The 70,820-nt window shown below is 41.7% G+C and overlaps 5 protein-coding genes across 8 annotated transcripts; 3 read left to right on the top strand and 2 right to left on the bottom strand.

Annotated features, from left to right (window-relative positions):
- The first annotated feature begins 1,712 nt into the window (after positions 1-1,712).
- Positions 1,713-6,638, top strand: LOC143328356 (uncharacterized). The gene is made up of 3 exons (XM_076743440.1): positions 1,713-1,767; positions 6,224-6,325; positions 6,553-6,638. The coding sequence occupies exons 1-3, from the start codon at positions 1,713-1,715 to the stop codon at positions 6,636-6,638; spliced, it is 243 nt and encodes an 80-aa protein (XP_076599555.1).
- Positions 6,639-17,501: 10,863 nt separating this feature from the next.
- Positions 17,502-26,904, top strand: LOC143328683 (gap junction alpha-5 protein-like). The gene is made up of 7 exons (XM_076743962.1): positions 17,502-17,898; positions 20,700-20,821; positions 22,543-22,707; positions 22,949-23,245; positions 23,978-24,043; positions 24,136-24,284; positions 25,679-26,904. The coding sequence occupies exons 2-7, from the start codon at positions 20,753-20,755 to the stop codon at positions 26,163-26,165; spliced, it is 1,233 nt and encodes a 410-aa protein (XP_076600077.1). The 5' UTR covers positions 17,502-17,898; positions 20,700-20,752; the 3' UTR covers positions 26,166-26,904.
- Positions 26,905-32,549: 5,645 nt separating this feature from the next.
- Positions 32,550-36,201, bottom strand: LOC143328396 (cytochrome c). Of its 3 annotated transcripts, none has more exons than XM_076743508.1 (3): positions 36,089-36,201; positions 34,234-34,424; positions 32,550-33,861 (listed from the first exon to the last, which is right to left on the bottom strand). In XM_076743508.1, exons 2-3 carry the CDS (start codon positions 34,400-34,402, stop codon positions 33,716-33,718), a joined length of 315 nt encoding a protein of 104 aa, XP_076599623.1. In that variant the 5' UTR covers positions 34,403-34,424; positions 36,089-36,201; the 3' UTR covers positions 32,550-33,715. The 3 variants fall into 3 exon arrangements, with proteins under 3 accessions (XP_076599623.1, XP_076599626.1, XP_076599625.1); XM_076743511.1 differs by having other exon boundaries at positions 34,234-34,408; positions 36,089-36,193; XM_076743510.1 differs by lacking the exon at positions 36,089-36,201 and adding an exon at positions 35,510-35,934.
- Positions 36,202-38,763: 2,562 nt separating this feature from the next.
- Positions 38,764-47,091, top strand: rbm45 (RNA binding motif protein 45). 2 transcript variants are annotated; one of them, XM_076743540.1, is made up of 11 exons: positions 38,764-39,082; positions 39,859-39,981; positions 40,271-40,397; positions 40,580-40,705; positions 41,675-41,845; positions 43,235-43,364; positions 44,009-44,102; positions 44,720-44,877; positions 45,189-45,264; positions 45,417-45,554; positions 46,474-47,091. In XM_076743540.1, exons 1-10 carry the CDS (start codon positions 38,807-38,809, stop codon positions 45,531-45,533), a joined length of 1,398 nt encoding a protein of 465 aa, XP_076599655.1. In that variant the 5' UTR covers positions 38,764-38,806; the 3' UTR covers positions 45,534-45,554; positions 46,474-47,091. The 2 variants fall into 2 exon arrangements, with proteins under 2 accessions (XP_076599655.1, XP_076599654.1); XM_076743539.1 differs by having other exon boundaries at positions 45,417-47,091.
- Positions 47,092-47,750: 659 nt separating this feature from the next.
- On the bottom strand, positions 47,751-58,229 carry zc3h15 (zinc finger CCCH-type containing 15). The gene is made up of 11 exons (XM_076743627.1): positions 58,000-58,229; positions 54,944-55,045; positions 54,557-54,659; positions 54,249-54,401; positions 53,717-53,808; positions 53,107-53,289; positions 51,553-51,633; positions 51,302-51,367; positions 50,894-51,007; positions 49,866-50,001; positions 47,751-48,792 (listed from the first exon to the last, which is right to left on the bottom strand). Exons 1-11 carry the CDS (start codon positions 58,072-58,074, stop codon positions 48,602-48,604), a joined length of 1,296 nt encoding a protein of 431 aa, XP_076599742.1. The 5' UTR covers positions 58,075-58,229; the 3' UTR covers positions 47,751-48,601.
- Positions 58,230-70,820: the final 12,591 nt, after the last annotated feature.

Genomic DNA, 70,820 nt, shown 5'->3' with positions numbered 1-70,820 from the left:
GTTGTCGAGGTGCACTCTGAGGTATTCGTAATCCTCCACCACTGTGACATTCTCCCCCACAGTGGTTGCGTCGTCGTCCTGTTCCTTCTGAAATCAATCACCATCTCCTTGGTCTTGGCCACGTTAAGCAGCAAGTGATTGTACCAGACCATTCCACAAAGTCGTCCACCACTGCTCTCTATTCCGCCTCTCGTCCATCCTTTATACACCCCACCACCGCTGAGATGTCCAAAAACTTCTGCAGGTGGCACAATGAGGAGCTGTACTGGAAGTCTGAGGTGTACAAGGTGAAGAGAAAAGGAGACAGAACAGTCCCCTGTGGCGCTCTTGTACTACTTTCCATGGTCTCAGACAGAACACTACCCATTCAAACAAACTGCAGTCTGTCTGTCAAGTAGTCAGTAATCCAGGAGATTGTGGACGCGTCGACTCCCATCACTCACAGCTTCTCACCCAGAAGCAACAGCTGAATGGTATTAAATGCACAGGAGAAATCAAAGAAAGTGGTTCTCACAGTGCTGCCACTACACCTTGATACCTTAGATACCAGTAGAAACCTTCTGTGTGAAAACTGATGTTTGGTTAAGTTCATCTTCAGTGTCCAATGTACAAAATAAATGCTGATGTAATTAACATTCAGCCAGTCATTGATTGGCCTGTCATAACACCAACCAATCCTCAAACATGATGCGGAGTCATGACTCATCAAAAAAAGGTGGCTAAATGCAAAATGGCAGCATTTACAAAGCACCACAGTGGTAAAATTACAGCAGGGGTATACAGGTCCTTCTCCAGAAAATAAAAAATAATGACACTTTTCTGCCATTTGGCATATTATTTGAAAACTTTTGAAAACCCTATTGAAAACCTTGACTAAATTGGCTTTACCGCTCCATAATCTCCAACTTTATATTAGGGTAAACACTATATCTAAATTTTGATGTCAATTATTTGTGCTATTATGGTAATTGAAAATGAAACTCATTTACTTCTAGAATAGCTTCTACACTGTTGCCCCTTTTCTTAAAAAAGATTAATCTTGTCTGCTTCACTCCAAAATTTTATGAGCCACAGATTCACATGCAAAAACTATAGCCAGAATGCAAATTCATTTAGTTGATATCTTTGATACCAGTAGAAACCTTCTGTGTGAAAACAAATGTTTAGTTAAGTTCAACTTCAGTGTCCAAAGTACAAAATATATGCTGATGCAATTAACTTTCAGCCAGTCATTGATTGGCCTGTCATAACACCAGCCAATCCTCAAACAGTCATGACTCATCAAAAAGGTGGCTAAATGCTAAATGGCAGCATTTACAAAACACTTTTATCCAAAGCACTTTACAATTTGGCTCTCATTCACACACCAACCGCAGTGACCTACCATGCAAGGGGCTGGCCTGACCAGCGGGAGCAATATGGATTTCAGTGTCTAATCAGAAGGACACTTAAACATGTGCTGGACCTACGATTTCAAGTCATGACTTGGATACAATTCAGACAGATGTTTTCTTTGGAGAGTTGGAACTGAGCAAAGTTTGGACAAGGACCAGACGTCATTTCTGAGGCAACATGAGTTCAGTACAATTTGTCTTCTGATTACTTATCTGTTCATTCACCTTTGTGTGTGTGTGTGTGTGTGTCAGCAGAGCATAAAAGATCAGCCTCTCAGTTGCTGCTTTGTTGCGTCCAGTCAACAGAACCCCAGAAATATGAAGTGTTACCACCTGCTGCTGCTGCTGCTGCTGCTGCTGCCGCTCTGCTCAGGTAAAATTATACACTCATTAAATTTAACTAAATTGAAAGCAAGATAACCAGGATGGAAAGACTTAAACTTTCTTTAGAGTTAGAATACACTTCAAGGGACTGACTTTTTACTTTTATCGGGGGGGGGTAAAAAACATGTTACAGAATATATGATACTGCTTTTGAACTAAAGAACACCTTTACACTACAAAATAAATTGTATTAAATGTCAGCATATTCATTAGTGGAACAATATCACACCACCGAGGCCTTCAGTCCAAACTGACAACAAATCATATTTATATAAGGATTCTAAATTACAAACAACATATATTGCTCTGTGTCATTTGTCATACGCATTGACATCAGGCCACCACTGGCTGCACTGTGGCCTGTCATTATGAGCTGCTGGTGATAGAGGAAAAAGTCTCATCTAATTCAACTAGAACATTTTTCTCTAAACAGTATTTGTTCTCTAAAAATGTACTCATGTAATAATAAAAAGTTTGCTTCATTAAGACTTCTAGTACAATTTACCAAAAAGTTATTTAAGCTCATATACAAGAGTAAAAGTAACTACAACCCCTGGCAAAAACAATATGGAATCACCAGTCTCAGAGGATGTTCATTCAGTTGTTTAATTTTGTAGAAAAAAAGCAGATCACAGACATGACACAAAACTAAAGTCATTTCAAATGGCAACTTTCTGGCTTTAAGAAACACTAAAAGAAATCAAGAAAAAATGTGGTAGTCAGTAACAGTTACTTTTTAAGACCAAGCAGAGGGAAAAAATTATGGAATCACTCAATTCTGAGGAAAAAAGTATGGAATCACCCTGTAAATTTTCATTCCCAAAAGATTAGATCTGCTTGTTAGTCTGCAGTTAAAAAGGAGTGATCACACCTTGGACAGCTGTTGAATCATGGCTCCAACACGAGAGATGTCAATTGAAACAAAGGAGAGGATTATCAAACTTCTTAAAGAGGGTAAATCATCACATAATGTTGGTTGTTCACAGTCAGCTGTGTCTAAAATCTGGACCAAGTACAAACAACATGGGAAGGTTGTTAAAGGCAAGCATACTGGTAGACCAAGGAAGACATGAAAGCGTCAAGACAGAAAACTTAAAGCAATATGTCTTGAAAACAGAAAATGCACAGCAAAACAAATGAGGAACAAATGGGAGGAAACTGGAGTCAACGTCTGTGACCGAACTGTAAGAAACCGCCTAAAGGAAATGGGATTTACATACAGAAAAGCTAAACGAAAGCTATCATTAACACCTAAGCAGAAAAAACAAGGTTACAATGGGTTAAGGAAAAGCAATGGTGGACTGTGGATGACTGGATGAAAGTCATATTCAGGGATGAATCGCGAATTTGCATTGGGCAAGATGATGATGCTGGAACTTTTGATTGGTGCCGTTTCAATGAGATTTATGAAGACGACTGCCTGAAGAAAACATGCAAACAGTCATTGATGATTTGGGACGGCATGTCAGGTAAAGGCACTGGGGAGATGGCTGTCATTACATCCTCAATAAATGCACAAGTTTACATTGACATTTTGGACACTTTTCTTATCCCATCAATTGAAAGGATGTTTGGGGATGATGAAATCATTTTTCAAGATGATAATGCATCTTGCCATAGAGCAAAAACATTCCTTGAAGAAAGACACATAAGGTCAATGTCATGGCCTGCAAATAGTCTGGATCTCAATCCAATTGAAAATCTGTGGTGGAAGTTGAAGAAAATGGTCCAAGCTGATCTGGCAACAGCAATCAGAAAAAGTTGGAGCCAGATTGATGAAGATTACTGTTTGTCACTCATTAAGTCTGTGCCTCAGAGACTGCAAGCTCTTATAAAAGCCAGAGGTGGTGCAACAAAGTACTAGTGGTGTGTTGAAGTGTTCTTTTGTTTGTTTGTTTTTCATGATTCCATATTTTTTTTCCCTCTGCTTGGTCTAAAAAAGTAACTGTTACTGATTACCACAATTTTTTTTCTTGATTTCTTTTAGTGTTTCTTAAAGCCAGAAAGTTGCCATTTGAAATGACTTTAGTTTTGTGTCATGTCTGTGATCTGCTTTTTTTCTACAAAATAAACAACTGAATGAACATCCTCTGAGACTGGTGCTTCCATAATTTTTGCCAGGGGTTGTAGTTACTATTCCTTTCTGCCAGCACATGCTGACAGGGGTGTCATGCAAGCCAAAATTCTGGGGGCAAAATTTGAGCTGGGGCATACAGGTCCTTCCTCAGAAAATAAAAAATGTCACTTTTCTGCTGTTTGGCATATATACTTGAAAACTATAAAGGGGATTATTGAAAACCTTCACTAAATTGGCTTTATTGCTCCATAATCTCCAACTTTATACTTGGGTTAATTCAATGTTTATTTAATATATTCTATTAAGTAAATATAATATATATTTAATTCAACATTTATTTGATGTCAATTATTTGTGCTATTATGGTTATTGAAAATGAAATTCACTTGTAGAATAGCTTCTATACTGCTGCCCCTTTTCTTAAAAAAAGATAAATCTAAGTCTGCTTCACTCCAAAATTTTAAGGGCTATGGATTCACATGCAAAAACTATATCCACAATGCAAATTCGTTTAAAGAACATAGATAATAAAGCCATAGATGAAAGGCACTTGTCAGCATGTTAAGAGCTATATTTTCAAACACAGTGTATAGGAAACAGCATGACCACCAGTGAGACTGTGCTGACATCACATAACAGCACATCACATTTTAGCCAGTTTGTTTTGTGACCTCTGCATCATGAAAAGTCCTGCAGCTTCCTTCCTTTTGACACTGAAACCATGGAAAAAGACAACAATTAGCTGGATTACTCATACTGAGGAGAAAGTCGGAATTTGATTATTATGAGTCGAGCTATGAGGAATTTATGACAAGCTCCTTGTGATGAAGTCAGGATTTACTGAAGAGTGAATTAAGATGATTGTAAGAAGTGTGTGTGTTTACTTTTAAGTGAGGTATGAATCTGAGGAGCTGAGTGAGATTTAAGATAACTTCTGTGCACATCTGAACTATGTCTTTTTATTCAGTTGCAGTTACATTTCAGTGATGCTCCTCTCAAAGCATAAGCCTTTTGTCCTGGATGTGAAGATGCCTTTAATCAGGAGTCAGTTAAACTCAAACTCAACCCCTGCACTGCAGACAAAACCTCGTTTATGTATTCTCCTTCTGTGGATGGTTCCCCACATTTAATAACACTCTGAAATGGTTGATGAGTTTAAGAGCTGTAAATTAGTTTTTTCTCTTAGTTTCAAAATGACTCGACATTTGACATTCGCAAAATCCAAATACGACTCTTTCTCACCTGTTGTCCAACTGGGCAGAAGAGACTTTCTTGATCTGCTCTTCATTTCACCTTATGATGACGTTTGCCAGGTGGTTACTGGTTATGACCCCTTTTCACACACCAGGTGCAGTTCAAATGCTAATTTGCAAACAAACAAACAAACAAACAAAAAAGGGAATAAACAGAATGCTTACTAGACGGTGAGGCAGGCAAAGGTCAGATCCAAAGAAATCAATATTAACAGGCAAACAGGGATCAGAATCCAAAAGTCCGACAAGCAAGGTTGAAGGAAAAACAAAGCAATTGTCCAAAATACTAGAGATTGTTGGACTGTTTGAAACCCAAACTACAAGGACAAAGTGGCACAGACTAAGGGAAAACACAGACTTGAAAACACTGGGGAGGGAAGACTAATGAGGGACAGGTGAAACAAATCAACAATAACAAAGGTGGGTAAACGCAGAAGATAAAGCAAAAGATGACACATGGAAATTTTTCAAAATAAAACAGGAAATATCAAAACTAACACCCAAAACCATGACACTATTGTGCTGTTTTAAGGCAACTCAGGAACTAGTCAGCTGTTTTGGTAAATGTTGATTCATCATGTCAACATAATTTCATCATGCTGATTTAATGTGTTTTATCACTACTTTCAGTAAAGCAATCTGTAATTAAGGGATGACACCAATATAATATTTAACAAAGTAATGATACATGTCAATACTGTAGTATATAAGTATTTATTTTCATAGCAGTATAATAGCTGTATACTCGTGTGATAAATCAGACACAAACCATGACGTTTTCTTGTTGTTTAATCTGATAACAGAATTATATCAGCTACAAGCTTCAGAAAATAATTAATAAAGAAAAAAAATACTTCTTCTGGCTGGCGCAGTTGAGTTGGTAGCCTCCCAATCACTGGAATGAAACAGAAATGACTGATAACGTTGTGAAATCCAGTGCCCAGAAGTCCTGTATTATATATTCAGGAAACTGTTCTGAGCAGACCTGAAACACATGGACAGATAACTGCTAATGTGCAGAATCTGGAGAGACATTGAACCTTGAGTTGTGCATACACTGCCATCTTGGTCCTATAGGATGGCTAGTGTTTGCAAGTAATGTGTTTGTGTTTCAGCTGAGCAGTTTCACATCCAGTGCTATGGTGACGATTTCCTGATGGTCACCAACCTGCTGCAGGATTGCTCTGGCAAAGTCCAACAGGCCTGCTACACCAGAGGTAAGTCCTCTACCTGCTCACAAATGCTCTGGAGTTCTTCATGTGGAAATTTCAAATTAAGATTTCAGAGATTAAAAACCTGAAAGTATCTGTCAGATCAGGACACTGAATAAATATTTACAGACTGGGTTTACAGCTGGATCTTTGTGACAACAGTGTGGATTTAAAAACCTGTTCTGTGGCATTTGTGGAGGCTCTGAGGATGTGTTTCCTCTTTGCTGTTGCAGATAATAAAGAAAAGGGCTGCACTCCGCTGGAGAACTGTTCTCGTCCCGGCTGGAACTGCTGCTTCACCGACCGCTGCAATGCATGAGCCAATCACAGCCCAGGAAACTTTGACATCATCAGACCTCATGATGTGAAACATGTGTGAAAAACAAAACAAAACAAAAAAAAAACTTGAGGGGGATCTCCCAGAATGCAGTGTGGCATTTATCTGAGCTCAGAATATAAATGTGAATATTTGCAGTTAATCAGTGTCTGGACTTTGAATTGAATCACTGTTGTTTCTGTGGACTGTAATAAAGCAGGCAACATCTTGAGTTGATTTCCAATAATTATTTTAAAGTGTTTCTTAAAAAAACTGCAGTTTTAATGTCTATGAGGCTACAGTAAAAGTACACAAGTATTCTCGCTTCATGGAACTTGTAAGGTTATAGTTAACTGATGCTTGTTATTAACAGCAATAATTTGTTAAGGGACGCATAACAACTTGTTTTGGACTTGAAACATTTGGAACTTGTGTGTGTGAAGTTGTTGTGCTAAAACAATTCAATGATTTGTCAGTTTTCAAAACATTTATTTGCATTTTTGCATGAAATCTTCAATACAGTCTGTCATCTGACAGGAATGCATGAAAGAAGACACGATTGGCTCAAACAAGTAACATGAACCTCATCATCATCATTATGTGTTTCAATGTTGGTACTAATCCATGAAAAATACAAACAACACTTTAATCCAGAAACTCCCACAGCTAATGGATCCATGGAGCTCTATTTAGACACACTGGTGCTTTGAGCTAAATGCTAACATCGGTCAGTTTAGTAAACAAGTGTAAAGATGAACTCTTTCATGAGTTTACCTGTAAGCAGTGTCAGACTGGTTCTCCTTGGTCAGACGACACACACTGTCCTGGGACACGGACTAATCCTGACACACACACACACACACACACACACACCATGTTTCCATGATATTCCTGTTTCATATAGTAAACAATTTAAACACATGAGATGTGTGTGTGCATGTATGTGTGTGTTTCAGTCTCCAGACAGTGACCTTTAACCTCCCACAGTGAGAGACACATTGGCATGTGTACATCAACTTCTGTGTGGAAAACACTGTGCCTACCAGGAAGCTACGATGTTTTCCCATCACCCTGGGTGTCCCCAGCACTGAAAGCCCTTGTCATAATTCAGTCATGGACTAACAGGGTTGAACTCAAATGCAGGCCAAAAGACAGTACTGGTGTAATACAAGAAATTTATTAACTACAGTGACCAAACAGACTTACAAGCCAGGAGGCAGGTGATGATTAAAACCAAAGTCAAGAGTCCAATTAGGCAAATAATTCCAACAAAGGAGTGTGAGTCCAACAAATGAGAAAATAAGTCCAGTAAAGAAAAAAAAAATCCAAACCAAGGGTGTCTCAATACAGCAAAGTTCAAGGAAACTAAAACTAAGCACAAAAATCACTGAATCACCAGAAAATTTCTGACAGAAACACATAACACCAGAAGGAATGAAGATGAACTAACAAAGACAAAGGGCAACACATGGGGCCTTTCTAAATATGCGTTCTTCTCTGTACTTGTGTTCTTGTGTACTTGAGAAATGTCATCAGTCTCAGTCCAAGTACTTTTCCAATTCAAAAGTCCGCATCTCGCCAAGTACAGTCAAATACCCGGATGTGTTCTTGCCCCTCCCATTTTATCAAGGATGCATCGGGTGGTGACTTGTGTGGACTTGGGGCAGCCACGTATCCCAGAATGCATTTTGTAGCAATGATAGCAGAGGAGAGGACTCACAACTGTAAAGTTACAAGTTTCGAAATACTACTGTTTTAGTAGTACGGAATGTGGTTTTAAGATTATTTTATGTGAGAAAGTGGATGTTAAAACTTAAAATCTGTGGTCGATTCATCACGATAGCGCATAGTTTAAAATTTGCTCCAAAGTTTTCGGAGATAACCGGCAGACAAGCTGAGATGGTGACGTCATCAAGTATGCTGCCAACCCTATTGCAGAATGACCGTCCTGCGTCCTCCCGTCCTGGAGAGACTGTACTCCCAGGTCCAACTTGCTAAGTCCGAACTGCCAAGTTCGTAAGTCCGAACTTGGCGTACTTGGTATTGAGAAACAACCATGGACTAATATAAACAGGGGAGGACAACTAATAAGACACAGGTGAAGCAAATTAGACGTTTCAGCAGAGGGAGGTGAAACGGGAGATGAGGAGAGGCAAGGACTGCTACAGGAGGAAGATGAAGGAGTGCCTTCAGGGGAACAATGGTAGAGAGGGGCCCAGAATCTGGAGACTGAGAATGGGCAAATGAACTGATCTTGTTTTTCAACATGATTGTACCCCTGTTCCTTCCCCCACACACCAGAGTCCAGACCTGATGCTGTTACTTCTCCAAATGCAGCCTCTTGTGTCTAGGATAAACACTTGTGTCTAGGATAAATCTGATTTAACCCTCCAGCAGCTGACAGTTTGACGTGCTGTTGTAGTACCACACTGTGACCAGCAGAGGGCAGAGCCTCCATGTTGCATTCATACATGTCATTTGACCATTAGGATGGAATAAAGCTGCAGGGTCAGAAGTTTTCTGTCTCTAAATTAATTTGTTGTGTATGTGATTAAGCACACACTGTGTCCAGTTTGTAATCCAGCCTTGAGTAAAGATAAATCCTTCCACATCATCTTTCACTGAGCTGCAGAGAGGATCTCTTTGTCCTCGCTCTACTGAAATGTGTATCCATCACTGTTTTTGTTTTAATTCTGTCAAGTTCAACCTCAGAGTTTTTCCCACTTTGCCTCCATCTCTATGTCTGTCTGTCTCTAGTGTGACCGTTAGCTGTCTGTCAGAGGAGGTACTGAAGTCCAGATAAACCCACCCTCCTGGTGTGTACTGTAACACCAATGGAGCACTTCCTAAAAATATAACAGAGTGTGTACACATCTTTAATACGTGTGTGTGTGTGTGTGTGTGTGTGTGTGTGTGTGTGTGTGTGCTCTCTTTTAAGGAAAGGTATGTTACCATTCTCCACTTGAGCTTCATGCAAAACGATAACAGAGGTGAGATACATGCAAAGACACACTGAACACACACACACAAACACACACACACACACACACACACACACACACACACACACACACACTCATGTGAGGTGTGAGAGCAGAAGAGGAGACGATGACATGAACTAAATGTCTGCTCACATTCTCCTCGTGTCTCTATATCACTGTATGACTCATTATCACAGACACACACACACACACACACACACACACACAGTGCAGCTGATGGGTTTCAGCATTCAAAACAAACATCTTTCGTGCTGTGGTTGTTTTTTCCTTAATTATTTCATGCATAAAATGTCACAAGCCCCCAGCACCAAATCTGATGTCTTCAGATAGTTTGAGATATTCATTTTCCAAGAAAAGCAGCAAATTGTCTTGTGTTACAAAGTCAAACCAGTGAAAGTTTGGAATTTTTGACTAATAAATTCAACTTAAATGATAAAAAGAAATGATCCAAAAAACTGTCTGCCAAATGACTAATGATTTGAGTATTGTTTCATGACTTTGCAGCACAAGCATCATGATATAATTCACAAACAACACAAAAAAACACAAAAGAGTTTATTTTACAAGATGAAAGTGAAAAATGTAATTTTTAAAAACACGATTCCCTGAGGCTGAGGCTGTCCTTTAAATAGTCTGTGATGTGTGACAGTTTAATAGTGGAGCTCTGGAAATCCCCAAGGGTCATCTTGTGCACACAAGACCATAACTTCATACAGGACCAACTCACTTGCACAAGATAGTAAATATCACCTTTCAGGACTTGAGGGACACCATGAATAGCCTGATGTGCATTGTTACCATGTGCAAATATTAATAAATTAATAAACTAAAACAGTATCTTGTATAAATATATAACGTAGAATTCAATGGAATTATGAATCAAGCTGAATTTAAAAAAAAGGTTTAGTGGCGCTGTACGAGCGGCAGCCTGTTACAGCAGCTCTCTAGTTTTTTCCTCTCTTTATTGTTTTCTTGTGCGTCTTTTTTATTCCATTCAGTTCTGCGTGTTTGTAAATCTTTGGTGCATTAGAGACATCAAGCACGGTAACTCTGGTGCTACTTTTTCATCACTTTTTACAACTCGTGTAACTTTCTCCGCGTCTGTGGGTCCGTGAGACAATGGCCCCCATTGTTTACAGTAGGGATCAGCTGCTGGCCCTGCGTAACACAGCTGTGCGGGCGGAGGAGCGACCTGATGTCCCCCGTGAGTTAAGGAGGAGGATACGGGGGTGCCGCGCTGGGATCAAACGCCACGACAGGAGGAGAGCTTATAGACCGACTCTCCCGTCCGTCATCATGGGGAACGTAAGATCTCTATCCAACAAGATGGACGAGCTAGCGGCGTTGACCCGGCATCATCAGGAATTCCGGCGGTGCAGTATGCTATTGTTTACTGAGACTTGGCTGGGAACACAGCACACAGACGCGACTGTAGGGCTGGATGGATTCTCACTCATACGGGCAGACCGGACAGAGAGGAGTGGTAAGAGGAAAGGAGGGGGGCTGGCAGTGTTTGTGAATGATAGATGGTGTAACTCCAGGCACATCACTATTAAAGAGCAGCACTGCTGCCCGGACATTGAACTGTTGGCTGTTAGTTTGAGGCCATACTATCTGCCGAGGGAGTTCTCGCATGTCATCGTGGTGGCTGTGTATATCCCTCCCTCTGCTAACGCCGATGCAGCTTGTGACGTCATCAACACCGTGATCAGCAGGCTGCAGACTCAGAAACCGCAGGCCCTCTTACTGATCTCTGGGGATTTTAATCATGCCTCTCTGTCCTCCTCTCTGCCCAAATTCATCCAGTATGTCACATGTGCCACCAGAGACAATAAAACATTGGACTTATTCTATGCCAACACCAAGGAGGCATACGAATCATCACCACTCCCCCCTCTGGGAAGAGCTGATCACAACCTGGTTCATCTCTTGCCTGTATACAAGTCCCTTGTTAACAGGCAACCAGCTGTGTCCCGCACAGTGAAGAGGTGGTCTGATGAGGCGGAAGAGGCTCTGAAGGACTGCTTCAATACAACAGTGTGGGATATATTCAGCGACTCTCATGAGGAGGACATTGACAGTCTGACAGACAGCATCACGGACTACATAAATTTCTGTGTGGAGAACACTGTACCCAACAGGACTATACGGTGTCATTCCAACAACAAACCCTGGATCAATCCTGACATTAAGGCTCTCTTAAAGGAGAAGAAGAGGGCCTTCAAGTCAGGAAACAAAGAGGAGCTGAAAACTGTTCAGAGGGAGCTAAGAAGGAGTATCAGGGAGGGGAAGGACAGATACAGAAAGAGAATGGAGGAACAGCTGCAGGAGAACAACACCAGGGGAGTCTGGAGAGGCCTGAAAACCATCTCAGGTCACCAGAAGCCAAACTCCCAGGCAGCTGGGGATCCAAAGTGGGCAGATGAGCTGAACACCTACTTCTGTAGGTTTGAAGAAACATCTGCCCCTCCCCCAGCTGCACCAGCACTGCAGCAGCCCTCTTTTGATCTGCCAGCACCCGGCCCAAGTACCCCACTGACCCCCCCCCCCCCACAGTATTCAGCTCACCGCAATCAACGCCACCCCCCACTGCTCCTCCCAGCCCCCCATCCACTTCACAAGACACTCAGCCCCCCTGCTCCAACTTGTCCCTCACACCTCTCCAGGTGAGAAATCAACTCAGGAGGTTAAAGACCAGGAAGGCCGCAGGACCGGATGGCCTCAGTCCCAGGCTCCTCAGATCCTGCTCTGATCAGCTGAGCGGGATCATTGGATCATCTGTTTAACCTGAGCCTGAGACTGGGAAGGGTGCCACGCCTCTGGAAGACGTCCTGCGTGGTACCTGTGCCAAAGACCCCGCATCCCAAGGACCCTAGCTGCTACAGGCCGGTGGCCTTAACATCCCACCTCATGAAGGCCCTGGAGCGGCTGGTCCTTGCCCACCTGCGCCCCCTGGTGAGCTCGTCCATGGACCCACTGCAGTTCGCTTATCAGCCTGGCATCGGAGTGGACGATGCCCTCATCTTCCTCCTCCATCGAGCTCTATCTCACCTGGAATCACCTGGGAGCTCTGTTCGGGTCCTTTTCCTGGACCTTAGCAGTGCTTTCAACACCATCAGGCCAGCCATCCTGAGACACAAGCTGGAGCTTTCAGGGGTGGACCAATACCTCACATGCTGGATAGTGGACTACCTTTCCAACCGCCCACAGTATGTGAGGACACAGGACTGTGTGTCAGGGACTGTCCTCTGCAGTGTGGGGGCCCCCCAGGGAAGGGTGCTGGCACCGTTTCTCTTCACCCTCTACACAGCAGACTTTTCACACCTGTCACCCACTTGCCACCTGCAGAAGTTCTCTGATGACTCTGCCATTGTTGGCCTCATCACAGATGGGGACGACAGGTCATACAGAGGACTCATCCAGGACTTTGTGGACTGGTGCCAGCAGAACCACCTCCAGATTAACGCGGGTAAAACCAAGGAGCTGGTTGTGGACTTCCGCCGGCGCCCGCACTCTTCACCATCACCAGTGAACATCCAGGGAAGGGACATTGAGATGGTGACATCTTATAAGTACCTGGGTGTTCATCTGAACAATAAATTGGACTGGACTCATAACACCACTGCACTTTACAAAAAAGGACAGAGCAGACTCTATCTGCTCAGGAGGCTGAGGTCTTTTGGGGTGCGTGGGGCACTCCTAAAGACCTTCTATGACTCTGTTGTGGCCTCTGCCATTTTCTATGGTGTAGTCTGCTGGGGGAGCAGCATCACAACAGCTGACAGGAAGAGGCTGGACAAACTTATCAAAAAGGCCAGCTCTGTCCTGGGATGCCCTCTGGAACTGGTGGAGGAGGTGGGGGGGAGGAGGATGACAGCCAAGCTGTCCTCCATGACAGACAATGACTCCCACCCCCTCCAAAACACACTCACTGCACTGAGGAGCTCCATCAGTGACAGGATACTACATCCAAAGTGTGTGAAAGAGCGGTATCGCAGGTCATTCCTCCCTGCAGCTGTCAGATTGTACAATAAAAACAACCCCAAGTAATCAGTGCAATAGTCTGGACAATAAGCTGTGCAATAATACATGTACATAACAATCTGTAAATACGATCTGCAATTTCTTACAATTTTTTTACAATTTCTTTCTTTTTATTTTTATTTAAATCCTCACTCTTTTGTATATACTGTTTTGTTTCTAATCTGCATTGCACTTCTTATATTAATCTTTACTAATCTTTACTGATGCTGCTGTATTCTGAAATTTCCCCTCGCGGGACAAATAAAGGAATATTGATTGATTGATTGATTGATTGAATTTAATAAGAACCACAAACAGGAAGCAGAATCAGCTTTAGGGGTGCAGGGTTAGCATCACCGCTAACCTGCTCTGAGTCAATAGAAAAAAGGACAAATATCAACAAAGTTTAAGTGCGTTTTAAATCCCTGGTCCTCAAATATCACATGTTTGAATATTAAGTGGATCAAATAATTTAATATCTGCATGTTCAACTGACTGAGTGTATAACAAGTAACTAAATAATGTCAACACATTTGGTGGATCAAAGAATCCAGATTCACCTCAGGAGGACAGATTGTTTCACACAAAGTTTTGTTGTGATGGCTGGCACAAGCTCTGATCACCTGAAGCTGTTTGGAACAAGATAAAGCCTTGATTGTCGATGCTGGAGATGCTGTGGACTTTGTGAAAAGTGTAAATTGTTGTTTAAAAGTTCAGCTTTGATGAAAAGGTCATGAGTTGCAAGAAGGAAGGCTTTTACCCAAGTTATCTTGAATCTGAAGCTCTCCACTGTTTTAATGTCCCCGTTAAACCCTGAGGAAGGACACTGTATTCATTTTAATTAATGTGGTTGTGGTGTGGTGAGTATCAAATTGAGACGTGCTTTCTAAACTTCATGAAACTCCTCTGAAGTGAAGCTGAATGGCATTGTTTCATTGTTAACCACTCGCAGCAGTGTTATTTGAGTATTACAGAGACCCACAACGTATTTGGACAAACGAGTCAACGTCCTCATCACAGTTCAACATAAAACAATCAATTTGCAAACATTTGCTGGAAACTAAAGAGCTTCTGGTTATGTATTGTTGCTCACCGCCATGTTCTGAAGTGTCACATGGTGTAACCACTGTTTCAGATGAATCGAGAGGAACTCTGTTCTTCGCTGCAACACACAGACTCAAAGGCCTGGAGGAAACTATCACAATCACAAGTTCTCCAGAAAAAAGTCACAGCCTCCGCAAATTCTCCATGCTGATTAAACAAGCCTCGAGAAAAAGTCTGTCACAATATTTAACCCCTCTGTCATCTTGCAGTCATGAACGATTGTCACTTTACTGCACTTGGCAACAAGACCCTGCAGCGACTTACAGGACATGTTGCATTATTATCATTATTATTATTATTATTTTAATTGCATAAAGATGCCATTTTAAGCATTACAACCTATTACTTTGGTGCTTTGTTTCTTTATTTTAAGCTAATTATTGAACTTAACTTTGAATAAGAGACCTGAAATTGAACTGAAGTGAACTTGAGTAACAGTGACCAGAAATGAAACAACAAAAGGAAAGGGATACCTAAATGACAGTATCCCAGCTCTCTGCAGGGGCACTGACCAACCAGCCAGACAACATGATCCCTCACTAGCTTCAACACAATTTACAGCTGTGCTTGTTGGAAAGGCCAGAAGTTATTCTATATGTCCATTTGGAATTTTAAGTTAAAAACTGAATGGATACAAGAACTTTTTAACCTGACGTGTCACTTGGCTGGAAAAGATGTTGCATTAATAACAAAAAAAGTTGACACTGTGTGACCCTTCTTGTATGGTGAGTAGCGCGCACGCTATAGGTTATAAACCTTGACCACACCCAAAAATAAAAAATAAAACTAGAGGACTGCAAAAACTTTGCATAGAATCAGCATAACCATTCACTGCTGCTAACTGTAGCTGCCTTTAACTAGTTGTGCAGCTAGCAGTCCTACTAGCTAACTCTGGCCAGACTAGGAGCTCAGAGCACAGAGGACAGGTGTGAAGCGGGAGAGGAGCGAGAGGGACCGGACCTCCCCCTTGAGGTACAAAGAGGTATCAAGAGAACGGACAGGCCTGGGCTAGCTGATTAGCATGCTAACTTAAGTACATATCTCTACAACACAAATAGACTTTAACATAATGTCAAAACCATTACTTCTTCACATTCTGTTAATAATTTTAGTTATTTTTGAATGTTTTAAACCAAATTTCTTACATATTGCACATTTTAATGGTGAAATTTCCACCACTTCATAACTATATGATAAATATGAAGCCACAGCAGGTTAACTTAGCACAAAGACTGGAAGCAGGAGAAACAGGTGGCCTCACTGTCCAAAGGTAATAAAACTAGATTACTTGACTCTGAGCAGTGAACTCACAGAGACAACAGGAAGTCACTGCGCCAGTCCAACAAATAGTCTGGCACACAGCATCCCCAAACTTGCCTGCTGCTGGCTGTACCATTATACATACCAGTGTTAAGGTTTGGGTTTGAATAGGACTCAAGAGCAGACACGCTGACAGGGAACTGGGTAAAAGGAATTTATTTGAATATGTAAGGTGGTATGTAGCTTATAGCAGGGAGACCAGTGAACAGCAGGTGAGGCACATGGTAAGAGGGGATTCACAGTTCCAAGATACGCTAGAGAGCACCGTGCTCAGATAAAGAGAGTACTTGTTTGGTGGGCACGTGGTGATGGAGGCACAGGTGGAGCAAGGTGGTGGTGGTAGAGGACTGGAGGCGTGAGGCAGACGGAGGCACAAGGCTGGACGTCTTGGTGGCAGAGGCGCTGGGACTGGAGATGGATGCAGGTGAACTCACTGATCTGAGAGAAGCAAACAGAGACACAAATAATTAATCACTGGCAACAGAACACTAGAAAAGCAAACACTGGATGATAATAGCATTCATAAATACTGGTAAGCTTGGTCGACAATACCACAGAGTAGCGGAAACAATCTGGTTACAAGTCTTCAGCAGTCCACAGTCTTTATACTGTGCTGACTAAGATAAGTTCCAGCTGAGAAGGAGCCAGTTCCCTGCCACCTAGAAAGCCACGGCCAGCCTCTGCCAAAAAAAGTAATTACACAAAAACACAGCCCAACACCTCTCCACAAAACACAAATGTCCAGAGTTTCCTCAAACCACTACAACCGAACAGATATGCAGGTGGCATCTTATCTAACTCATAAAAACATGCACAGGCATATGCCCAAAATGTCAAACTATTCCTTTAAGTGGAAGGCAGCAATGACTGTGATGAGTTACAGAAGAGTTGCTGTTCTTTAAAGTAGGCGATGCACTATTATTAGAACTGATATGCTGTAATTAATACCATCTTAATACAGATTAATTATCTGTATTTAGCAAGAGTTGATGGAAACAAAAATTATTTGATGATTGGCTTGCTGACTTTTTGGAAATTTGCAAAAATTTCGAGAAACCTATCATGGAAACTAGTTGTGCTCAAGACACACAGTGAGGATGGAGGGTCTACAGTGTTGTTTTTGGATTTTAAATTTAACTTTGTACTCTGTCACACCAATAAAGTGACCAAACAGAGACACAAAGAGAGACAAATACAGAAGAATGGACTGGGACTGAGACCTGCATCCATTGTGTCCTAATACAATATCTAACTTCCTTTAGATGCCAGACACCAGAAACACACACATGCACATACATAAGAGTTGAATAGCAGGCAGCGAGGCACCGAACCCACTTCCTCTGCTGTAGACGGAGACGATGGAGAGGGGGAGGGAGGGAGAGAGTGAGGGAGGGGGAGAGGGAGAGAGGGAGAAGAAGAAGGCTGGTACAAACTTCAGTCTCACACATATTTCAGTTCAGACCTCTGGACACAATCTGCTCTCATCTGTCTGCTGCTGGACTGACTGTCTCACCAACAACTCAGCTGAGTGAACTCACTTCAGCATTTCTTTGTACATTTGTTCATCTGTCTGACTCTCTGGCCATCTGACTCTCTGCAAACTCGCAACTAGAAGGCAGTAATACACCTTAAACGCCTGGAAAAAATCTGGACATCTGCTGCTGGCTGCTGACGATTAGTGGAGGAGGAAGAAGTGCCTTGCTCAAAGGCTCCTCAATAATAGCTGCTGAGGAAAAGGAGAGTAGCCACTTTACCAGCTTTGTCAAGATTTTCCTAGGTCTGCTGTCGTTCCCTGCATCTGTATCCTAAATCAGGTAATGTGTGTGTATGCGTCCATCAGGTGGTTTCTTCAACACAACATACTGCCCACAAGTTGGTCTTCAGACATTTATGCTCCGATTTTCAGATGAAGTCCCTAAATATTTACTCAAATATTCAATATCACAAATTTGAAGTATTTCATTTTTCACCTGTTCAGCATTTTGTTGTTAATTTTAATCTCTGTCATGGTGAAAATTCCTCTGAAACAGCCAGTGGTGGAATGTAATCTAAGTGCATTTACTCAAGTACTACTTTACTTTACATCTCAGAGGCAAATATTTGTTGTTTTTTTTAGCTTTAGTTACAAGTTACTTTTCAGGCTACATTTTTCATACCTTTCCTGTCTAGTGAAAACCATGTATCCCCAGATGTGTTGATTTTGAATGAATTAAGTAAATTTGGATGATCAACACTTTTTCTTAAGTAAGGTTTTGACGGCAGGACTTTTACTTGCAGCGGAGTATTTTCACAGTTTTAGTACTTGTACTCAAAGATCTGAATTCTTCCTCCACTACTGGAAACAGGCAGGGTGGCTTTGGTCAAGAAGGAGCCGACATTTCAGGAATTACTGCAGGAAAAATGGGCTAGTTTGGTTGTTTATGAAAGATTTTTAAGTGCTTTAGTGAGTACAAAATGTTCTCAAGCAACAGGTGTAGTCCAAGTTTGGAGTGAAAGATGGAAATGTTTGATTCATTTATTAGTTGTAGTTAGTTATTAGTTATTTATTTTGTTTCTAAACAAACTCCCTGTTTTTGAGTCATGTCACATTTTTATTATGTGAACTTAATGCTAAAAACTTAGTCTGAGCAATGTCAACACTTCATCATTTATTATTGTAAAGCAGCAGAGGAAAGAGAACGAGGTGTGTGTGTGTGTGTGTGTGTGTGTGTGTGTGTGTGTGTGTGTGTGTGTGTGTGTGTGTGCCCGCTATCAAGACAGGATGCAGAACAATACTGAGTGCTGGATAATGGGCACAAATGCACACACGCGCGCGCGCGCGCACACACACACATTCACAAAGGTCAAGCGAAAGTCTATACAAGGAAGTAATATTGTTATTAATGATGGTAGGAGTACTTGTGAAATACATAAACACACATACACACACACACACACACACACACACATACACACACACACACACACACGGTTTGTTCAAAGCCTTTGGGTTTCAGAAAAACAGGAAGGGAGGGGAATTTCACAGATATTTAATAAATAGCGGGCAATAAAAAAAAAAATTCCAGATCTGATAATGAACTCGTAAATTCTCTCAATTTGTGGTTTTATGTCTTTCTTCCCTGCAGGCAGATTTTTTTAAATCTGACATTATGACAGTCTGGATGATGAATCTGAACTGAATGTTGCAGTAAGAAGGCTGAAAGTAGTACAGTTATTAATGAAGTTTAAAAAGGGGAAAAAGTCAGTGCAGTGGGTGAGAAATGCATCAGTAATGTTAGCGTAGCACAAATCCAAAATGTTTTTCCTTCTAGTGGGAACGTCCACATACTGCTGAAATGATGGCAGAACACTGTCACTCTGCAGTTGTTATAATCTCCCAGCTTGCGAGTACTTGGTCAATTTAGCATTAGCCTCCTCAGCTACCAGCTCACTGAGGGACAATGTCAGCAGCTCCAGGACAGGCATGCAGACCTTGTGTTGCACTGCTACATATTGTAATGACACCACTCATTTCCCATCATGCCTAGCGCTGGACTGCGTATGGTTTCAAGTTTTAACCATTAGTTGTATTTTAGCTGTATTTTGTTACTGTTCTGCAGCAGACGAGCAAAACCTGTGCCGGATTTAAAGGGATGCATGATGTTGTTTCAGCACCAAGTATTAAGAATTGCATCTCGAAGTTTCCTGAATGTTCGATTATCTATCTCAGACAGCGTTAGAACCTCTGCAGGTTCATCTGAATGCCAGAAAAAGACAAGAGCAGGCAACAGAAATTGATTCATACAAAAGTTAAAAACAAGTCAGCTTACACAATGTCACAACTCTATGAGGAAGCTATGAGAAAGTTCTCTTATGTCGCAAACACCAGACATAATGTGGATCAGACCAGCCAGGATACCATGAACATTACTGAGGATTAAAAAACACTTATTCAAAGTCACTACAAGTTCCAAGAATCAAAAAAGTAACCCTAGCCCTAACTTTCATATAGTTTGTGTGCAATGAACATGAAGCCTCGAGGAACTACAAGCCATCTTCAGACTTCTAGTCTTGTTTGTATTGATAAAAAATAGCAGCAGCACAAATTGCATAATAAACACACACATACATGTCCACAGTGACCGAAAGAAGGACACAGACTGTGTTTACAGTCGACATCTAGTTTTCCTTCCCTAGAGACAGACAGAGGCGAGTGTGGGAACCGAGAGCGAAGCTAAACTAAGACATGGGCACAGACGCTTATATTAATGTGGTCGGGGGGGGCGGGGGGGGTCATAGTGTCAAGATTACGCCAGAACACACGCATATACACATATTTGCTAACCACACTCACATGCCAAGCAGGTGTTACTTTGAGTTTGGTTGAAAGGCATTGTTGGATATGTGGGAAATAGTCAAGAGAAAGAAAGAGAAGAGAAATGCACCAAAAATAACAAATAAATCCAGTTTTACACAAAATAAGTCCCAAAATGTATTGAGCATATAAAAGTTTGAAGATATACATCACACATACAACTTACAGTAATCCATGAATGAAACTGTGAAGCCTGAATGCAACAGATGACACCTGACCCTGCTGCAGACATGAAACCTGTGTGTGCTGTCTGTTCCTCAGGTGAGTCTTGCACCTGCAGAGTTGAGAGATAACCTGTGAGCCTGTAATCGGTCATGGCAGACTGGAGTTTGCTGGGAAATTTCCTGGAAGAAGTACAGGAGCATTCTACCTCTGTCGGCAAGGTACAACACAAAAACATGCATGCACACACTGCACACATCGCACGGCACCAGTCAGACTTCCTCTACACATGCTGGAAAAAGATAAACAGATGTAAACACACTCAAAATAAAACTTTATTTCCAAATCATCCTGTTTATTTTGTGTGTCCTGACTTCTGGTTTCTCTCCTAGAGTCCTCTCATAATAAACAGATATAAAGTTTATGTCAATGCCCTGTAGGTCTGTTAATTTACATTGTACAACCACTGAAGAAATCATTGTGTAACTCCTAAAGGTGTCAAATACCTGGAGTTAATAGTTTAACTTACACATGGGGGGGATTGTTTAGTAAAACTCTAACAAGAAAAGAAAAGAAAAGAAAAGAAAAGGAGTGGACAGTTGTACCATGGCTGTGCAATCAAGCACCCACTGGTGGAGCACTGGGAGAATAAAAAAAAGAACACACACAAAAATCGACACCTCAACTAAAATCACCACACTACCTAGAAGAGCGGTGCATGTGGGTGAAGCAGCCACTGATCACTTCCAGTCCCGAACGGCCAGTTAAGAAGAGTGAGGGGTCAACAGTTAACGCCAGTATACAGCACAGCAGTCATTAAAACAGTCTTTTCCAAAATCTGGTCATTGAGGACACAGTCGTAAATGTACACAAAACTATTAAGATGATGGTTCCATCAGTGTGTCAGATTAGCTGCAGTCAGATACACACTCGACACGACAAACCATATCCCAGTCAACAGTGAGTGGACCCCCAGAACACCAACCACACCTGTGACTGTACCCTAAACCATATAACATCAACCCTAAGATGAGCAGTTAGATAAACAATGTTAAAAGAACTGACAGCCAGCCTGGAAACAAACAGAACACTGTTACAAATCTGCCCTTCTGAACTGACACCTTTGTTACCCCTGCACCAGCTGACACTCAATCATCATCCAGCTTTAGCAAAAATAAGTGTTATTAGTGTGTTAAGAGTTATTCTAATCATAGTGATTAAAAAAAGAACAATATCTACCCAGATGCTTCCCAAACAATAAAAAGACAAGTGATGATAAAAACCACAGGTTTGTCTTACCAGAGCATCAAAGAGGACAGAACAGTGTCAGCAACATGGAGGGAGCACACAAAGCACCTTAGTCCGTGGGCCTATTCATTAGGCTCTCACCGAATTGGCTCATGCTCATGCTACAATTAGCTCTTTGAAGTAAACTAAAGTAACATTTAACATCAATTCTAATAATTAATATCAATAACAATTCATCCCATCTTAAATTCATAGTTTTAGAAGCATATCATGAGAGCCCCTTAATTTCTCCTCATGCATTATTCAGTTTTTAGCCAGTTGTACCATTCATTTCAACTTTATTATCCCTGATGACTGAAACAAAACACATGAGCAGCATTTGCAGGTGAGACGAATAACTGACAGTATGAGCTCAGTAAGACACTACTAAAATAAAACCTTCATGTGAACCTAGGTCAAAATGTAATAATACATACGTATTACATATAACTTAAATTTAGAAAAGTAAGTAGTGTTTGTGCTCAATTTAAAGTGTATCTAACAAATACTTAAAGTGTACTTCTAAATAGATTTTAAATTTTCTTACAGCAGTTCTTATCCAAAACCACCTTCATTATGGTGTCTACTATTGTTTCATATGATTGTTTGTGAAGGTTTGATATATCTTTTTGTTTGTCTTGTTCATGTTCCACAGGTGTGGCTGACCATCCTGTTTATCTTCCGTATCCTGGTGCTCGGGACTGCTGCCGAGTCATCGTGGGGAGATGAACAGGAGGACTTTGACTGTGATACCGAACAGCCGGGCTGCGAGAACGTTTGCTATGACCGAGCCTTCCCTATAGCACATATACGATACTGGGTATGATATACACAACTCAGTGACACGTGATGTGATGAAAGCAGAGACAAAATAATGGAAATAGAAGGTTTGGGTGTAATATCAGCTGATTTAAAGGACCATACTAGTTATTATGACTATTTTAATCTGTTAACCACAATTTGCATATACTCCATGGTAGGCTATCACTTATTTTTTTTTTATGTTTATTTGCTTCTACTTTAATTTCTCTTAATGATAAATCTTGCTGATGTCCTCCCAGGTGCTCCAGATCGTGTTTGTGTCCACTCCCAGTCTGATCTACATGGGCCACGCTATGCACACTGTCCGCAGAGAGGAGAAGAGGAGGAGCAGAGAGGAGGAGGAAGGAGATGGTGGAGGGAGAGAGGAGGACCCAGGAGGAGGTGAAGGAGGAGGGGAAGGAGAGAAACAGGGGAGGAAAGGAGAGAAGGATGAAGGAAAGGAAAAAAGAGAAGGTATATCATCAGGTCGAGTCCGTCTGAAGGGAGCACTGCTACAGACCTACATACTGAGTATACTGATTCGAAGCATCATGGAGGTACATGCTACTGTTACTGCTACTGTTAGCTCTATGGAGCTTTTAGCCTCTTTTAGCTAATTGTTGTGGTTTTGTGGCACATTTAGTGTATGGTTCAGTCTCAGTACTCATTTCTAGCAGCAGCGGGCACCTGTTTTCACACATGCAACAACTTCCAGAGCTGAAACTCCACTCACGCTCCACCCCTTGTCCATTTTTGGAATAGCCAGGAGTTTGGCACTGCTGAAATGGCAATGGCGAGAGCCACTGAGCTTCACAGTGGCTCTTCAGAAATCTATAAACCTATCCATGTTTGATACAGGCTACACTACCAGCCCAGCACCAAATGTCACAAAGTTAGTATCTAGCTGGTGAAAACCGCTGATTTAGCAGCGAAAGAGCGAAAAGTAGAATGAATGTTGCACTTACATTCATCAGGGAACCAGAAACATGACTATTAATAATATTGCTCTATGCCTGCTAGATGTGTGAATAAGCAAACTGTTTGCGGGCATGTTTGCCAAAAAATAGCAATGTGCTGTAAGAGGTCAGTTCTTGCGCCCCTTAAGTTGCCAAAAAACAAACATACAGTACAAATACAGCTTTGAATTTGTTGCTTGCTTTCCGCACTTACTGTTGACTTTAATTACATTGTCCAAATGTGCTATAGATGTAAAGTTTTGGCAGAAGTACAATTAGTATACAATGAATTCTTCTTACCCAACTGCTGACTGTGCCCGGACATCCACACAGGTGGTGTTTTTATGTCTTCAGTACTTCCTGTATGGAATCTTCCTCAATCCTCTGTATGTCTGCAAGGTAAAACCAGAAATCTAGAGCAATTCATTCAATGTATAAAACATTACATTCAGATCACAAAGTCATATTCTGTGTTATTCCCTGTCTCTCAGGCCTGGCCATGTCCACATCCAGTGAACTGTTATGTCTCCAGACCGACGGAAAAAAACGTCTTCATAGTGTTCATGTTGGCTGTGTCAGCTGTCTCTCTGGTCCTCAGTGTGCTCGAGCTGCATCACCTGGCCTGGAGACACTGCTGCAGGTAGGAACTGTATTCCTCAACAAATCCATGGGAGACATTTGAGTTTAAAAGAGCATACTGGTGGCACTGCAGGTGATTCCCACATGAGAAAAAAAGCATTCACAGATCCTTTTCATAACTGAACAAGCAAGAATCATCTCATTTTGATCAAAAAGTGAAGGCGACTAAATACTCAAGTCTGAAAGCTCAACCGAAATAAATAAAAACCAACAGCTGCCTTTAAAAAGGATGAAATTAATGTTAAAACTTAAACTGTCTGTAGTAATGAATAGACAGTTTTTAGGGAAAGGGGCGCTCCACCAATTTTACACATAAAAGTCAATTTACTCATCCTGAGTGGGATTATTCAGCCTGTGAAAGAAAAGAGTTTAATGTTGTCTGTGGCTCCAGCAGAGCTTTAAAGTACGACTAAATAAATCTCATGATGTTATCAGGGTCATCTTGGAATGGGTTTGAGGACTTAAAATGTGTAACACAAAGCCTGTGTAACACAAAGCTGTGGGAAGTACCGTTGCTAGGGTCTCTTGGGGCTCCAAGCAAGAAATCCCTGACGCCCCTACCCCACCCATGCACGGCGCAAAAAAGTGTTTTTTGCACACATAAATGCACAATTTACGGGACATGAATACTGAAAAAATAGATTAGTGGTTCTCAATGCGAGGTCCAGGAACAACACCAACAGAGGTCCCTGAAAGCCCAGGTCTATCAATAATTGTTGTTGTAAATAAGAGACTGGTGCCCCCCTAGTGGCAGGGGGCTCCAAGCAATTGCCTGACTTGCCTGTCCGCAAGCCCCACCCCTGGCTGTGGGAAGAGACTTTGAAAGATATTTACCAGGCAGGAAAGGTCTGATGAAAAGGTACTGCTGGTTGCATTAATGTAGAGTGCAGAGTATTGTCGTAAACTGAAGAGTGTTTTCAGCGAGAGACTGAAAGTCAGGATGTCTCGGCCTCGGTGCATCAATTTTGACCCCAAACTTCATGGGAAAACAATACCAAATAGTTGGAGTAGCTATTTAATAGGTTAAAAGGTGCATTACTAGTAGCATGATCCTGTGGTGGATGTGGGCAGAAAATCTCTTTGTATTAGTCAGGTAGAATAAGATGTAATTGTTGCAACATCTAAAGTGCATTTCCCATGTACAGAGTCCTGCAACTATTTCAAGCCTTCGGTGATCCAGCTTTTACTTCCTGGAATTAAACAAAATACCCAAACTGTATGATAAAAACCCATGAAGGCCTGAAATGTGACTAACCACTTCTTCTGGGAATCAATAGTCAACTTCAAGTACATCAAGCAGTTTAAAAAGTCAGTTGTGTTCAATCATTATGTTCATTGATCTAATTCTTCATGGTGAGATTTTATCTGTTAACTGGCCAAAACTCTTCATTGTAGGCGGTTCTTCTTCACAAGGAAGACCGTCACTGCCGCTAACGCCTCGGTGTCCCGACAGCTCTCTCTGTCTCCTCCGCCACCGTCAACCCCGCCTCCAGACTTCAACCAGTGTGTGATTGACTCCTCGCACTTCCTGCCCCTCCCTTTCCCTAACCACCGTCTAGCTAACCAACAAAACTCCGAGAACATGGCCACAGAGAAGCACAAAATGGCCGCTGCCGTGGAGGAGGCGAACCTCCTCCAGATGAGCTGCTACTCGCCCGGGTGGCAGGAGCCAAATAACAATCAGATCCAAGAAGAATACCTGACCGACACCAACTGCTACAGTCCTGAGCGCAGGGAGATCAGCTGCCCTCTGATCCAAAATGACAGCCCAAATGGGCTGTTGCTGTGCCCGAATGGAGGGCTCTGTCAGAAGGATAAACGCAGATTCAGCAAAACCAGCGGAACGAGCAGCCGAACGAGAGCCGACGACCTCTCTGTTTAGAGAGGATTCAAGTTCTCACACACCTGCTAAATGAACAGAGACATGTTTGAGCCTTTTTAGCACATAATACACACAGATTCCCATCCAAGATGGCTGGAGGAATCAGAGCCCAACCACTTAGCTTTAGCCCTGTTTTTCTGCTTTGTCTCGACTGCCATTAAAATTAGGAGACTTTTCTGATTAATGCTTCCTTTAACAGACAATCCTTAAAAATGGCTCCTCCTGTGATTTTACTGAAAACTCCAACTAGCACCGTTAAATCTTTCAAACTTGAAGGAACAACTGAAATTTCCCATCTACAAGCTGATCTACATGCCAATCTACAGGTTGATTTTTGGTTATAGCTGAGGACAGTGGTTGCTGGGAATTCACCTGTGGACATGAAGCACACCAGCATGTCTTTGCATTTCTTCACTCTTTAAAAGATATGTTTTCTTTTCTCATTGCCATAAATTTTGGCTTGTGACACCGTAGTCATTTTGGATTACTACTGGTAAGTTTCTACTGCACTGTATTATGGTAGTTTCACATAATGCTATGAACACATCTGGATTGAAGCACAATAGACTACAGTCTCTGCAATCTGAAATGTAGGTTGTGTTGTGTGGGATTACCATTGTTAATATCATTTTAAATAGTTGGATATTTGCCACATTATACTTTCATATTTATTATTCCACTTCAATAATGTGAATGCTGCATGTTTAAAATTCTTTGCAGATAAAACTATGCAAAACCCTTTAGAGTCTGTTCTCTCTCTAAGGAAAGAAATGCAGTGTTGTTTATATGACGGACATGAGAGACACACCTTATCCCTGCATTCCTGCATTATTTGGATGTGATGGTAGGGAAAACAAAGTATTCAAGTGTTCCTTTAAGCTGGTATTAGCATGACAGTGACGTAGCATCCCCATAACCAGGAAAGTGAAGCAGCTAAATGGAATTCAACCATCATTAATTTCATTATTTGCACCTGTGCTTTTTCTACTTTGGCATGTCAAACTGTTCTTTGGAAAAAAGGGCCTGGTGCATTAAACTCTGTAATGTTGTGTAATGAGGTTAGAAGGGAAACTCTTCACGGCCTGGCTTTAAAGACGGGCAAACACAGGATGAATTCAGAGTCATTTTATAATCCGGCTTGCTTTCTGCCATTTATTGTGCAGAGCTTTGGGGTGATTAATTGGCTTAACAATCGATGATCTGGTTTTCAGATGATCAGATGGATTTCTGGCACAACAGAGAAAATTCCATCTCCTGTCTAGCAGTGTGAGAATTCCCACGTTGAGACTTTCCACTCTCCTGCTGTCAGAAGATCCATTATCAGCTGCAATGTTCTAATCTTAATGTCTTCTATCTGTTGACTACTTCAGGTGTCACATTCTCCCTATATCATATCAACAGTTTAAAAATGTAGAAACTTAGCATTCATACTTGGATTAAGTAGAACAGCAGAGTGGGGACCGGCTTCTTGACCTCCAGTCCTGAATGTTTTCTCAAAAGTACAGAATCTTTAAGGTTTTTAAAATAACTTTCCCATTAGGCTGTCTGACTGGACTGCAAATCAATGGATCAAAGCTTTATTACTGAGCAGATGTCATGGTCTGTAGGCCCTAACACTGTCATCAGGGGTTGTTGTCTTGTGTGTAAGCGAGGTTGCTAACCAGCTACCGAACCAGTTACTAGCAGTTATGGATTTAAGGACATTTTTTGTGAGGAGTCAACCTTCACCACCAACCACAGAAAGTGATTCAGGATCGTCAGCATCAGCCAGTGAACCATGGGCAGATGTTTCAGGTCTGTGAATCCACAGCTGAACACTGAGGCTAGTAGCAGTGAGATGGTGAGGCGACTAATGTTGGACGAATTTGGACTGCTGGCTAGCTAGCCCACCTGCAGGCCATCATCAATTTATTGTTTATTTTTCTTCCTGTCTGTTGACACAAAAGCTACCCGCAAATTTATACTCATATTAGTCACCATTTGACGGGTAAGATTCTCATGAATCGATTGATCCAAAACATTTCAAGATACAATCATAACAGGGAAACAATAAACAGCAACAGCAGACAAACAATTGTTTTAAAATTCCTGCAACATTGAGGCAACTCACATCTCTCATTGATCCACAGATCTGTAACACTCTGACTATGATGTAAATATATTTAGTCCAAAACATGAAAATAATCCACAAAAAAATGTTTTCTCCTTTCAAATTAGCAGGCAGTGTTCTCGTCTTCCCTGTTTCCCACATTACAACTTCCAGAAACAGACGGTCACTATCTGTGGAGTCTCAGGTTTCAAATTACACTTGACCATCATGAACTGCTACATGAAGCGTAGTAACCAGAGAAACCCATAGCAGTCTAATTGAACAGGAGTGCCTCCTTCTCTCCTTCCATGTGAAAATCAAGCCAATTGCAAACAATTTGGCAGATGACTGAAGCTTCCAATAGCCAATGACATTCTGAACATGCGGATATGCCATTTGAGTGGGTTATTTACAGCTCTGGTGATCAACACAATTGGAAGTGATAAATATAGCAAATGGCCTAAGAAAGATATATGGCCAAAAAATAGGTATAGATACCTTAAATATGAATATACATTTGGGGTAAGAAATTAGGTGATCTGTGACATTTGTGAGTCCACATTTCTGTGCACACATACATTTTTGAAAAGTTTACCTGTGCTGTGTATCATTCAGGACAGCCCAGCTGCTGTCGCTGTGAATCATCAGTATGGCCACTAGAAATCACACTGCATCATCTGAACGTGCTTTATATTTCCAGCAAAAGACTTCCTTTTTAATACAAGCACTGGGCGAGAGACAGGCAGACAGACAGACAGACAGACAGATGTCAAGACACTTAGAAAGTTGGCTGCTAAGAAATGCTGGAAAGTTTAACAAAGGGGCACTCTGGATTTTAAGAAGCCTGATTCTCATGGCAGCTGTCCAGCTTGGAATGGGGCCTGATGGGAGAATTCCCAATAAGGTCATCTGAAGACATCAGGAATGTTTGGGAACTGCAACACTGAAGGGTTTTCTGTTTTCTTTCCCATCTGTGGCAGCCATGTTTACACCACAATCCTGCTGTATCTGCAAAAATACCCTCCAGCTTTTCATGTAGCATGAATTAAAAATGCTCATCATCATGTTACTTCTTAAATGATACTGTTGATTATGTTGAATGGTAAGCCATTCCTGAATCATAAAGCAGTCTACCAGGCAGGTGTCTTACATCTGAGAGCTGATTAAATGACCAGCTATAATATAAATAACACTAAGGTAAAATGACAAAAAGTCAGTATTGTGGAGAATAATTTTATCTATGGATAAAATAATCATCAGAAACAAACAAATAAATGATCATTTGGCTCTATTAGGGATAATCATTCATATTCCACTATTACAAAAAGAGGAAATTAAAAATTGAAATTGAACCTTAAAATAGTTAAGATGCTAATTTGCATGAAAGGTCAAAATGACAAACGTTACATGGAATAAGGCAAAACAAAAGGAAAGCATGTGAAATGGAAACTGAACTGTATGGAAGAGGTTCATTGGAAAATGTTAAATTGAAAGTTAGAACTGAAAATGAAAAGAATTCATAAGAACATTGGAAATGAAAAATTCAATGGCAAATCACAGGTACACACAGGTATATTTTTGTGGACAGAGTGCCCTCTTGTGGCCAAATTTATGCGTGAGTATGCATCATTTGTTTCTGTCCAGTTGGCAATTTTAAGACCAACATTGATTCTTAGCTTTGCCTTTGGTCTCTACCAACCCCTGAGGGAAATATCTGGTTCTTAACCTGATAAATGCATCTTTACATTCACCAAACTGTGTCTTTCTGCTGTTTGTTTCTGAGCAGGTAGTATGCTGTGGGTTTTTAGAGCTTTTTCATTGAAAACAGGAGCCTTGTGTGGCTGAATATGAGCTAGAAGAGTTGTGGTCCAGACAGCTAACCAATCTGCTGAGTGGCTATAAAGTTCAATAAAACCGAGGGGAGCTGATGTTAAGTCATCTCTACGAGCAATCCTTTTCACATTGTTTTCACTTTGTCATTAATACAACACTTTATAAAAATACAGATTAGAGAGACTTTAAGGTTGGGGCTAGTGGCAAAGGAATGCATTACGTCAATGAGGGTCTTCACGTATTTTGTGTGTGTGTGTGTGTGTGTGTGTGTGTGTGTGTATAGTCAAAGTAGCCTATCATTTCCCATTTTAATGCTGACACATATTTGTCTTTGGAGACCCAGTGAGGCCTCACATGACCTCACATCCTGTATGTTCTGAGCTCTCTGTGTCGTTTGTGCCAGCAGAGTCTTGTGATCCTGCCACAACCACCACCTGCTTCTCATCCATAATCTTGTATTTGAGTCACATGTCAGCTGTATTTATATCTCAAAAGGGAGGCCCTCGTTTACAGCTGGCTTGTGTGTGTGTGTGTGTGTGTGTGTGTGTGTGTGTGTGTGTGTGTGTGTATGTGCGCCCTGTTATGTCGCTCTCTATAAATGACACCATACATTGCAGACACAATGATTAAGAAAGTGCTGTTTTAAAGTAGCACTGACATGCCACACAAACTTAACATTCTTTCACCTGTGATGCACCTAAAATGTATTGATTTATTGACTGATTTGTTCGTCAGTGCACATAGCGATGTGATATAAAATATTGCAGCTTTCTCTCTTGCTAATCAAACTGGTACATCAGAGCTCACTCTCTCAATATGAACATGTCTTATTATATCTTTACTGTCACTGTTCTAGTTTTCTAATCAGCTTATTTCCTTGAACACAACACGAGTCAAAACATGCATTTTATTGTGAAACACCCACTTTCACCACCAGGATCCACGAGTCTGACATATGGCATACCTGGTCTGATAACTTCTCCAACCCTCCTCATTCATTTTAAACATCCACATAAAACTTTGTTTTCTTTGTCTCCAAGAAAACTGTCAAATCTTTTATGTTTAGGGCTCCTTCCAACAAATTCTGGCACAGATTATTCCCTTACAATCTGATAATTTTTCTAATCTATGTTTTCGGTTTCTCATGTCCATCTATGTAAATATCTTGTGCAATATTCCATATTTTTTACTGTGTTATATATTTTTCTACCATGTCCTTTCCCAAGCCAATTGTATTCTGATACTCTTGTATATAATGCATGTATATGTAGTTGATTTTATTCTGTATCCTTTTTTATTCTTTTTTGTTCTTTTTCTGTGTCTTTCATTCTTACTGTCTGTAACAACTTAATTTCTCTGGCATTTTTATCTTATCATTGATTTTCTACTTGTTCTTGTGAGTGTATGGTCTGGGATGCCCTTATAAAATGAGATGATACAACTCAAAGCTTTATTCCTGATACAGTTAACTTAAATAAATCGTTGCTTTAAGATTGCCATTCAGCCATTCATCCTCAGCATGACTTCCTGCTTTGTCAGTCACCTGATCTCTCACCTGTTTTACTTACTGACATAACTGCCTCCATTTGTACCAGCTTGCTTTCGGGTCACATTTCCTGTACCTGTTATGTGAACTGTGTTCTTTTGTCTTTCATTACAAAGGTCGGTGTTACAAAATGCATTTTATTGTGTAATACCCACTTTGACCACCAGGTGCTACTAACACCCCATGGGTCTGTCCTCGAGTTTAAACAAAGATACCAGAGACCATAAAGGAAGAATACATTGAAAACCAATGTGATCACCAGAACTACTTCATAGACAGAATTAACTGCAGCTGTGTCTTTGGCTTTCTCCATTTGGAAAAATGTGCGGCAGATGTGTAACATGTACTCAGCTTTGTGCTGCCACAGCAGATAGTGTGAAGACAGAGGCAGACTGATCCAGTCATGTCTCTGCTGTATATTGAGCTTTGATCGGGAGGAAACCTGACAGTGGGCAGGACCCGAGCTGCCCTCAGCCGTCTCAGTTCCTGGAAAGATTTCATGGGGGGGTTAACACACACTGGTTTGATGAAATAAGAAGACATTCAAGTGAACTTCAGTAATTGGTTTTAGAAACAATTTCATAAGAATATTTCACATTTAATTTTCTCGTCAATATATCTTAATCTTAGTAATTGTAGAAGTGGTCTGGTCTTAGCTGAAGAAAACAGCTCTAATAAAGAGAATTTTAATAAGATAAATGGAGCAAATTAACTGTTTGTGCTCATTCTTCACCAGTCAAATTCAAATAGTTTTTCCAGAGTTTTCTTAATGTTTGCAGCTTCTGAACATCCGACATTTGGGATCATTGTTCTCTCTGTCAACATTGACAGAGAGAACTCTCTTGGCTGAAGCTGACCCATAAAATCAAGAGGTACAAGTACTTAACAGCTAGAAAGGAAGAGACAACCAGTCTGGTTAACATTTCTGGACGTTTTCTTTTAATTGATCCTTCATTCATCCTGCCCACAACTACACAACATAGCTACCACATTTAAGTACTGTTTATGTGCACCATGAGCAAGCAGCCCCATCGAACCCTTTTACAGATGCAGCCAGTCAGATTACAGTAAAATGAGTTAAAACAACACTCTTTAAGGCCTGTGAAACCAGGTAAATAACAATCTTCCTTTTTTCCTGATGGTTCCGTTTCTCTTCTTCTATACAGTAAAGTAGATCTACAACATTGTTAGGCATGATTGTGCTGCATGCCAGCTGATTTCACACTGCAGGGATCTCAGCATGGTGGTGCTTTCAAAGGCATTCGTTTATACTCCTACCCCACAATTCTTAGCTGTGAAGAGGCAGTGTGTCACCATGAGCACAACGTTAAAAAAAACCTGCACCGAGCCCGATGACAGGCTGGGGGTCAAAACAGGAGCTCAGAGGGACTGCTTCAGGGACAGACCAGGCTGTTAGGAGCTGTGCAGTGCAACAACAGGTTCTGTCCAAAGGTTTTAGAGGACCAAAGGGTCAGTGTGGATTCTAAAGAGCATTCATGGTGAGTTAGAGTTTCTGACCACTAATACAAAAGGTCACGCTGCGTCACCCCTCGTAGGTGAGAAACTCCAGCTGACACGAAGGCTGGGAGGAGAATTAGAGTCAGTACCAGTTAGCAGTCCAAAATCCCAAGATTTCCCATCCATCATCACTCTGACGTAACTAATATTAGATGACTTCTTTCAGTTGTAGTTTTAAAAATGAGGTCTATGGCGAAAGTACCAGACAAGTGTTGTCATGGAAAACAGAATGAGTGACAGGTCAGGAAACCCATCCGTTTGAGAAATTTTACATGTGACTCATTTGTTCTGCTTGTTAGAGTCAAGAAACAGATTGACAAAAACAACACGAACTGTAGTTTTATGTTTAGCCACTTGATCGACTGCTCTCGCCCTGAAATGAAAGAGGAAGTGACATTTGCTGTGAACTGCTCACAAGATGTGCCACTTTTCTAACCCTAGACAAGATAAATTAACCTTACATTCAAATGACCAAACATAACACCACATATTTAGCATATGTAAGCCTAAAAATAAACGAAAAAAAATAAAATGACATTAAATATTCTGATATTTATGATTTGTTCATGATGTTGCTGATTTAAGGTATGCAATGAGGTCCTGGCGCTCTCCCTTCTTCTTAATGCCAGCGAAGATCATTTTGGTTCCGGGAATGTACTTCTTGGGGTTCTCCAGGTACTCCATCAAGGTGTCCTCGCCCCAAATGATACCTGGACAAAAGACAAACAATCCGCAATGAAAACGGGATAAATGAGGGATATGACCTCCGAGCCAAAAGGTGAAAAAACAGACGTCCCTGGTCAAAGTTCATCTTTTAAAGCCATAGGCACATATAAACTGCTGCTGTTACTGGTGTTAACATGATCAGACAGAGAGCCGATCAACAGTTTTGATAACTAATTCATAACTTAGATCATATGATTAAAAAATATGCCTGGGTTCAGCTCCTCAAATGTGATGATTCGCTGCTTTTTTCTGTTTTATTATCATTGTAAGTTGAATATCTGAGTTTCGAGCAAACGTGTCACAAAACGAACCAGATTAATTCATAATGGCAGTAACATGAGCTCAAAGCCTCTGACCTTTGCTCTTGTTGGCGTCTGTGTAGGAGAAGCCTTCTGCTTGTCCGGTCTTACGTCCGAACAGACCCCAAAGGTTGGGGCCCACCTTGTGCTTGCCCCCCTCCTCTACAGTGTGGCACTGAGCACACTTCTGGACAAAAGCCTTCTTTCCTTTGGCGATGTCTCCCATAGTCAGCTGGACCAAAGACAGTCTTGAAAGTCCAAGAGGACACAGGGGAGAAACAGTCAGTCTATGTAATCCATAATCAAAGCCATCACCTTGATAATAATAATAATAATAATAATAATAATAATAATAATAATAATAATAATAATAATGAGGTGTGACCTTAGACCTGACATAAACTGTCCATCTTCTATTCATAGATCACCTAAAGCAGCTCATTCACTGCCGTCTGAGCGACGCCATCTTGTGAAGGTCGTGTAAGGTGACCACTTTCTTTACAGCGGTCAGAACATTCCTCTGTTCAACGGCAGCCTGACGAGGTCATTTCAAGGAAACCTTCCAGAAACCTGCACAGGAAACCTCACCAAATCAGCCGAAGAACACGTTAGCTTACGGCTGGTTGTGGGGGCTCAGTCTCTCCAGCAGCTAACGGGAAAAGCTGCCAGGCTGGTCGGGTTTGTCTTCACGGTTATCCCGCTGTGACGGTACAGCTTTAATGTGTTTTAAACGAGCTTTAATGAGTTTTAAACGGGTCACCATTAATGTACTTAGCTAAACGTGCCGCGTCGCTGTGGCGGCGGACTGAATGAGGACAAAATGAGCGTCCGTACCTCAAATAAAACATTTCAATGCCTGAAAACTGACCCACTAAAATCCGCCAGCTTGACTTCCATCTACAGTCAGTGGACGCCTTCACTATAAAGTGTTGTTCCGTGATTTACAGTAACGGCTTCATGTCACCGGGACACGTGACCTCGGGGCCAAACGTGACACTTTCTGCTCTGAGGAGTGTGAATACAAAACACACTTTTATTATTATTGTAATTTGTCTTATTAACCATTTCCAGCGTCATATCTGAGTTAACGTGCGACAGACTGCCTACAACAATGACTGTGAAGCGGCTAACGTTAGCTAACATGACTGACAGGACTGCACTCGTTGGATCTCGAGTTACGCTAAACGTTACATAACATGTAATAGTAATTTTCTCATTCTACATCTTACGGACCTTAAGGTGTACATGGCATTCTACATAGGGTTAGAGTTAGGGTATCGATTAAAGAAAATAGGATGATAAAGCTGTCTAATGTATCACAGCCTATACAAACCTCTAACATGGCGGTTTACCGGCTGACTGACATGCTCCTCATGAAGCATGAAGGACAACTACAAACTGATGGCAGCTTTCATGCATAGACCGCTAATGTTGTGTTTCTGCACACATTTCCTGTTTGATATGGCAGAGCTCACGGAATTACTAGAGCGTTAATGTTAGCTTGGCCTGGCTAGCCGGCTAGTAAGGTTAGCCGGGACGTGTAACCCATCCATGCTGTCAAGGATGCTTCAATGTCGGCGTCCAAATGTCGCCCTCAGCACTGCAGCATTAGCCAACACCTTCACCAAATCCATGTGACACTAAAAATGTCTGGTCATCTTAAATAGAAATCTTATCATCTACAGAATTCTACACAAGATTAACGCATTTCTGTTGAATAACGGTCTACGCTGATTAACCCTGTCTGTTCACGCAAAGAGAGCAAGCGGGCTATTCACCAACATGGGCGCTAACGTTAGCTAGAAACTACCGTTAATGTTCAACCGCCCAATATCTCCTCGCTGTATTTCAATAAAGGTCCAAACAGGCCTCTCTATGATATAACTGCTCAACATTAGGCATAAAGGTTTACCTTTTAATTAAAATATGCGGGGTTAAAATCACTCCGGGGCAGGAATAAGTTATTTCTCTCGGCCGGCGAGCGCTGTCTGTCGGTCGCAAAGAAGGTCACTTCACTTTAGAGGCACCGGCTTTTGACGTCATCCACCAATCACGTGCCAGACGATCGCCTCTCAATCCTGACGTGTCATATCAACCCAGCCGAGTCCCATTTCCGTAAAAGACGCTCCCTTAACCAAATTCGTCTCTGAAATTCTGTTTGTAAATCAGCTTAGTTTTTAGGATAACAACCTCAAATACACACTGATAAAACACAAATATCACATTTAATGTTGCTGATACGTCGCTCAGTAGGAGATGAGACAAGGGTCCAGGGAAGGAAGCAAAAAGTGTGTCTTAGTACACGAAAACGCATCACGCATTTCCCAGCTTCCACTGAGGAGAAAAGGGCACCTGCCGCAGGAGCCTTATAAGGAAATACAAGTACATTTAATTTGCATTTCTTCACTGTTGAAATGGTCAAATTAAAGTATTTATCATTACAGGTATACACAATCTTTCTAGGCCAGTTAGATTTTGGGAATATGGACAAACTCAATATATATCGTTGTGGCTCTATTCAATATAACATGTTTTGGATATACATGCTTGTGCTTTCATATTCTTGGATGGGTAAATTATCTTTAATATGAATAGTTGAGACATTCTGTCATTCATATTTTACATGAAATAACTTCAGAAAACCAAAGCACTTACTTGCAATTGACCTTGCAATTGACATAAAACACAGCTGTAGAGCAGACTTCACAAAGGTTTTTACAATAAAAGACATAAACTTGATATTAAATAAAAAATGAAATATAAGATTAATAAATAAATTCAGAAAACTATAAAAAGGCAAGTCTAAACACGTGGGCACTGAGCTGATTTTTAAAGGTAAAGGTAATCACAGAATCCTCACAGTAAAGGGAACAGTTAAGTGAAGGAGTCACAACCTCAAAGGCACAGTCCGCTTTAGTTTTTAATCTGGTGTAAGAGGTTACTTCATGACTCTGTGCCTCTTAATGTAATTTATGACAGTTGTCAAAATTCACGAAGATCAACATAAATTTGTATTGGATACACAGGTGGGATCACAAGAATTAATTTATGTCTATGCCACAGCCACAATAAAGCCATTATAATCTAAACATTTGTCCTCAAGAGGGTCACTCAGCACTTGCTGTGATCACACACACACACACACACACACACACACACACACACACACACACACACACAGCATATGGTGGCACATTCCTGAGACCCTCAACTGACAAACAAGGCTGTGATGGCACCCTATCAGCTGACAGTGAGGTACTTGTACTTTACTCAAGTATTTTCTTCTCCTGCCACTTTCTGCTTCTACTCCACTCATTTCTAAGGGAAATATTGTGCTTTTGCTCCACTACATTTATCTCAGAGACTGGGGTTACTTTAGTGATTAAGATCTTTGCACACAAAACATATAAAATTGTACAAACAGAAACTATCAGTGGATTAATCAACTGGCAGAAAATTAATTGCTAACTGTTTTGATGAACATTAACATTTTTCATGCAAAAATGCTTCATGGTTCCAGCTTCACAAATGTGACGATTTGCTGTTTTTCCTTTTAATTATTCAAATTCATTTTTTACTATTTTGAATTTTGCTCTGTTGATCAGACAAAACAAGCTCTGTGAATGTGTCACTTTCGGCTCTGGGTGGTTGTGACGGCTTTCCGCACTATTTTTACAAACCAAACAATCAATCAATTTTTGGAGAAAATAATCAGCAGATTCATCCATAATGTTAATATACATTAGTTGCAGTCACAAGCAGTGGTGTTGCTAGGGTCTCTTAATCCCTGGGGCCCCCCACCCCACCCGTGCACGCCAATAATCGTTGTTGTAAATAAGTGGCTGGAGCCCCCCTAGTGGCAGGGGGTTCCAAGCAACTGCCTGGCTTGCCTGTCTGCAAGCCCCGCCCCTGGTCCCAAGTGGTTCAATATGAGCTTGGTTGCAGCTCAACCATCTAAAACAGTGAAATTCTACTTTTACATGTAGGCATGAACAAAAATATCAATTATATAATATATGATTATATATCAGTCACAGGGGCCATTCTACGCTGAGTCATTTTACCTTTAATACGTAAAGTGCATTTTCCTGACTATACTTACATATTTTACTTCAGTAAAAGATATTTGTACTGGAAGGTTTTTACAATGTGGTATTTGTGCATGTACTGAGGTAAGGGGTCTGAATACTTCATCACTGATGAGTTAAACAAAAACAAAAAACAAACAAAAAAAAGCTCCCTTCGGCATCATCATGTAACACTAACAGAGAACAATACAGTGCTCTTACTCCTCCTGTACAGCAGGTGGCAGTAAACGTTCACGGTCTTTTGGGGGTCGACTACTATCTGCGCCACCGATAGATTCAAAACTATGGGAATTGACACAATTATCTCAGAACCTTTGGCAATGACAAGATGAAACAACGTGTGGTCAACACATTTAAATATTAAAAAACACGACTGATGCAAATGTTCAACTCGCGACAAGCAGCCGTCTTTGGACCTCGATGTTACTACTTTCCACTTGCGAATTCCAAATTTCAATTGAAAGGGAAAGTTCCAGAGAGCACTTTAAGGCAGCACCAACGGCTGCAGGCAGTTGCAGCTTTCAGATGAGCAGGAAGTGAAGATGGAGGAGTACGCCTCTAAACAACCAACCGAAAACCTCGACGACCCTCCCAACAGCCGGCTTTTCGCGGTCACTAGTCGGTCAATAACCGAAGATGAGCTGCGGGAAAGTTTCTCTGTTTTTGGGGACATCCAGGGTGTTTGGGTTGTCAAAGACAAGCAGACAAAGGAGTCCAAAGGGATCTGCTACGTGAAGTTCGCGAAGTCCTCTCAGGCCTGCCTGGCCATGGAGGAAATGCACGGAAAAGTGCTGGTGGAAGGGACGAAACCCGTCAAGGTAACGTTAAGGAATAAGCCCGGCCCGGCCAGCTTAACACACGGAACCGATGCACTTTTCCGTTAATACATTCAACGTTTCCGTGAAAGAGTCGAATAATTGAATACGTGACGTCTAGTACGTCTAGACGTACTGACCGGCCGCTCATGTTCGTTTCACTGGAGACCGATACCGGAGTCAAAACCCACATTTCCTCAGCGTCTCCCAATGGCGTCTATCACTGCAGTGTGACTGCACTGAGTCTGACATCACCGCTCAGCTAACGGCAGCTTTGACCAAAGCAAATGATCACACAGGAAAAACTGAACTTCGTACAGTGATTCATTGATTCAGGCTGATGTGGGAATAACGTTTGTCGCCGTGAGAACAGCAGGAGTGAGGATAATCTGGACTAACTAAAAAGCTTCAATAGCACAGAAAAATGTCCATTCATGTCCTCCTTTGAATTGAAGTGAAGCAAACATCTCAAAATCCAAAACTATCAGCACGAGTTGATGCTGCTGGAAATTTAGGTGAACTTTACCTTTCAGGATGTGCTGTTGACCCTGGAGAGAGAAAACATGGCATCCTCCTTGTTTGTGAATTTCTCTTGGGGATGAATAAAGTATCTATCTATCTATCTATCTATCACATCTGTTAATTTATATGATGCTTAACTTTACATGTTGATGTTTTAAAACCCTTAATTTATGTTAATTCTAGCTTGCTCTGGATGTCTCAATGTTTTATGAGGCTGTAACCAATCACTTCCATTTTTCCTCCGCTGTCGACTGCAGGTGTTCATCGCTCAGTCACGGTCTTCAACGAGACACAGAGACGTTGAGGACGAGGAGCTGACCAGGATCTTTGTCATGATCCCCAAAACCTTCTCAGAGGAGGACCTCAAAAACACTTTCAAAGTAAGTACACCATATTTCAAGTCACACACTTTCTTTCATTGCTTGCTCATGTTTTATTTCTTTTTGCCTTAAAGCCTCACATGTATGTAAAATAAAATCAGGACTACAATGCAGAATACACATAATCAACCACCTTTTATTGGCTCTAACTGCTATCTGTTTCGTAAACATAATGTAAACATAAGCAACATAATATGTGAAAGGAATAAAGTGAAATCTCAAATAACCACGTCAGAAGGATGAATACTAATCCTGTTACTCCTGGTCTGTCTGTGTGTTTCTCTCTCAGGAATATGGTGATATTGAGTATTGCGTGATCATCAGGAATAAGACCACAGGGGAAAGTAAAGGCCTGGGCTATGTCAGATACTACAAACCCTCCCAAGCTGCACTCGCGATAGAGAACTGTGACAAAAGTAAGATTGTGTGAAAGTCTCCTGATGGACCGGAAGACTTTTTACATTCCTACACACTCATAAGTGAACTCAGGCTGCGTCTCCAGCCTGTTAACGTACTGCATGTGTGTGAATGGCTGTCATCACTTGGATGATGATGATGATGATGATGATGGTGATGGTGGTGGTGGTGGTGTTATTAGCTTACAGGGCCATCCTGGCTGAACCTCGCACTAAGGCTACAGCAACAGAGGATTACACCGGGGGAGCGGCCAGAGGTGAATACATGGGTGGTGCCGACTCCATGAACCAGTATGCCTTACCTATGGGTACGCAGTTGTTTAACATCCTCATTTTTCTGTTATATCAGCGTTTAAAGTTTCATGAGCGGCAGTTAAGTCCGCTCAACATTAAAGGTCACTCCCGTCATGTGTTGTGCGATTGTTGAAAACAAGTAACCAGTGGCTAGATTTTAATGGTAGCCTTTTTTGGTAACACTACGGAGGATCGTTTACGTGAGCGGGCCGCCACCAATGGTCTCACGTTATTCTGCTGATCTGTAGGTGGCAGTAAGGTACAGAGAAACATAGCAGAGCACCAGCAAAGACAGGAAGAAGACTGCTAGCAAGTGAACATGGACAGAAGCAATGCGCCATACACATTTTTCAGCAAAGTGGCTTAAGACAGTCGCTGGTAGGCAGAAGTATGAGTAAGTAAAAATGAAGGACGTTATTGCCAAAATACAAATACTGATGAGTTCAGGTTGAGGTGACTTATGAATATTTGGGGAATCCCACACGGATTAAGTAATGTCTTACTGTATGTGTCACTGACACGGGCGATTAGTACAAGCACACTGATTCTTTCAGTCATTTAAAGAAGAAAAAGACTTACACTGATTGGAAGGCGAGAGGTTCGGGGGGAGTAACCTGTAGCAGGAAGCAGGAATGTTGTTGGGACAGTCAATGTCTCCCAGTCTGTAGGTGTGATATTCCTTATTCAACCAGTGGTGTTTAAATAATGAAGAGACAGATGGTTCAAATGAAGACACAAGTGAGGAGGCTGAAAGTCTTTAATGAGGATTTTTCTGTTTGTGTGTCATTCACTCAGAAGTGGCCCAAGAAGGGAACTGGCAATAAATCAGTTAACAAAAAATCCCCAAAACACTGAATTAAAATGGAAACTTGGACCTGAAGTATCTCCTCTTGAGGGGTCTCTGATATGAACATGTTTGGGAATCCCTCACTGCAGTTGTGCCTGTCCTCTGATTGACCCTGGTGGTCCTCTTCCCTCTCCAGCGGACCCTGGCACCTACCCAGTGATGGACTACCGCTCAGGCGACTTCACGCGGTGCCTGATGATGTCGACACGGGCCGCACTGACCCAGGAGCAGATTTTTGCCCTGTTTGACATCATTCCGGGAATGGAATACTGTGAGCTGCAGAGAGACGCTTATGGAATGAGCAAAGGTTAGTGATGGAACACACAGGATGGCCTTCACTCATCTGCAGGGTTCTAAATTAACTTTTTTGATCACCAGCCAATGTGGCTGGTGACCTTCTAAAGTTACCAGCCAATCAGAATTTCCAGTAGCCAAATTTTTTCCTGGTGAAAATAAGAGAGATTATGAGTGCCACTGAATACATTTGATCATTTTATTTACATTGTTGGCATGAAAAATGCACAGAAAGTACAACACATGAAACAAAATATACACAGAAAGTGCAAACATTTAATTTATACAAACAAAAAATGCTGTCAGATTTATTATTTTCTAAAAGACATTTTTCCAGTAAGTATTTAGTATCATTACATTCCTAATAAAATGTATTTTTCCTTTCAACTTAAAGTGTTTCTGCTTTCGTTCTTTAATAAGAAATATATATAAGTAACAGCCATGACTTAAAACACTTGCAAAAAATTGCATTGGTAACAAATTGAATTATGTATGTACAACTAGAAAACACAAATAGTGCAGCAGTCAGTATTGCAGTCCTTCTATGAAATAAAATGAAAATAATAAAACATGACGACATTTTCGTGATCAAACACAAGCCATTCACGACCTGTCAGCCATTTGGCGTTAAACTTTCTTTTCTTCGTTTCGCATGCTTTGTCGACATTCTCATCCCCTGCCTCCTTCCTCTTCTCGCCCCCAGACGTCTGTCCCAACCACCGCTGCATTTAGTTTAACTTTACTTTTTGCTTTTAGCTAGCTCAGTCTCCTTTTTTACAGTTTATACGCCGCCGTTCATTCTTCTTCTTCTTCTTTGTGTTTGCGTTTCCGTGGTTTCTCGCGCCGGTTGCACTACAGACTGTAGTGTGCCTGCGCACAGCCAATGGGCGTCTTGTACGTCATCAGGTAGCATTACGACAGTGTTCATGGGAAATGTAGGACGGACTGTCAGGGGGACAAATGACCAAGAACTGCAGAGCGGCTCTGACTGACATGATTGCCTAATGTATTACCGGCCAAATTGGCTAGTAAGTTTTTATTTACACCCGCCAATATGAATTTTAACCCGCAGTTGGCGGGTGTTAATTTAGAACCCTGCTCATCTGGGTAGTCGACACGGCCCCTCCAAGCAAAACGAAGGCGTCTTTACATCAGAACCTTCTGTTCAAGCGTTGACCTGCTACTTTAAAGAGTCTGTTACAATAAATGTGATTCTCCAGCTGTTAAACTTCCAGACCGCTGATGACCAAAGTTAGAAGTACGCTGTGGCTCTTAATGGAAGTTAGAGCTGGGGTTGGGTCGGGGTCCGGTCCGGTGTACAGGCAAAAACCGTATGCCGACCTGTTTCCACTGGAAACTTACCCCATTGGCTGTTTTTGTTTCCTGTGTGTCGTGCTCTCAGGTCATGCTTTGATCCGCTACAGTAATCTTGGATCAGCTGTGTACGCCAAAGAAAAGCTGAATGGTTTTGAATATCCGCCTGGCAACAGACTGGCAGTAAATTTTGTTGATGATGGAGAGGACCGCAGCAGGTACACACACACACACACACACACACACACACACACACACATATATATTTAATACTAAAAACCATAGACTTACTGTTTGTCTGTAGAAGGGTCAAAATCGATGGAGGTGTGGAGCAGAAATGCTCTTTAAAGTTGATTTATCTATTAAATAAAGAAATTAGGAGAAGAATGCTCCACTGATAATTAACAGCAGCCTTCTCTGTACGTCTTCATTGTCACATTTTATTTGTAGTTCAACATTCATGGAGGAATGTGAGTTTTCCAGAGCGCCCTGATGACAAAGAGGTGTCTATATATAGTCGTACGTAGTCTGAAGCAGTGAAAGTTGTCGACACCACGTAGAGACAAACCTCACGTGAAGCATTGTGCTGTTGAAAAGCAGCCTGAGCAGTAAGCTGGTCTGTGTAAGGTGTTAGAGGTACCAGAACCCAAACACCAGAAGGTTTAAATAACAAAAAAAATGTTATCTTAGAAACACAAAATGAGATGTTTTTATGAACCTGGAACGTTCCCAGTGTTCATCTCAAGCAGTTTGTACAGGAGCATCTCTGTTTCTGTTGAAAGCTTCGTCTTTTAGTTTGGTCGCACGGCAGCATCTTATGGGTGTGAAGCGCTGAAAGTGTTTGAAGGTGGTCTGTGTGCAGTCCTGTAGGTCGGATGGCCATGCAGTTTGTCGCAGCCCAGATGATGTCTGCAGTGTGGAACGGACCCTCCACCAGCCAAGTGATGAAACCCCCCGTGAGTGCATTAAATCCACGCCTGATAATCTGAGTTCTATCACATCTCTGAGTTCTTATTTATTACTTATTAATTCTTCTCAAGATGTTTTGTTGAACAAAAAAAAAAAAAAAAGATTTCTGCACCGTTTGTTTGTCGTCGTTTTTGACATTTATTGGACCAGTGCTGTGGGGATCAAGAAATACTGCTTCTGCAAAGTTTTTCTTCATCCTCAGAAAGACTTGTTGGAACACAGATTGATTATATTTCAGCAGAATCAGATCAGACATCAGATTAATGATAAACTCACACCAAACAGTAATAATTGTAAGTTCTGTTCTGTATTTCCATTTTTCTTGCTGTGGTCCTTCACTGAAGACAATTTCATCATCATCATCATAACTTTCGAAAACTACTCAGCCTGTAAATAACAACCCAAGGTTAATAACTGTTCTGGCTAATTATTCCTCCAGGCCTTCAGAGATGAAACAATTCATGAGAAAAGTTGGTAATTACAGAGGATTAAACACTTAACCTGGAGCCTGATGTTCACAAGGAGACAGACAACATTTGACCAATTGCTTTTATGCAATTAAAAAATGTTTCACTGATCCCCACTGTTCATTGGTGTCCACCAGGGCTTCTCCGCTGTCTCCTCAATGTCCCGGATTCAGACAGATGTCAACCTGCCCCCTCCGAAGAAACTCGCTCTGCCCGACAGCAAGGCCAAGGAGCGCTTGTTTGTTGTGTTCAGCCCCTCCCCGCTGCCCCTGGATGTGCTGGAAGACGTTTTCTGGTAAATGTCCCATGGATTAACTCATACTTTAAGCGTAATTGTATTTGTTGTAACTGTACATTGTTCCATGAATGTCACAAAATGCAGAATACATCGTGCTTATGCCGAAAATAATGGTCCATTAGCCAGAGGGTTAAAGGTTCAATTGATCATAACTCTAAAAATGAATCAGTACAAATGACTCTGGATGAGATCAGCAAGCTACATTTTCTTAAATGACTGTAATGTTGCTGTTAAAATGCTGCTCCAGAGAATCTGCGTTAACAAATGTTCCTGCTATTTCCCCCCCCCCTCTGTCTTTGGGTCTACAGTCGCTTTGGTTCCCTTATTGAGGTCCATTTGGTTCCTGGGAGGAAGGTCGGATACATGAAGTATGCAGACAAACAGGTGAGACTCTGACCTGACGTAGGATGAAACCTTTCATGACGAAGGAAGTGAAGTGTTGTTATGTTTCTCTTCTTTTGCTTCTGCATTTCAGATGCTGTCAAACCAAATCAAGTATTTCTCCTTCTTTATATTCATCCGTCTCTTTGTCTCAGTGTGCAGACGAGGCCATGGCAGTGCTCCACGGTCGGGTTGTCAACGGGGTGAAGATGAAGGTGATGCTGGCTGATCCTCCCAGAGAGGAATCCCATAAACGGCCTCGCACCTACTAAGACCACGGACAGAAATCACCGGTAAGTTAGCTGCTGCAGGGAACGCCAGTACGAATAACAGGACACCTGGGTAACACAGTATTTTGGTAACAATGTATTGTATGTACTGCAAAAGTATTCTGTCAGGCCTGTTACATGGTTTGTGCAACACACACACACACACACACACACACACAGAGCAGAAAGGGTACATTTCTCACATTGTTGTTAAGGAACATATGTTTGAGGTGGACGTGCTCACTGACCACCCGGTGAAGAAGTGATCATGAAATGAAGTACATGTAGTACAAAGTAATGTGCTGAATCTGCACAAATACAAAAGTGTCAGTTTGAGAAGACACAAACATTTTAATGACACCTTACTGCTACTGTGTGATGACAGAAAAGCAGAGGAAGACGTATAAACGAGAACATTTTCTCTGAGTCTAAGCCAATGCAAGCTAAAGAAAAACCTAATTTAACTAGAGACTGAAACTCTGTTTGAAGGATAGATTCAGCAAGTGTGTCATACAGCGTTTCACTGTGAGGTGTTACGAATGAGAAGCTTCCCTGGTTGAACATGCAGACTGTTGATCACTTCCAGGACAAAGAAAGCTTGTTAGCATGTTAGCAGGACTTTCCCTCAAGAATAGAACAGCATCATACTCAAGTCTATTGTTCTGCTTCCTTTGCAGGGTGTACAGAGTACATTCAGATACAGATTACTACAAAAAAAAACAAACTTTGTCTTAAAATACTTAATGCACAATCCAAAATATTTGAACCTCCCTGTGAAAATGTGTGTGAGTGTCTTCATCCTCACGTGTCCTTGTACACTCTTGATCACATGTGCACTCATGTAAAACAGGAAATCACCACTTAATGTGACGAAATGTCAGCAAGTTTCTAATGACGCTTGTTTCTCTTCCTGTGAATAACAATGCAGCTTCTTGTTCCCTAGGCGACTGTTGTCATGACACAATGACACCTGACCTGACCGACCGACCGACCGACATCAAGACCTTCTGACACGACCTTTGACACCTGTCTGACCGTACCTGTGGTCAGTGACCTTGCTGTGACTCACTGATAGCACATAGCAGCATCTGCTACTAAGATGGAGTCTTAATCCTAAACAGCCTGTGAACAGCAGCGATGTCCGTGTGTGTCGTTTGTGGTGTCGAGCTTTTCGTGCTTTTTTTCTTCAAGTACATCATTTCTACCCTGACGCTGCTTTTGGCTTGTGTGCTCTGGAATAACCAATGTACATTTGGAGCAGTGACACATCATGATTTATGGACAGGCAGAAACACTTCAAGTTTGTGGAGTTAGATTGTAGTTCAGTTGTGTGGCAGCGTTGTGTCCTTGAAGAACTGTGGGTAGGAGGCTGCAGTCTGGTCATTAGCTAAGACACAGTTTGTAAAGATGGATCCAGACAGTTTTGTTTTTCAGATCTGGTTCTTTTTTTTTTTCCTCTTATGTGACCTGTAATTCCTCTTGAGCTCAGTTCAAAGGTGTTTGTCAGACTGTGAGCTTTTTGTTTTTTGTCTGCGTAGAAATAAAGATCAGTTGAACCGTTGAGCCTGTGTCGTCTCTTCCTTCCAGCTGTCTGGACAGTCCATTGTAATCAACACTGATGGTTACTGACATTTCACACACAAACTGTCCAATCACTGTCAGTTGAAGTTACAGTAACAGGTATTTTTACATTAAGAGAAGGGATGGATCAATTCTCCTCGAGGCAAGATGGACTGAAGGCACCGCAAGAAGAAAAATGAGTCTTGTGAATATTCGGTCGGTCTGTCTCAGTCTGAATGTGTGACCGTTGGCGTGATGCTGACGTCTTATGATGCTAAATTATTTTTTCAGGTATAACCAAGGTGATGCTTCCATTTTTTTGACGTCATTGGCATCAACCTTCTTGTCGATGTGGTGAACCTGATCGCAAACAGTTGCTTATGATCTCATGCAGCAGTTACAGAGCAACATGATCATTCATGTGGAGTCACTAGTGTGTCTGTCTGCTGGACAGACGGTTTCTAGTTTGCTGTTCCCTGGAAATGAGTGAAAAACAACAAAGCAGTGAGAGTGAACATGAACCATCGCACAATGAGCTGAAAGTCACTGTAAAGATCTGTGAAGCCTAGCAGAGCTGCAGATTTCAGCCGATTTGACAACACAATCAAGCAAAGCTGCTTCAATCATAGGTGGGACATGGTCCAATAAGAAACGCACACTGGATGTACAGATATCTTTTATTTCTTCAGGAGGAAACTCAGAGAGCATTATTTACAATACTGAGCTGACAATGGGACCATTAGGTTTCCCTGCAGGGGTTAAATTCTAGAAGCCATCTGGTCTCAGAAAGACGTCCCAACATTTCAGAAGCTTGGTCTGAACTTTCCTTTCCAAAAGTTAGACAACATTTCTGTAAATTCAGCAAAATGAAGCGGATTTGTTGAGGAAAAACAATCTTTCTTAGAAAACTGAAAGTGCAACTTCAAACTTTAGCTCTTGGTTTTGGTATGACAGCGAGCGAAGCTCTGAACAGATTCAGTTTCTTCCAACAGGATCGCTGCTCACTTCCCACATCGTGTAACTTCAGTTTGCTACTGCTCATGGATAATGTTTGGTCTCACAGGACAATCTCACCAGTGTGGCGCTTTCATTTTAAGCTCAGTCTGATTAACACTCAATTCATTCGTGTAACTGTGATCAGACACAGAAGCACTTGAAGCCTAATTTATCAAAAGTAATTTCACTTTCAGCATAAACCAGCAGCAGCAGCCAGATTCTCTTTTAAAGGAAATTCTGACACATTCACGAGGAGTTGGCCCTGTTAAACCCGAATTGGCCCTGCGGTCAAATCTGGACACCCAATGGAGAGAGGACATGGTGGGATGTGAGAGGGGCGACACAGGAAATGGCTGACAGGCAGTGATGTCATGATATATCCAGGCTTTATTACTGGAGTCTCTGAAAATTAAAATCATTCAAACATCTGGTCTCTTTGTTGTTTAGCTCCATGCATCCATCAGTCCATCCCTTTGTCACTTAGTCCGTCCCAGCTTCACCTCACCCCCCCCTCCTCAGTCCTCCAGCGCCAGTGTGTTAAGTTCCTCGTCCAGCTCCTCCAGGTCTTCTCCCGTGAACAGGTTCTCATCCACCGGTACCTCCTCTTCATCCTCTTCGTCCTCCCCTCCTCCGTCCTCCCCGCCTCCTTCTGCTCCCGATAGCCCATTGGCCTCAGCACCACCGCAAGCTCCGTTCAGCTGCTCCTCTGTCGATGAGAGAAGATTTTTGAAATGAAATGTATTGGCTGCTTGCAGACAGTGTTCATTTTGTCAATGAAAATTCTGATAATAAGTACTCGTTGATGTCATTTTATTGCATGACTAAATTATAACGACAATGTAAATGAAAAAAATGTTAATAACAAAAATTACAGCAAAATCTCTGTTCATCGTGCCCTGACGAGGGAAGACGAGACCAAAAAGTTGCCTGTGTTCAGGCGGACAACCTGCTTGTTGTTTTCATTTTTTACCAATCACTTCTGCAAGTGCAAGTCAAATTCTCTCACTGCCCCATCTCATTGGATGTTCTCCCCCCTGCTTGGTGCTGCCAGGTGCATGTCAGGTAACCGCAGACAGATATCAATCAATCAATCAATCAATATTCCTTTATTTGTCCCGCGAGGGGAAATTTCAGAAAACAAGGCAAGCTAACGTTCACATGTCGTCTAAGATAGCTAGCTTAAAGCCGAAAGAAACAATTTTAGCTGCTGCTGGTCACTCAAAGACGAGTGCCTCATCTTCACCAGCATGTCAGGTGGGAAGGAAGAGGAGAGACCGCCACCGCAGTCAATGAGTACTAATATAAGTTGGACTGAATCATTTCACAGTATTTGTACTTCTCTAGGTTGTATGCAAATGAAGAGGGCAGTGTGTCATGTCTACATGTCTGCTTCACTTTTACTGTACATCCAGTCACAGAACAAGTTTGCAGAAATAAAAAAATGGGTGACCTCTGAGGAAGCAGAATTGTTTTATTGCACTTTATCTAGCACCTTTTAGGCATTCATCTTTATATGATTTATGGAAGTATGGTAAGTCAGTCACATGTTCTCAGCCTGCTGACTCAAAGCATAGTTCAAAATCCTTCTCAGGATCATGAAACTGAGATAATTATGACGAAAACATTTGACTGAAATTAAATAAAAATCTTGCCGAAAACAAAAGACTATAGTGTGACTTAAACCAACTACAATTTTCAGTTAAATGACTAAGACTAAAGCTAAATTTAAAATTCTTGTCAAAATTATCACTGCTTGCAGAAATTACTGGGTTTTCTTACCGCTGTCTGTTTCCGTCAGCTCAGTCTTATTCCTGGAGGTGAAACGGTCCGTGGATGCCACGGTAATGCCTGTGTTGTCGACCTCTTGTGGAACAAAACGGGATAAGTCTATGTCCTGGACCTCTGTTGTATTGATCTGGAATAAAAATTGCGCAGAGGCCAAAGTAAGTAAGAAATGGGAGGAACTCAGCTGGTGTGTGTGTGTGTGTGTGTGTGTGTGTGTGTGAGAGAGAGAGAACTGTGGAGGAGAAAAGATTCACAACTGAACCTGCAACAACTTTTGAGCATAAGGGGAAAAACTAAATCAACCAGGATGAAGGGACACTGAGTTTGATGAGTCTGAGATGAACGCATGAAAAATGCTTTGTTGTTACATAAAACTTGCTACGCATTCATTTACAGGCAAATCATGAGCTGTGTGAAAAAGCCGGAATTAAACCATTTAAAGAAAGAAAAAAATACTTTCTGTCACCTGTCAGGAAGCTGAATTGTCATTGTTCACGGATGAGGTGGACAGCGGACTGTCCCTCTCTGAAGGGATTACTCATCGTCCACAGAAGCTGCAGCCTTTCTGTTTCACTTTGTGCAGCTGATGCTTTTCAATTCATGTGCTGAACTGGAAAAATTTTGTTGAGACGATGGAGGGATTCATTAGAATCACTTCAGCACTACAGAAGGACCACGCCTATCGCCTGGTTCACTGTGTTCAAACTGCTCAATGGCCTGAGAATTAATCATATATTCAGGATCTGCAGCCTGACAGACTGTGAGCCGCCGCCCCCTCAGACACGACAACGCAAACGATATCAGACCCCAAACAACACTGAATGCAGTTATTGTGCTGAGATGTTTCACTTCGAGCGCCAGAACCACGAAACACGAATCAACAAGAAGTCACACAGAGTCCAATGAAATCAGCATCGACCGCGCGAGGTTATGATCCGCTCACAGGCAGCGAGCCGAGTCTCCGTCACTGCGCACCACAAAGACATCTGAAGAAGAAGAAGAGTTGAGAATTTCATAATTACCTCTTCCTCGTCACCTTTCACCTCGTCGTCACCGTCATATTGGGTGTCGTCGGCTTCGGCATCATCATCATCGACCAACTCGGGACGGAACTCGAACACCTCACGGCCACTCACCTGCAGATACATGTGACTCAGTTAACGGCCAGAATCACTGTGGAAATACCTGAGACGCATTGCCGTCAGTACAACGGGACAAAATGGACACTCATAAAGCAACCACACGCACGCACGCACGCACGCACGCACTTGTGTTCATTCCCTGGAGACTTATGACCACTCTACTGAAATAACCTTAACTGTGACCAATTACCCAAAAATCAGCTCTTGTCCCTTATTGGACAAGACACCCCCAATTGACTGGTCTGTGGTCTGAAATGTGTCCTTGAATGTCGTCTACGTCAGACTTACCACAAGTGATTTTCCAGCCTTGAAGTCAGCCTTCTTCTTCTCCATCTCCTCCCTCGCTCTGTCCACCTGTTAATCATACAGTGTCAATAAAGGTTTTATGGTTTCTTCCTGGAATAGAAAATGCATGTGACTGTCCTGTGGCATCAGTAGGCCTCATTATCTTATCTTATTTCCACAGGAAATGAAAAACAAACATGAACGGTGCTGCTCGGTCAAACTGCAGCTCATAAACTGATGAAACACATTCCAACCTTCTCCTGCCGTTTCCTCTTCTTCCAGGCCAGGAACGTCTCCAGGGTGATCCGGGTCACATCGGGGCCCAAAGCGGCACGCTGCAGGGGGACATGGACAGCGAAGACATTAGTCAGGTGGAGTATTTAGACGTCAGGCGCTGTGTCAAAGCCAGGACGGAGGACCTGGACTTCTGGGACATTTGTTAACGTCCAGTCTGGCGTCCTCAGATTAGATGTTATATTTACCATCTATCTAACTCTGCTTTACTCAGCCAGTCTTTAAAATTGATTGACTGTATTTGATTTTGATTATTTTCATAATAGAAAAGAAATAAAGCTTACATGCTTAATAATTACTCGCACTGATGCCAGCTTGTTAGCCAATAGAATGGCGAGCTAACCAAATGCTAACATTGCTGCTGGAAGCTAGCTGCAGTTAGCAGTTTTTATGCTTGAACTTTCTTCCAGCTGGATGTCGCATTGAAGAGCAGTTTGTTCACACCAGCTGAACTTCCCACTGACCTGATTCTTGCTCTGACAATCCATCTTTCTTTTCATTCTACACTGGACCTCCATGACGGCAGCAACAACGCTTGATGAGATGCAGGACACAAGTGTAAAACCCATATTATGGAGATCTGCACATTAGGGACGACTGCAATTGGCCGACTGGACGATTCAATGCTGCTGCCCCTCATTATTCTGATTTTATCAAAGTGCATATTGAAATGACAGAGCAATGTCTTCATGCAGGTTTTACATTATCCAGGAATGACTCTTCCGAAGATCTGTGGAGGTCCGACATGTTTAAATCTCTCAACCAAACCAGAGTTAGCGATGATTGTTGGAACAGTGGAAAGACAAACCAAAAGTCTGCGAGTGATCAAATGACTGTTTCTGTGAATGGAGTCTGGTGGATTTGTGCTCATTTCTGGTTAAACAGAAAGGTCCTTAGTGTTTGTGTCTCTGTCTGGATGCTCTCCATCATGTTGTTGGACACTTACATTAACAATCGAAGCTGTCGGTGGCAGAAAAAAACGCTTTCAACCGACGTGTGCTGACGGTTTCAGCCTGTTTGGTGGCTGCCGGCTGCAGAGCTTTCGCTCAAACCTGGACCACGTCCAAAACTGATGGTCAGACACAAAAACATGAGAAAATAGGGTCCCCCAATATTTGACTGGAATTTTCTTCCAGTCAATGTCTTCTGGAACACGTGGATGGGCACCAATTAATTTAACTTCAAAGAAATCTTTGAATTTATTATTAATACTACTTGAATTTCTGCCACACATCTGAGCAGCATTGATGCCATTTGGTCACTGAAGAATGTGATTAAAAATTTAAAATGGCTCAGAATAGATGCATTATTTTTCAGAAAATATTTAACACCATCGTACTCGATTTTGGCTGTTTTCTTACTTTGAGACAAGTCGTGCAGTCCGAGTTTGAACATCATCGTCAGGAACATCCCGATCGCATGTCACTAATTTCACTTTTCTGCTCTTATTCATCTAAAACCTCCACAAATAAACTGAAGTCACTTTTGTCCTGCATCCCTCTGTCCATCCTTACCTCATTTTCTATCAGCTCCTCCAGCGAGATCTCCTCCTCCTTCTCCTCCTTCTTCTTGTCTTTCTTCAGTACAAAGCCGGGCGGCAGCGCGTGCCGGTACATGCAGTTGTCACCCCCTCCTGGACACACCCAGAACCAGCCATATTTATTATTCTCTATGGCGTCCAGGAAGTACTTACACACCTGCAGACAACACAACAGAGTCGACAATGTTAGAGAGAGGGACATGAATCAGACGGCGTCTTGTATTATTGCTGACTTTCAATGGCTGAACTTGAAGTCTGACTTTTGGCCAGTCAGACAGAACAACAGAAATTCTTCGCAGCCTTTTTTAATTTGGTTTTTGGGGTCATTTTAAATGACCCTGATCTGTTTTTGGTGCAGTCATTTCTTCTCCATCCCGGTCATCACCTCCGTACTCCCTCAGCTCCACTTTCCTCTGTCACCCCATTAACATGCCGTTAACATGTTTGTAGCATGACATGTTTTTTGCCCAATCAGCAGCCATGACTGGAAACTGCCACCAATCAGGGCTCCACTGGAGCCGTTCTGTGTCCCTTATCGAATGATTTGATGGATCATTCATTCTTCATCATAAGAACAGACTTACAATTTGTGTTTTGGCTTTCTTCTTCTCGGCCTCTCCGTGCTTTTTGTTCACCACCTCCTCCAGTTTCTTCTCGTCCCAGTTCTCCATGGTGTCTAAACAGAACACAGAGACCGTTCATTCATTCATTGTTTTACAAAAATAAAACCACAGAATGAAAAACTGTTTCCTCGGGTTGCTCAGTGAGGAACCATCTGTGGTCATTTTGTGTAACATAAATACCAATACTTTCTTTAAATTTCTGCTCATATAAGGTTTACACAGCTGTGCTGCTTTGTGCACATGCAGCGATCTAAGAACACACTTCATGAGTGCCTGATCGATATACTGACTGATCAATCACTGAAAGGGTTGTTCCTGTGTTCTTGTAGTCCTGTCGCTCTTCATCAGATGGCCGACGTATTATTTTAGCCTCTGAATTCCATAAAGCGTTCTATTTTTTCTGATGTAAAAATCTTAATGCTGAAATGATGATATCACTCAGCACTATGCTGTGTTAGGTCATATATCCTGTCCACCTGCACGATACACTGACCTTTCTCCAGATCTTCATCTCGTTCATCCACGTAGACGCTCCTCTTCTCACATTTCCTCTCCATTGACAGATCATGGCTGAACTTGCACTTGTCACCTTTGGTGCACTGACCCTGCTTGAAGAAGGCACACAGCACTGACTTTGGATCAACACCTGAGGAGAAGAGGGAAAAGTGAACAATAGATCGTCTTTTCTACAATACTGGTGAAGATTAAGGATCAACCAACAAATATCTGGTCTATTTTTACATGATGAACAGCTGAAATCAAAGAGGAACAAAGTTTAAATTGATTTATCTTCTGTGTTACCTTTACTGACTTTCTGGGCAGCGACTACAGGTTTAAACAGCTCATTGAGTTCTTCCAACTCTTTCTTCTTATCCGTCTTCTTATTGGCCTTATCTGCATCAGCCTGAGCCACGCACACACACACACGCACACACACACGCACACACACGCACACGGATGGTCAATATGTTTAAATATGATCTGATCCAATCAAATTCAACAACACAGCCGAGTGTTCATCACCTCTTCTTCAGTCTCTAATGTGGCCTTCATTTCAAATCATTCGGCAGAAGGAGAAAAGGGGGAGGGAGGTGCAAAGACGCAGAGAGACAACTCTGGACAGTTCAAAGAAGAGATCAGAGACATGAAGGGATGGAAAAAAAGCAGATACTGAGAATAAGAACTGACCTGTCGGGCGCTTTGTTGTCCATATTTGACTTGCTGGGTAACGTTCTTGATGTACTTCTGCTGCTTGGCCCCTTTCTTGTTCTTCAAGCCAAATGTCTTGTCCTTAACAAAAAAAACAACAACATACAAAAAAAGTCTAAAACTGTCACAGAATTAACTTACGACAACATGGAGGTTAAAAGGTCCCTATGCACTGTGAGTTTAGAAGCAGAGGGAAATCTTTGGCTAATCCAAAATGCTAACTCTACAATGCAGCATTAGTCACGTCCACCAAAATCTGGTTGAGAGCTCTGGTGATCAAAGACATCCTAACAGTGTCAAATCCTCCAATGTGACTGCTTGATGGCTTATAGATGAGCCACGTCCACAAACCAACCACGCAATCATGCATAATAAAGACCATGAACACGGTGAAAACCATGAACACCATTAACACGGTGAAAACCATGAACACCGTGAAAACCATGAACACCGTGAAAACCATGAACACTGTGAAAACCATGAACACAGTGAACACGGTGAAAACCATGAACACCATGAACACCGTCAAAACCATGAACACTGTGAAAACCATAAACACCGTGAAAACCATGAACACCGTGAAAACCATGAACACCATGAACACCATGAACACTGTGAAAACCATTAACACGGTGAACACCGTGAAAACCATGAACACCATGAACACGGTGAAAACCATTAACACGGTGAACACGGTGAAAACCATGAACACGGTGAAAACCATGAACACCGTGAAAACCATGAACACTGTGAAAACCATTAACACAGTGAACACGGTGAAAACCATGAACACCATGAACACCGTGAAAACCATGAACACTGTGAAAACCATGAACACTGTGAAAACCATAAACACCGTGAAAACCATGAACACCGTGAAAACCATGAACACCATGAACACTGTGAAAACCATTAACACGGTGAACACGGTGAAAACCATGAACACCGTGAAAACCATGAACACCATGAACACGGTGAAAACCATTAACACGGTGAAAACCATGAACACTGTGAAAACCGTGAACACCGTGAAAACCATGAACACCATGAACACCATGAACACGGTGAAAACCATGAACACCGTGAAAACCATGAACACCGTGAAAACCATTAACACAGTGAACACGGTGAAAACCATGAACACCATGAAAACCATGAACACTGTGAAAACCATGAACACTGTGAAAACCATAAACACCGTGAAAACCATGAACACCATGAACACGGTGAAAACCATTAACACGGTGAACACGGTGAAAACCATGAACACTGTGAAAACCATGAACACGGTGAAAACCATTAACACGGTGAACACGGTGAAAACCATGAAAACCGTGAAAACCATGAACACCGTGAAAACCATGAACACCATGAACACGGTGAAAACCATTAACACGGTGAACATGGTGAAAACCATGAAAACCATGAACACCATGAAAACCATGAACGCCACGAACACCATGAAAACAATTAACACCATGAACACCATTAAAACCGTGAACACCATTACCACCATGAATGCTGTGAAACGTCATGAAAACCATTACTGAAACACAACACTGCTCATCTTTTCATACATTTTCTAGTTCTGGTTATATCACACTACTACAATTGACCCCATTCATCGCATGATCTGACCTGCCCCTAAGCTGAGGTCATACAGTCTTTACACAGATCTTAGCGAACTCACTTTGCCCAGTGTGACAAGCAATTAATCCACAATACTGTGGTAATCGCAGTGTGTAGAGGTCATACAACTGGGCACAATGCAGCTGTTTTATTTGGTTATAATAACACTAATATGTGGATAAGATAGGGGTTAATAAATGATATCGGGGAGGCCGGAATATGATTTGAGTTTCACAAAGCTCACTCTTTCCTGTCTGTAGGATTATTATGATCGGTCAACACTAATCTGAGGACGAAACAGCTCCAATAAATCACACTGTTTTCATGGTGGATTTGTCCTGATCAGTACTGATGACTATACAGGACAGAATCTTTCTAAATCTGTTTCTAATTGAACAAAGCTATTGACAGGCTCTTCTGGTAACTGTCCAGTGGACAGTATACTAACATTTAAATAAGGCTGCTAAAATTGAATTGAATTGTTATATTGCAACGTGTCTGTGTTTTTATGACACCATATTCGGCCATTAATTAACATGTCACCCACGTTACCTGTTGTGAACACCACACAGGCGATAGATTCCTTCAGACTCTGACATTCAGGGCAGATGAGTTAAATCCCCTTCAGTCAAACTCTGGAGACAAAAACCGCCTGACACAGAAACACGTTTTAAGTTCTTTAAGTGTTCGACCAGAAGGAGGCTAACGACGCACTGACGGAGAGATATGAACGTTTTACTGTTGTCAGCATTAATAATACTCTTCAAAATACTCAAATCAAGCGGAGGAAACACCACCTTTTCCCAGTTTCTGTTCGACATCGAAAAAGGTTCAAGCTTGGTCCCTCGTCTGTTCTGTGGGGCTGAAAACGAGAGTTAGGGCCCATCGCACCATCGCACCGAGTTTTGATGGCCGTTCACACATAAAAACAACCAGTTCATCATATATGACACTACAGAGAAGTCAAGTTATGGCTCCCAGCTTTACCTGCTGGCTTTGAGGCCACGGATCAACCTTGCTAGGGCAATAACTGTGAACCCTGATGGTCGCGGCACGGCCCTGCTAGCGGCTTCACCGCCTCCGCAACACACACACACACACACACACTCACATACACACATTTATCAAAATGAACAAAGTTAGCCTCCTGACAGCTGCACAGATCGCTTAACAATGAGTTACACGGATTACATTTTTTGTTAGAGCGCAACTTAATTAGTCGATACGAACAATGAAGAACTGGGTAACGCTTGACAACTTCACAGAGGCCAGTGGAACTTTAGCTTTCACTGGTCGGCACTCGCGTTAGCTTCGGTTAGCTCTAAACCACAGCCAGCCTCGGCTACTGCGGTATGTTAGCTTGACAGCTACCGCTAAATGCCACATGCTACTCGTGTTACTTTTACCTCAATTATCTTTTCCTTTTTCTTCTCTTGAGTTTTTTTACTTCCCCCGGGTTGGGCGGGTTTCTTCGGAGGCATGTTAGATCAGGTACACTTGTGTAAAAATCACGTATAGGCGAGTAATATTTATTTTAATGTGTCGCTTCGGCTGATAGTCAGCTCCACATTACCCAGTTGTTGCTAACACAGCACAGCACAGCACAGCTACGGCGCTCTTAGGCCACATGTGAGTTGTTGACTGGCGTCATCACGCCATGACGGGGCATGACGCCAGGGGCATGACGGGTACCGTAGTCTACAGAAGTTATTTCACGAACTCTAACTATCTGTAATAAAAATGAAACCTGCTTCTTGGAATAGGCACCAGCAAGCGCGATTAATTCTGAGAGGTTTTTTTTATGTTCGATATATATTTTACAAAGATACAGTGTAGAGCTGGTCAAAAGTTTGGACACACCTTCTCATTCAATGGTTTCTGTCTTTATTTTTTTCTACATTGTAGATTAATACTGAAGACATCCAAATCATGGAGGAACACATATGGAATTATGTAGTAAACAAAAAAGTGTTAAACAAACCAGAATATGTTTTATATTTTAGATTCTTCTAAGTAGCCACCATTTGTTTTGATGACAGTTTTGCACACTCCTGACATTCTCTCAGTCAGCTTCATGAGGTGGTCACCTGGAATGGTTTTCAATGAACAGGTGTGCATTGTCAAGAGTTAATTTCTGGAATTTCTTGCCTTCTTAATGTGTTTGAGGCCATCAGTTGTGTTGTACAGAGGTAGGCTCAAAGGTCTATACAGTGAATGGCCCTATTTGACTACTGTTCTAATTGCTGCCAAGAAGCCACTTCTGAGGAAGAACAAGAAGAAGAAGAGAATTGCTTTGGCCAAGAAACACAAGGAATGGACATTAGACCAATAGAAATCTTTGGCCTGGTGTGACGAGAAGGTGTGATGTTGTGGAGGTGCTTTGTTGGTGACACTGTTGGTGATTTATTCAAAATTAAGAGCACATTTTTACCAGCATGGCTGCCACAGCATTCTGCAGCAACATGCCATGCAATCTGGTTTGCGCTTAGTGAGACCATCATTTGTTTTTCAGGACAATGACCCCAAACACACCTTCAGGCCATGTAAGGGCTATCTGACCAAGAAAGATAGCGATGGAGTGCTGCGTCAGATGACCTGGCCTCCACAGTCACCTGACCTAGACCCTATTGAGATGATTTTGGGATGAGTTGGACCACAGAGTGATGACAAAGCAGCCAACAAGTGCTCAGCACCTCTGGGATCTCCTTCAAGACCATCAGAAAACCATCCCAGGTGACCACCTCATGAAGCTGATTGAGAGAATGCCAAGAGTGTGCAAAGCTGTCATCAAAACAAACGGTGGCTACTTTGAAGAATCTAAAATATAAAACATATTCTGGTTTGTTTAACATTTTTTTGTTTACTACATAATTCCATAAGTGTTCCTTCATAGTTTGGATGTCTTCAGTATTAATCTGCAATGAAAAAAATAAAGAAACCATTGAATGAGAAGGTGTGTCCAAACTTTTGACCAGTATGTGTGTGTATCTATCTATCTATCTATCTATCTATCTATCTATATCTTTATCTATATCTATATGTGTGTGTGTGTGTGTGTGTGTGTGTGTGTGTGTGTATATGTATGTATGTGTATATATATATATATTGTGTCATACCTTTTTGAACATTTTAAACATTTTACCTGATAGAAATATTACCCTGACATGACCATTACGACAACACATATAAATACCAATAAATATAAATACATTAGTAATGCCGATACACAGAAAGTATTTGCTGTTACTATATAATCAAAACCTTCTGTTGGGTAGATTGGAGGTGCTTTAAGATCATACATCTCATGGATAAAAAGGTAAAGATTAAACAATTTTGCAGTATATGCGTTTTGATTCAAAATGTCTTGGGCACATCAAAGTGAAGAAATGGGGTTTCATTCAGGAGACGCCATAGTTTCATTGCAGTTTTAGTATTTAACCACCAGGTGGCAGTGTTGCACTATCCTCCAGGTGAGAAGTAACTGAAAGTAAGTAAGGCTCTGATCAGTTTAGTGGTCAAGTAAGTAAAACCAGAATTCCTACATGAATCCTTAGAATAAAATGTATGTCAGAATGTGAACAAGGAGAAGAATAAATGTGGGATCAATAAAGTTTTATCTTGTGTGGTCCTTGAAGCAACACAAAAAATAAATTCTCTGGCATATACTTGAAAAGTCTTATTGAATTTTGATTAAACAGATTTTGTCAGTATGTTTGTATCTGATTATAACAGAACCACCTACAAGCAACATTTCTGCAGAGTTAAGGTGATAAAATTACCAATTATGTCAAGTTTCATTCAGAGTTGTGTTACAATTAAGTACATTTATTTTGTTATGTTCATGCCTCACCCTCGCACCTGGAGCAACCAAGTGATCCAGACAAGCCCCTCAAAAAAAGTGGCTTGAGTAATGTAATGGAGTCTAGAGATGCTAATGCTAGTTGGAAATGATTGTGAACTTTGAATGATTTTGTTGTTTTTGGAGCAAATATTAAGAAAATTGAATGTGGTGTAGCTTGTTGACCTCGTACCAAGACATCATCATGAGGAAAAACAGAATTGGGTGGTTCGCAAATAATTGTTGTAAGTATAAAAAAAAGGTTGTTACAGAGCCACCATCTGGCTTGTGAGCATAAGACTGTTTTATTAGCGTTTTGCCTCTATTTAATAGTTTGATTATATAGACCGCCGGTCAATTAAGACACCCCTGCTATGACTTTTACTGCCTGAGTGCTGGATGAAATTTTAGGCCTATTTGGAAGCCTTGTCTCTGAGCTCTCAGTGCTATGGGGGGAAATTAGGAGAAAAAAAAAAGAAAAAGAAAGAAGAGCATCAACCTCTGCAACAACAGGGCTGCAGTCCTTTGTGATTGACCTACAGCAAAGAGGAGAACTCCTCTCTGTACCCAGAAGCATGAGATGGTGTCATGGTTGCAGGGCAGAGAGCCAACCAGCAGTGCTTTTACCGCCTCAGCTGCTGATTCAACTTGATTTAATTAGATTTCACTTAAGTTACTAATGTGATTTCACTTGGCACATTTGACATGTGTGGCCTTCATCCACATCCTGTCTCAGTTGGTTGGCCAGTTCACTGTTTAGTGTGTGTGTTTGTGTGTGTGTGTGTGTGTGTGTGTGTGTGTGTGTGTGTCGTACAGCAAACTACGGTGCAGTCACGAGCCAAAATGGGTCACACATGCCTGCTCCTTTTGGGTTCTCATTTGCTCTCGTGTGTTTTAATGAGCCTTAGTTTTAAGGGACAACATTTACTCAGTTTGGGAGCCCATATAATGACAGAACTCGTCCTACACTTTAATGAGTCCCTGAGTGAGACATTGAATTTACTCTAGTAAGAGCATCCTTGGCTGCAAACATGTCATCAAGTCGTGTGTTTGCCATCTGTGCGCCTGCTCACGTGCTCTGATCACTTCATTTCATCCGATGTGGCGATATTTATTTATAACACATTTGTCATGCATGGTGCCCTTCCTTCATGCAGCTCAGCCGGCTGGCGAATGTGTGTCTGTGTATATAATAACCTATATTGACACAACTCCTGACTGTATGGCTGAAGGCTAGATTTTAAGATAACAGAGGCGGGTAATATTGCCTCCAGCAAACTTCCTGTCTTTCTCTTTCTCCTTCTCCCTCTCTTTCTGTGAGGATCTTTGTTCTTGTGAGGGCAGTCTCATAAATCACTATATCTGCTACATGACCATTTTTCCCAATAACAGCCTTCTTCATATTCATACGAACATCGATCTTTCCTGCAGAGGCCACGCATGTCATGCACACACACACACACACACACACACACACACACACACACACACACACACACACACACAGGCACACACACACGAGTGCACTTGAATCCACTAACGCCTGCAGATGGAAAGAAAGCATTTCTTGCCTAATTAGCAAAGCACAACAGTCGATCTTCTTCCCGTGGCATCTGAGAAAAGTCGACACCCTGCAACCTATCCTGGTCCAATTTTTCTGAGGCAGTAATGGAAAGCATCCTGATATGCAGTCTGGCACGGCCTCCTCCTGCTTCCAAGGACAAACTGCAGCACCTTGTCTGCACTGCTGACTGCTGAGCGGGTCATCGGCTGTCAGCTGCTCCCCATCAAGCAGCTGCACGGCACCGGGGGCGAAGAAAAGGCCAGGAAAGATTGCTTCCAACCAGGCCCACCTAGGCGACTACCAGCTCGAAAAGAAGAAACACTTTTCTGTGGATGGAAAAAGAGTGCACTGCTGCATAAAGACCCAGACCTCCCATCACCTCACCTCACCAGCTTTTTCCCTGCTCACCACTGAGATCTCATCAGTCTGTGATGCTCTTTGCAACACAGGAGTTATTTTGTGCTGAAGTTGTTGTAATTTCCTCTTTTTTCCCCTTCTCTTTTTTGTGAATCCTGCTTTCTCTTTCGTCTATATTCACTTTAGATGGTGATTTCCTACATTTCCCACAACCCCGAGAGAACAGGTGCGAACTTGTACTTAGCTGCTGTTTTATGTTCAGGTAATGAGCAATGGCAGGAGCAGAAGCGATAGTGACAGCAAGAGAGCACGTTTTCTTCATCTGAGAAAAGGGAGAATCGCATCCTTTTACTGATAACACAACTGTCTGCTGGATGTATTGTACTCTGGTCCCTTGAGGCTTCTGTCGGTGGAGAGACTGTTGTGTGTTCCTCCTCTCTTGGTGGATTTCTTTCTCCCTGTGTGATGGTTGAAAGTCTGTGCAAAATGAGGAGTCTAGAAAGGAGCGCTTTGCTCAATAATCCTGAGGGACTGACACCAAAACAGGATGTTTAGCCTACTGTTGCTGTTTGAGAGGAATTTAGTGCTGCATTTGCAGCCCTTTTTTACTTTTTTGTGCCATTGCAGCTGCGCTGGAAATATCTTATAATATCACACAGTACCAAACAACAAGAAGATATTTTACAGTTGCTATTTTTAAACAGTGTTAAACTGTTACTCTGGAGGATTTTTCCTTTAACTAGCTGTCCCATTATTCACTCACTGTAGAAAAAAGCATTTCTAGACTCCTTCACACAACTGGATAGAGCTTTTTTTAAACCTTATTACTGTCAGTCATAAGTGCTCCCACCAATTTGTTTTGGTGGATGCACCGGCAGCACTGATGACTGACTGTTTTTTACTGCAGTATATTCAGCCATGGACTCCCTGCAGGGTTTCTATTGTCTGTCTGGCATAAAACTGGTGGTTGTTTTTTGTGATTTGACTTGTGTTCCTTTTTTTCATTGCATTCCCACTACGCTTTTTTATTGTGTATTTCTATTCTGTTTTATTGTTAACTACATCTGAAAACCATATTCATCTCATGGGACAAGATTGAATTGAACTGCACTGAGTCACTCAGGGAACAATGGAGGGTGATGGTATACTGGCGGATAACTGGAAACGGTGGGAACTTTAATGAATATGCTAATAACAGAAGAGTCTCTGGGAAAACAATCCAACTGCAGGTCCATTTTCTAACTGTTGTGAGCTTCTGAACATAGCACACCATCCTCATCAGGAAAAGGAATCAACATTGACGAGTCCTTAAATGGAAATTTAACCTTCTGTAATTCCACGGAAACACTGCCAAACTGATCATGTGATATGAAAATTAGATCATCTCTCTCAGTGTGGGAGACACTTCCAATGTGAAATGTTTTTGGAATTCTTTGTATGAGAAACTACTAAAAGCTAAATTATTTAGTAACATTTCAAAAATCCACCCAAAATCCACGTTTAGGCTGGCCTTTGATTCTTTAACTGATCCACATAGGTTTGCTCGATGCTGATATCACTGTGCTGCTACTTAAATCCTACTGAAAAGAGGTGCAGGCAGCAGGTATGACACTGAATGTGGATCATCAAACAACAGCAGGCCGTGGAGATGCTACTGTGAACTTTAATTTCATCTTTTCGTAGCATGTAAGTGTTGGCACAGATAGTACAGCACCTTTCCATTTGGACTCGGCCATGAAAATCCACGTCAGATAAACGTCTGCAGTCACACTTGATGTTTTGTTCACAGTCACAGCTGCTGGCTGAAGTTGGCTTTGAAGTTGCGTGTTGAATTGAAATGAAGTGGAAATCATGGTAACATGGCCCAAACCCTGGTCACCTTAGGGCTAATAAAAAAAAAAGAGATGGTGTACATGTAAATAGTTCACTTGTGATTAATTTCACTGATGGGATATTCCCTTATATCAGCCAGTAATTCAGACTATAGGAATCTCTTATAGATTAGATCATGTCTGACAGATAACTAAATGTCTTTGCATTAAAAATGTATATGGTGTCTCAGTGTTGAATGCAGGCCTCCTTCATTATTGAAACCAAAAGACACAGTTGAGGATCGTTCAGCAAAAACTACTGAGCACCTCGTTTGCAGATGGATTTGACAAAGGAAGCGTTTATAAAATGCATATTGCCACAGATAATTAGACGTTTCTCTGAAATAAAGAATCATATCAATGCTTATGCTATATATATATATATATATATAATTTTTTTTTTAACGGCCAGATGATTGCTGGCAGCAGAGCTCAGAACTCGCACAGTTAAAAGTCGTGTCACGTTTGCTCAGCAAATTGTTACGATTTAAGGACTTAATAAACTGTGTTTCTGAAATATTAACAGATGAATTTCAGACAGTAAAGACAAATTTATTGCAGCTTGAAATGAAACCTGTAAATCAGTTTCAGATCCATGACTGAGGCTCTTGTTATTGCCAATAAAACAATACAGATGAACATTTCACCTGCTGTCGTTCACAGCTTGCCAGAGCCTTGCAGGCATGCCTGCATTTTAATAATCTTTTGTTTTTATTAAAGCAACATGGAAGACAATTTACACACATAAACTGTTAGTTCAAACTTTGAATAAATAAAGAGAATCATCCTCTTCTGAACTCCAGTCACGTCCTGTGTGAATGACATGCAGCTCAACTCAAACTATTTTGATTAGAGTTGAAATGAACTCCGCTTTAATGATCTGAGTGTTTCAGTTAAGATTTGCAATCAGCTAAATGGCTCAATTTAGAACAACTGAAATAAACCAAATAATTAATTTGGAAATGTTCGAAAAATGCTAAAAGATTAATTTGGAGAGTGGAAAAGAAGTAAATGATTCATCTGAGCAGGAGTGGAGGGAGCTTAATGTTGAATGGAAGCAAGTGATTCATTCAGAGTCAGTTCTATATGACTCTGAGCCAGTTTCATCCTCAAGTTAAAAATAGACTTTCTGTGGTTGAAGAAGATCACACACGCACACACGCACGGATGCTTGCATGCATGTTGGCACACATACTGTCGGCATGCACGTGCACACACACATACACACAAATGAGGATGCAGGGACCTCAAAACACCACAATTACATTTTTCTGAACTCGCTCACACACAGACGGTGTCACACTTTCTGTCACTCGCTCTCTTTTTTGTTCTCTCACTTGCTGACACACACACACACACACACACACACACACATTCTCTGACACAATCCCACTCACTCCCTCACTCACACACACACACACACACTGAAACACACACACACTTGCTCTCTGGCGCTCGGGCTCATGAATTAAAGAGCAGAGCTGGTCCAGGGGGAAGAAATTATTCAGGCAGATCTGCTCTCTGACAGAGGAGTGGGAGGGAGGGTGGAGAGGAGAGAAGAGGAGAAGAGAAGAGATGGGAGAGAGGGAGAGGGATGGGGAGAAGTGAGGGAAAAGGAGAGGAAAAAAGAAGATAGAGAAAACAGAAAGGAAGAGAAGAAAAAGGCCGTTAATAAGGAATGCACTGATTTGACATAGAGAGGTGATCAAACCCCGATGGCATGCTGTGTGTGTGTGTGTGTGTGTGTGTGTGTGTGTGTGTGTGTGTTTCGGATCAGTTCCCTCAGCTCTTCCCCTCTGTGTGTGTTTGTGTGTCTGAGAATGTGTATTTCTTCACTGATTGTGTGTTTAATGGATGTTGGGAATACATGTATCAGGTTCTCTCAGTGTGTGTGTCACAGTTTATATCTGTGTGTATGTATGAGTGTGTGTGTGTGTGTGTGTCCACGCCGCAGCCTCTCTGTCAGCGTAGCCTCATATGTTGCGTTAAAACGGGTGATAAAAGACGTTTTCTGTGCAGGTTCCCTGAGGAGGTGAAAATTAAAGGCAGACCGATAAACCTCCTGAACATCAATGTCATCGGTGTTTACCAAAGCCACAACTATCTGTGTACTGGACGGTTGTAGAGGAGAGGTCTTCATGAGCCCAGATCCAAACTGGTCCTGGAGAACTGATCCAAACCCTTTAAAAAAAGAGGATGTAGAGCTGAGGATAATTAGGCCAGAGCTTGAGCAGACCCAAACAGAGAGAAAACACCAACACAGGCAGCCAGAAGCATGGGCTGTCATCACATGACTTAGACTCTAGTCATGTGACTGATGGCTGCAGAAGATTTAAAAACAGGCTGGCATTACAACAGTTTGAGGAACAGATCCATGAGGTTTAAGGCAGAAGTCAAAACTCAGTGGTTCAGAGTTTTCTGGAGAGTTATCACAGAGGCAGTTATTTGCTGATTGGGACATGCAGTTGAACATGTTTGACTGGATTCATTTGTGGCACAACATGGAAAAAATTGAGCCTGGTTCAGCTTTTAGTTGGATGACCCTGCAGTTTTTTTTTGCCAGCACCCCAGTTTTATCATGCAGGGCTAAAATCAGCTTGAACCCCCCTGCGTAGGTGGTTTTTCTTACTTTCTGGCACGTTGCTATTGTGCAGGAGTACCCGAACCTGCAGCTTCCAGCCACTGTTAAAGCTGCTAACTCAGCATTAGCTTCTCTTATCCCCCCCCACACATCCACTCACTCACCCTGTGACTTCCAAATCTCATGCACAGCTCACTCACAGCCTGTTGGAGCAGGACAGCTTACCTTGAGTGTGATGATCATTTAGATCTGATTAGAGTTCTAATTGGAAACACCTGTGTGGGTGTGCAGAGCTTTTCATCTGTGAAGCAACAAGTAACTACAGCAGTCAAATGAGTGTATGTGTGAAGTGTAAAGTACAATACTTTCCTATGAAATGTAGTAAAGCAGAAGTAGAAAGAAGCAGAAATGGCAGTACTTAAGCGGAGTGAAGGTACCTAATGACATTTCAACACTGTAAAGCAGAGACTCACATCAATACAAGGCGTTACCCAACACAGTTCTGCAAGATTTGAAATACTAGAAAATGAGTGGACTGGTGCTGTAGAGGTCACCCATGAATACTTTTAATATTTGCTTTTCCAGTGATTACAATATAATCACTTCAACTTCAAGTAAGCCTTTCTGCTTGGTATCTCATCATTTTGGCTTGTTGTGAGTGTTTTGGTTTTTGTCACAGATAAAATGTTCTCTGCAGGGGCCTCGTGTCAGTCGGGCTGCGTGTTCAAAGAGGGCGTTGCTCTGCTGCAGACGTGCTAAACCAGGTGACGCTGATGGTCTTGGGTTAAAAACCAGTTTGGATTCTGTGAAGTGAACTTTGAAGCCACTTCAAACACGACAGACAGTTAGCAAAAGGTCATTTCAGTAACAGTGAGCATGTTTAGTTAATATGGACATGGAAACATGACAATGGGCTTCAGCGTCAGATAGAGTACCTGTCTGTCTGCCTGCCTGTCTGTCTGTCTGTCTGTTTATTTACCTGCCTGCCTGCCTGTCTGTCTGTCTGTCTGTCTTAGCTGACATTTAAACGTCCTGATGTGGGTGTGTGTGTTTATCGACTTGCTGTGTAGCTGCTGTTGTTCAGAGGTTTTAATATATGCTGTGATATCTTTGCTTGGACTCTGAAGTTCTTGCTGCTGTCAAAATGAACAGTTAAAGATCCTGCTGAGGATTTAAAGCCCCAATTTCACCTTTATCGGATGATCAGTCACCTGTTGGCCGTGTGTGATTGGTGAAGTCTGCTAGTTGTTTCTTGTTTTGTGTTGAGCTGAGCTGTATAATGTGTGATTAGTTTTAATAAATCATAGATTACTCTAAGCGTTAGTTACAGATACAGATTAGAGCATGCACATCATGTATTTGATATATGTGCTTATCATTTTCATGAGAATGAGAAGATAAAAAAATAAATATATGGAGGAAATCACCTATCTGTGATGTGCATTGTTTGTTTTAACAACATAAATCATTTTTTTCAGATTTTCTTCAAAACTGAATTTCCGTGTTTAAGTGTTTTAAAGTTAAAGGTCATTTTTTTTTAGCTTTTTTAAAGACTTTTTGGAACTTTCTACCAAATCTCACAGAATCCAGTAAGAATGTCCCGAGCTGACCCGACAGATTCGTATCCGGGCCAGTCCGAGCAAAATGAAGCAGCACCAGCTAAAAGAAAGCCGATCAAAATCCAGCAGATGACTCTGATTACGTTAGCAGGCGAGAGCATTTCACTCCATGTTTGTAAATGTGAACAATAATTTATTTGGTTATTTAGTGATCGACTTGTGTTGGTGAAACTCAGCCTGACTTTACTTTGCTTTGCTTTTGATCTCATTTAGGTATTTTTTGCATTGTTTGTTTCAGGGCGGCACGGTGGCGCAGCAGGTAGTGCGCGTGCCTCACAGCAAGGAGGTCGCTGGTTTGATCCCCGGGTTGGGCAGGGCCTTTCTGTGTGAAGTTTGCATGTTCTTCCCGTGCATGCGTGGGTTCTCTCCGGGCACTCTGGCTTCCTCCCACAGACCAAAAAACATGCTCATTGGGTTAATTGGTGACTCTAAATTGTCCGTAGGTGTGAGTGTGAGTGTGAATGGTTGTCTGTCTGTGTGTTTGTCTATGTTGCCCTGCGATCGGCTGGCGACCGGTTCAGGGTGTACCCCGCCTCTCCCAGCTAGCAACCCCGCCCCATTGCTAGCTGGGATAGCAACCCCGAAAGGGATAAGTGGGTATAGAAAATGAATGAATGAATGAATGTTTGTTTCAGTCACAGTCTCTTTTCACTGACAGGTGTTTCATGCTGTCAGTTTGTTTTCATTGTTTCATTCAGTTTCAACTTCTGTCAGCTTTTTGGTGTAGAGAGGAGGGGGTTAGGGGCATTAGGGGAGGGGGTGGTTGGTGATTTACATATAATCTGCATATTAAGAGGAAGAGCTCCGCTCCGAAGCCTCTGGCATGACCACACACCTAACATACAGCAGTGGCCTCCACGAGTTCACCTGAAACTCCAGCAGTACAAGCATGTTAAGTCTGTTTCTCTGGCTGGTTACAGTCAACTTTAAACTGGTATTATGCTGGTCTGGGAGTAATTTAAGATTATCATCTTTGAATCAGGACATTTAGTATTTGGATCAAGAATATTGTGAAAAATAAGGCTACACCTCTCAGTTCAGTGTGCATATTTTATCAACTTCCAGGTAAATATAAATATTAGATCAGACTCAGTGTTAGCAGATAATCCATATTAAAGGACTCAGAGTCCTTGCTGGTTTCACTCATGTCGTGTTTGACACAGCTGTTGCAGGTGATTTCGTTCACCGCTCTGTTCTTCATGTCCATGATGAGGATAAGGTGTTGGATGGTTCGTGTTAAATCTTGTATCCTTGTGGTCCTTGAGTTTACAATACACACACGCTTTCCTCAGGTCGAGAGTGTACAGCCTTGCACAAAAATTAAATCAAAAACCCTGGCACAGGATTTACTGATAGTAAGGGGACTTACATAACTTGCAAATGTGTTCCTCAACACACATGAATAAGTAACACAATGTAATGTATTTCTCCAGTGGAAAGAACAGACACACCAGCATGTTGATGTGTTTCAGGTGTAGGTGCAAAATGCAAATCCTGCTAATTGAACAGCCATAAAGAGAGAAGCAGTCACTTCCATCAGTGCCCGACATGTAAGTGCTGCAGCTGCTAATGACTGCTGAGTGAATCAGAGAGGCAACATAAAGAAAGAGACTGTCAGAGTAAAATTTGATGCTGATATCTGAAGACACTGGAAATATTTTTTTTCAGTGGAACTCCACAAGGGCCAAACAAAAGAGCAATATTCTCCATCTCGTATTCTTGACATGTGACATCTACTTCCATTTTTTTTTCTCTTTTTCTTTTCCTGATTCAAAGTATGTAAAAAAAGACTCTACTGGAGCTCAGTTTGTACAGACGGTCGTCATGAGGAAGCAACCGTGACACAATCTGAGATAGAAATCAATGCATCATGCATGTGCAAATCATACACGATCAAGCTCTTTGTATCAGTAATGACATCAGCGAACATGTTTCTGTCAGAAGTTTTAACAATCTGGCACAACATGGAGACAGTAAGGTAGTGCATGACAATGCTTCTTCTACTTCCTGTGTCAGGACACCTCAGAATGCATCATTAACACTATGGCAACAAAATAAAGCAGACAGGTTGGAAATCATACTTCATTTTTTCCATTTAACTCAGGTGGAGGTGGCTTGACGTGATTTTAACTGACACCTGAATTTTCCGTTGCCATGGTATAAAACACACACACAGTCAACAAAGCTCTGTACAAATACGTATCAGATAGCTTTCATACTAAAGAGTGTGTTACCAACTCAGCTGCAACTAGTGATTATTTTCATCATCAGCTATTTTCTTTATGATTAATAGATGGATCATTTGGCCTAAAAATGTCAGAAAATAGTGAAAAATGGCCATCACAAGTCCCCATTGCCAAAATGAGATTTTGACCAACCAATCAAAAAAAAAACATT

Source organism: Chaetodon auriga, chromosome 11, assembly GCF_051107435.1.
Source record: "Chaetodon auriga isolate fChaAug3 chromosome 11, fChaAug3.hap1, whole genome shotgun sequence".
Lineage (NCBI taxonomy): Eukaryota > Metazoa > Chordata > Actinopteri > Chaetodontiformes > Chaetodontidae > Chaetodon > Chaetodon auriga.
Note: the sequence above shows the minus strand (reverse complement) of the source record. Positions and strands in the feature narration are given on the sequence as shown.

What these genes read in the sequence shown, in the direction of transcription:
- LOC143328356 (XM_076743440.1), top strand. Translation starts at nt 1,713, where the DNA reads ATGAAGTGTTACCACCTGCTGCTGCTGCTGCTGCTGCTGCTGCCGCTC. An exon ending in GCTGCTGCCGCTCTGCTCAG is followed by an intron (nt 1,768 to 6,223) that starts GTAAAATTATAC and finishes TTTGTGTTTCAG; the next exon opens with CTGAGCAGTTTCACATCCAG. An exon ending in ACAGGCCTGCTACACCAGAG is followed by an intron (nt 6,326 to 6,552) that starts GTAAGTCCTCTA and finishes TTGCTGTTGCAG; the next exon opens with ATAATAAAGAAAAGGGCTGC.
- LOC143328683 (XM_076743962.1), top strand. Translation starts at nt 20,753, where the DNA reads ATGGCAGACTGGAGTTTGCTGGGAAATTTCCTGGAAGAAGTACAGGAG. An exon ending in TGATTCGAAGCATCATGGAG is followed by an intron (nt 23,246 to 23,977) that starts GTACATGCTACT and finishes ACATCCACACAG; the next exon opens with GTGGTGTTTTTATGTCTTCA. An exon ending in GCCTGGAGACACTGCTGCAG is followed by an intron (nt 24,285 to 25,678) that starts GTAGGAACTGTA and finishes TCTTCATTGTAG; the next exon opens with GCGGTTCTTCTTCACAAGGA.
- LOC143328396 (XM_076743508.1), bottom strand. Translation starts at nt 34,402, where the DNA reads ATGGGAGACATCGCCAAAGGAAAGAAGGCTTTTGTCCAGAAGTGTGCT. An exon ending in AGACGCCAACAAGAGCAAAG is followed by an intron (nt 33,862 to 34,233) that starts GTCAGAGGCTTT and finishes TCTTTTGTCCAG; the next exon opens with GTATCATTTGGGGCGAGGAC.
- rbm45 (XM_076743540.1), top strand. Translation starts at nt 38,807, where the DNA reads ATGGAGGAGTACGCCTCTAAACAACCAACCGAAAACCTCGACGACCCT. An exon ending in ACCTCAAAAACACTTTCAAA is followed by an intron (nt 39,982 to 40,270) that starts GTAAGTACACCA and finishes TTTCTCTCTCAG; the next exon opens with GAATATGGTGATATTGAGTA. An exon ending in GATAGAGAACTGTGACAAAA is followed by an intron (nt 40,398 to 40,579) that starts GTAAGATTGTGT and finishes TGGTGTTATTAG; the next exon opens with CTTACAGGGCCATCCTGGCT.
- zc3h15 (XM_076743627.1), bottom strand. Translation starts at nt 58,074, where the DNA reads ATGCCTCCGAAGAAACCCGCCCAACCCGGGGGAAGTAAAAAAACTCAA. An exon ending in GACAACAAAGCGCCCGACAG is followed by an intron (nt 54,660 to 54,943) that starts GTCAGTTCTTAT and finishes TGCGTGGCTCAG; the next exon opens with GCTGATGCAGATAAGGCCAA. An exon ending in TGCCCAGAAAGTCAGTAAAG is followed by an intron (nt 54,402 to 54,556) that starts GTAACACAGAAG and finishes TCTTCTCCTCAG; the next exon opens with GTGTTGATCCAAAGTCAGTG.